The 63,039-nt window shown below is 41.7% G+C and overlaps 2 protein-coding genes across 2 annotated transcripts; one reads left to right on the forward strand and one right to left on the reverse strand.

Annotated features, from left to right (window-relative positions):
- The first annotated feature begins 11,396 nt into the window (after positions 1-11,396).
- Positions 11,397-27,849, forward strand: LOC133447184 (sterile alpha motif domain-containing protein 9). Its single transcript, XM_061725714.1, has 4 exons — positions 11,397-11,514; positions 11,656-11,784; positions 21,434-21,494; positions 21,573-27,849. Exons 1-4 carry the CDS (start codon positions 11,399-11,401, stop codon positions 26,400-26,402), a joined length of 5,136 nt encoding a protein of 1,711 aa, XP_061581698.1. The 5' UTR covers positions 11,397-11,398; the 3' UTR covers positions 26,403-27,849.
- An 8,300-nt stretch (positions 27,850-36,149) lies between these two features.
- On the reverse strand, positions 36,150-59,991 carry LOC133447191 (tripartite motif-containing protein 72-like). The gene is made up of 11 exons (XM_061725727.1): positions 59,868-59,991; positions 51,791-52,368; positions 50,173-50,344; positions 48,160-48,255; positions 44,988-45,077; positions 44,701-44,844; positions 42,576-42,723; positions 40,327-40,368; positions 40,196-40,222; positions 39,935-40,110; positions 36,150-37,027 (listed from the first exon to the last, which is right to left on the reverse strand). The coding sequence occupies exons 2-11, from the start codon at positions 52,345-52,347 to the stop codon at positions 36,659-36,661; spliced, it is 1,821 nt and encodes a 606-aa protein (XP_061581711.1). The 5' UTR covers positions 52,348-52,368; positions 59,868-59,991; the 3' UTR covers positions 36,150-36,658.
- Between the last annotated feature and the right edge of the window lie 3,048 nt (positions 59,992-63,039).

Genomic DNA, 63,039 nt, shown 5'->3' on the forward strand with positions numbered 1-63,039 from the left:
TTATCATGTGAGAACATTTATAGTGGGCATTGAGTGGATTAATATGGGCATGGCTTCTAGCGGTAATGAACAACATGGCTATTGTGGGACGCAGTCTGCGGGGAAACGAAACCTAAAGCCTATTTATAGTTCCGCGTTAAATCGACGCAGAGCATACGGCGTAGGGTATGGCTTATGCTCTGTGTTGGTGTAACGCTGAACCATAAATCAGCCTTAAGTGGTGTCCCGCCCCGGGACGCTGTTCTGTAGATTTCTGCTGTTTAGTCGAAAAATCCTACCGCCGCATAAACTGATAGGGTCTATCTCTCGATTTTTGCTACCATATCAAAAATGCTACCTAATGGTTTTCTACCTTTGTAGAGCTACAATTTTACTATGTTTTACTCCCTAAATCACTTCCTTTTCCCCCCAAGTGGTCCTTGTCACTTGCCAGTCCGTCATTGTAAATAAGAATGTTCTTAAAGGTATTGTGACATCATTTTTAACATGCTTTTAACACTATTAAAAGTCTTGGGCAACATCCCTCAAATGTGTCTAAAAGAGTGTAACAAGAAAAACTTCACTCTAGTAATTTTTTCCTGGCTTTTTATTACAGTGTTTTTTTGCGCCGTGAAAAATGCTTCATTTCCCCCCTTTCCTGTCAATCATTGCTCCGCTCCTCCTCCAAACCTCCTCCTCCTCCAGCCATACGCTCACAGCGGCGTCGGAGCGACAGGCGAAGCATGCACGGAAAAGCGAGAGGGACCTGGCTGCAGGCAAGATGGCCGACAAGGGCGCGGCCATTTTTTCCATCCATACCGGAATTCCAGACCGGAAGTTGGTCTTCTTCGTGTATATTATTCGTCGCGCTGATCCGTAGGTTTGTCTTTCCTCGTTTTTTTTGTTTTTTTTTATTGAACATACAATAACAGAGTATCATAACATTTTCTCGTAAGGACATTAATACATTTTAAACATGACGTGGAATGTTGTCATCAAGTATAAGCCATGTACAATATATATATATATATATATATATATATATATATATGTAGAAATGAATCAAAACAAAACAAACAAAACAAACAGGGGTTGTTATTTTAAAATACTAGTAAAACCATTTGCATATATTTTCAAAATCAGGCAAAACAAAAACCATAACAAAATAGGAGCAAGGTCTGAGGCATGAATCACAAAAGCAAAAAACAAGATATGTCGTCACAAATCTTTTTAGCCAATTTGCTGGAATCAATTTTTTTGAGGGACAAAAAGAACAATTTAAAATCATTTAAAAACCAATCAAAGGAGGGTTTACCATTTCTCCATTTACAGCAGTGAATATGATATTTACCCATGATAATAATTATATTTATCATATCAGATATAACAGCCTTCAAATTGTCTACATATAAAAAAATATGAGAAATATCAAAAACTGGTATGTCATCTATTTTAAGTAATAACCAACTTCTCAATTCTTTCCAGAAGTTTCTGGACACAGGACATAAGAAAAACATATGATCTAAAGTTTCATCTGCTGCATTACAGAAAGTACACAGGTCAACTTCAAACTTAAATCTTTTTTTAAGAAATTCTGCAACTGGGTAGACTTTATGCAGTATCTTAAAGTGAGTTTCTTTCATCTTTGGGGAAATAGGCCATTTAATATATTTAGAGTGAGCTTTTTCCAACATAGATACTGTTACTTTCTCAAGCCCTTGGAATTTACGTCCTCTGTTGAAATCGTAAAAAAATATTGATTTCCACGCAGCACTAATCACTTTGTTGTTACATTTTTTGTCATTTAAGTTGCATTCATTAATCATCAGTCTTGGTAGTGTTGATTCAACACTTGAAAATAACAAAGTATTCTGGATTAAATGCAGAAGTGGAATAGGAATTGCTTTAAGGATCCTGTTATATTCCCTCTGAGTACAATTTATTTTATATTTTCCTAACCATGTCCTGTAGTCCAGAAGACCTCCACCAGAATCCATCATATCCTTCACAAATAAAATGCCTGCCTCATACCAATCTCTTTTAAATAACGATTTTCCATTTACTATTATCACTCTGTTATTCCATAAAACGGATCCATGAGGGGAAAAATTATGAGTGAATAGTGAATATGAGTTATTTTCCTTTTTTTTTAATTTAATTTAATTTCTTTTCCTCTGTACTCTTTATGCACCTTTTCCCTGATACATGTTGGAAAAAAAATATGATGCCTTGTTTGTATATGAATATATTTTCAATAAAGTAAAAAAAAAAAAAAGACTTCCTGTCTGGATCAGCGCGACGAATAATATACACGAAGAAGACCAACTTCCGGTCTGGTTCAGCGCGACGAATAATAATATACACGAAGAAGACCAACTTCCGGTCTGGTTCAGCGCGACGAATAATAATATACACGAAGAAGACCAACTTCCGGTCTGGAATTCCGGTATGGATGGAAAAAATGGCCGCGCCCTTGTCGGCCATCTTGCCTGCAGCCAGGTACTCTTGGGAAAAGCAGGAGGGCGAACCACAGCAAACAATCATAAAAATAAAGGCATGCAAGCAGCACTGTCCCCTTATCTTAAGTCCAGTCAGTGGCCGCGGGTCTTCTTAGCAGTTTTCCTCCGGTGATTAGAACAAAAGAGGCGTGTTAAGCCTCATTTATGGTTCCGCGTTAAATCGACGCAGAGCCTACGCCGTAGGGTTCAGCGTATGGTGCGCGTCGCCGCGTAATCCTACGCCGTAGGGTCTGCGTCGGTGTAACGCGGAACCATAAATCAGCCTTTATGGTGCGCTGGAGAGGAGAGGAGACAGGGAGCTGGGTGGAGGGGGCGGTGATTTAGCGGATCGTTACGTAACGATCCGCCACCAAACCACATGCGCCGTTTTTGCACAGTTATGCGGAAAATCCCAGAAAGCACACAATACACTGAATGTTAAAAGTTCGTTGTTTTTTGGGTGTAATTGATGTCAAGACACCCAACAAAACACAAAAAATCAAGAAAAATGTGTTTTTCATGTCACAATCCCTTTAATGACCTGCCTGGTTAAATAAAGGCGAATGACTGAATGAATATCAAATAATGCGATATAATTGTTTTTTTTTCTCTCTTTATCGTATAATGTTCACAAAGTGTAATGCAATTCATGTCATGGGTAGTGTATTTTGAAGGATCAAATATTCAACATCCCATATTATCAATTTTAAATCAATATTTCAGCGGTAGCATAATTTGATAGTCCAGTAACATCCTATCAAATAATGCTCCCGTCACTTAATGCATTCAGGTAAGATACTAATCACCTCACTGCCATTGCAGGATTAATGTCAGCATACTTATACCCCCCAATTTATCAATTTTGTAATCACTATTTTTGGATACAGTACATCCTACCTGCTTTTTTTGCACAGTTTTTCATTCTTTCCCGTACTGCACTACTTTTGTTTTTCATTCCAATGTATATACTGTTTATATATCGTAATTATATATTTTTTACTACTTTTACCCCTTACCTGAATGTGGATAAATCTCAGGATAAAATGGAGGAAGAAGAGTTAGTAGTAGTTAGTAGTAAGAGCAAAAGGATGAGTCTTTGCCTTTCTTTAGAGAGAAATGATAGCTGAATTTGTATGTTTGGTGAATGAGCCTTTCCGCTGCCTTGAACATGGCTAATATATAGGAACCAAGTTTGTCCCAGAATCTTTAATAAAATTCTGGAGGAATGCCATCCCATCCTGGAGATTTACCTTTCTTCATATCTTTAAGTGCATTTTCTATTTCAACAAGTGTTAGTTGTCTACCCAAATCTGCAACATCATTTTCAGAAAGATGATGTAAGGAATCTTTTACATTTATCCTTACTGAAGGAAACATGTGAAGAGCACAGATTTTTATAAAATAAGATGAATTCATGATTAATCTGATGAGGGTCTGTCAAAATGTCATCTTCACTTGTTCTGATAGATTTGATATCAGTGAATTGCTCATGATTACGCAGCTTAAGTGTCGGAAGGTGACTTGGTCTCCAACCATTAAAATAGTAGTTACGCCTTGTTTTATGGATCATGAATTCAGCCCTATGTCTTTAAAAGGTACAAAGTTCTGTTTTTATGAGTTGTTTGTGCTCTAAGAGAGCTATTTCCCCCTCTAGTTGTGTTATCTTGTCAAGTTTTGATTTATTAAGGTGAGAAGAAAATGAGGTGGAAAATTTCTTAATAAATCCCTTGATTGCATCCCAGGGGATACGAGGGTCATCCACTGAGCCATCATTAATATTTAGAAAATCTTGAAGTTTCAATTGCAATTCTTTGCAGAAATCAGTGTTGTTAAGCAAGGAAGTATTAAAACGCCAACGCCTTGACTTTTTTATATTATTGTCAAGATTACATTGGGCAAAGACAGCAGTGAGCTGAGATGGTGGGTGGAGTTTCCATCCTGGGAAAACAGGAATATTGAGATTTAGAAACCAAGATATTATCTATTCTTGAATATGTCTTATGCCTGTTTGAAAAAAAATGTAGTTGGGTTGAGAGCACGATATATGTCTATCAGACCAAGATCAGAAAAAACGTTTTTCATAGATCAGGAAAAAAAAGTGTGACATCTAGGTGCGTGAGTGAGTCCGAGTCAGGAGTAGGATGCTGTGGTGAGTGATGAAAGAGATTTGACCGTTTAGAATAATTTCAGTCAGTGTGTATGATCAATAAGGTCAGGAGAGCATCACTTATTTGACATGCATGAGGAGGAAAATGACTCCCTTCTCTCACTGAAGAAGTGAAGTGCAGGGAGCTAATGCAGTGTTTAATTACTGATTACTGATCTGATACTGCGCCGCAAAACAGATTTTTAGAGAGAAAAGGAGAAATCCGGGAATGGGAAGCATCTAAAATGATCTCTGCTGCCCTGATACGGCGCCGCAAAATATCTAAAATGATCTCTGCTGGCTTGTATATATATAAATATACTAGGGGATTTTGAGGACGTTACTCACCGTTAACAGCAGCGTGGACTGAAGGGATGCAAGGAATTATGGGCGTGGCAATCAAACTTTGAAAATCGACTGTGCGCAGAACCACAAAGTAGCAGTTCTCGACGGGTAGCATGGATTGACAGAACAATGGCAGTGTGGGCACTAGGAACTCTTCTTCTCCCCAGAGAAGATTCCACGCCTTTCTCTATGTAAATTTGTTTTTAATGTACGTGAACCTAGAGCTCTGCGTTAACGGCATCAGCCTCTAACTCTGCAGCTGCATCTTCTGGATCTGATTCCCCGCTGCAGAGACTGGGATTGAGGACTAACGTAGGGTTGCCAACCGTCCCGATTTAGGCGGGACATCACGCATTTGAGCCAAAATGAGCGCATCCCGCACGGAACGCTCTTTGTCCCGCCGCAGCGGTCGCACGGGTAAAGGGAGGATGCATATATTTTTTCTCTTTGTGCGCCGCGCATTGTGTGTCTGTCTCATGGATGTATTATATAACTGGATACCGGATCGAAAATGGCCGCCCATTCATTTCAATGGAGTTTGCTCACCCAGCGCATCCGCCGAAAAAATTTCTGACTTCCTGGTTTACTTCCTGGTACACGGGCCCATAGAGCATGCGCAGTTGAGTCACCTCCCATGATGCTCTGGGGCCTCCCATCATGCCCCGGGGCAATGTGAACGAGCGCTGCGCGCTCTGGACAAGCGCTGCGCGCTCATGAGTCCTTCAGACCGGTAATGATAGATGTACACAATGAAATTAGGGATTTATAGGGCAAATCAACCGATGCTGTTCTCAAAGTCATGGTTATAGACTATACATGGTTCATTTGTGTGTTTTTTTTAATTAAAGATAAAACGAGTCATTTTTATTTAAGATGAGACACCCCAGGTTAATAGGCTAAAATAGGGTAAAAATGTAAATAGCAGGTATCACCATGAAACTTCCCAAGTTTATTACTTACATTAAGACAAATATTTTTTGTATTACAAGTTTTGTCAAGTATTATGTTTAAATATGTCAAATAAGGTTTTTTAATTTTTTCAAGCCACCAGAGTGCCTGCATTTTTTCCTTTTGAGATTACTGTTGCACCCATTGCAAGAGCACCGGTGGTTGTGGGGACACCAGCAGCGCTCCTGTTATTCTGTTTTTTATGTCAAATATTATGTTTAAATGTGGTTAATTTACTGCGTTACACAGAGGCTACGCCGTAGGCTCCGCGGCTCCGCGCACCCTACGGCGTAGGAGCCGCGGAGCCGCGGACTGCCCACTGCCCACTGCCCTGCGGGCACTGCCCGGCTTCGCAGTGCCCGCGGAGCTGCGGAGGTGCAGCTTCCCCGGGAGCACTGTCATAAAATAAGCTGAGGATTAAGGGTTAAGATGATGTTAAACACATGACATCTAAAACTCCACGGCACCGTCGCAACAATACGACACATCTCTCTCCCTGCACGTTTGCTCAAACCTGATGGAGGTCAGTTTTATTGTGAGGTGGGGATCTCACGCCACAAGCTCATTTTGTTAATATTGACCCTCATTTAGTCCCGTGCAGGGCGCTGCCTCCAAATGAAAGAGCAACAGAAGAATACATATTTGAAGTGCGTTAGGTGTGTGTGTGCAGGAGGATCTCAGTGGAAACACCCACACCTGCGCCTCCGCGGAGCCGCAGATGATCTACAGGATCATTAGAATGCTTATGAATGTGGTCGAAAACGCAGATCTTCGGTTATGTGTGGATGCAAATGTTTTTATAAACGGAGGGGGGGAAATATTCGTTTTTAAAAATACCCGGCTACGTGTGGACAGGGTCTTAGACTTGTGTTATTCCTGCCTGATATCTTATTTTCACAAACCATACACCGTTGGCTACAACGGAAATGTTTAAGTACAAGAATGACAAACCATTATTATTCTTGCTATTAAACATTTCTGTTTGGTGCAAATTGGCAATGCAATGTGTTTCTGAGTGATTATTCCGCCGAACGGCTTAGTTTCAGCCATCCTCGTTCCCGAGACACACACGACCGCGCTTTGCGAGTGCACGGCACAGCCGTGACGTCACGCCCAGAAAGAGACTTTTCTTTGACTTTTCTGGCCGTTATAAAACATTTTTGACGGATATAAAGTCCATGACTTAAAAATATAGAATACAAAGATTAGTAATTGGTGGTGATTACAGCTGGAGGTGTCCTGTGAACAGTTTTAGAGGCTTCTCTTTTACTATTGCGGTCTATGGGAAAAAAGCTTTCTGGGCCCCATGGGATTTTTTGTTGCAGTACCGCGGCTGGCCACTGGAAAAAATCGGCTTGCCTGCTGAGCGCGAGACTGGGGGCCTGGTCTGTCTTCCTGCCTGTCTGGCCAGCTGAATCCTAAGGGCACTAGGACCGCTCAGTATGTGTGTGTGTGTTTGCTTTCAGAGTTATATATTGCACCTTGTTGATTTGTTGTTCAGAAGATTTTGCAATTCTAATTTTGTACTTTTTTGGTTGGAAAAAAAAGAAATGTTAAGTTACTGTAAAGTTAGTAAGTTTCAAATAAGTAGGCTAGGCAATAACCTAAAACTGTTTGCACAACATGGTTGCACTAGTGGGCCTACGATTTAATTGATTATTGCTGTTACACTGTTTACATTGTTTTAAACTGTTAAAACACAAAAAAATGAGACGGCAATTGTCATCTTCTTATTTTGCACATTGTGCCAAAAATAAATACATACTTGAACTATAAGTGTCTCACATGTATACCTCAAATACAAAACTGATCAAACTGATCATGAGTTGTTATTACAATCTTGTTACTGTAAGTGTATTTAGTGTAATACAGTAGCCTAATGTGTTTGTATAGTCTGTTATAGGTATTGTGCCAAAATGCTGTTATTTATGCGTTTTTGACCCCCAAAAACCCCAAAATGGGACAAAATGAGGTGTCCCTCATTTGCAAATCTGGATGTTGGCAACCCTAGACTAACGTCACCCAGCAGCAGAACTAAACCAGAGAAACTACTGAAAACATGGACATTAAGGATCTTTGGTAGAATATTTTGTCTCGTTTCGGTCAACGAAAATGAAGACACATTTTAGCAGTTTTTATTTTGTAATCTACATTTTAGTCTCATTTTTATTCGTCTACGATATTGCATTAAATATTTAATTATCGTTATCGTCACATGACCAGCATTTTCGTTGCGTCTCGTCTCGTTTTCCTCAGGTGATGAAGGTTTGTTGACAACAATATTTAGTCCTAATTTTCGTTGACGAAAGCAACTTTAGATACAAGACTGGTTGTGTTCTAAGCTGCTTCCTCACAACCAGGGTGAGCGTCAGCAGCCAGCAAAGGAGAGACAGGTGACACCAATACAGTACCACCAGCATCCACGCTCCCATTCTGCACACATTTCAAAACGCTTCTCTGAGCAATGGCACTCTAGGATCATTTATCATTCCTTATTGTTGAGGATGTGCTTTATTTATGTATGTATTATTTTTTGGATTGACATACATCCGTGCAGTGCTTTAAGTGGGCCGGTACGGAGCGGTACGCAGTACCGGCACTTCTAAAATTTACCCATCAGCGTACCGGAAATTATTTACTGTGTGCGGCGCGTACCGGTACTGTTCTTCCCAGATTCCCCATCAGTCAGTAACTCCCCCCGATCTCCCCAAAGTCCATGCGCATCGCCACCATATACTTTGGGGGGGACGCGTCCCCCCCACTCTTGAAAAAAAGTCGTTCGGACCCCCCCACATTTGCTAGTCCAGCGTGTTTTCATTGCTTCACAATCAAATCCGTTCCACTTTATGAGTAGGAGATTACCCATATTTACAGAAATCCACTCCGCGTTTTACTTCTGTTTTTTAACACGGCAGCAGCAGCAGCATCATTCAAAACATTCAGTCAGTCTGAGGCAAGCCGATGTGGAGATGCCAAGATGGACATAAGAAATTAAGTAAGTTACCAAGTTTTACCTTGAGTGGCCAAACAGCAAAATTGCGTTGTTCCATGTTCAAACACAGCCAGCTTATATATATATCGACGCAGACCCTACGGCGTAGGTTACGGCGTACGTTGCGCGTCGCTGCGTAGCCTACGCCGTAGGCTCTGCGTTGGTGTAACGCAGAACCATAAATCAGCTCCGGAGCCGGCAGCAGACAGAAATCAGCCTTTATTCTGGCGAGGTTGCAAAAAACATGCAAAAAAGTGATTATGTACATTCACTGAGTGAATATTATGAAAGTAAAATATATATTTCTCGCTGTGTGACGACTAAAAGCATTCTGGGATTTTATTTTCTCCCTAGAAAACTAGTTTTTTCTTTTTAAATCAGAGGGTGTTGTGTAAAATTCCCACTGTGACGTACTGGGTGCCTTCACAGGTGTTGGAACACTGGCCTGCTTCTTGTTACACCTCACATCTCACATATAGTTGTATGTTCTGCAGGTCACTAAATAGTTTGTATTTCCTCATTACTTTTTTTTCAATAGATTTTTTGTTGCATGACATTAATCCTCATTTAATAAATTGCCTAAAAAGTGCCAAAAAAGTTGTCAGTGTCAGTCCTCTATGAATTAAACCAACACATAATAGTAGTCAGTAATTGCTGACCATGCCAGCTCCAAGGAAAAATAAAGAGAGAGGGAGATTATTTTGGGTGTAAAATGCACCAGAATGCGGGAAATTGAATCTACTATTTTCAAAATTTTCTGGGGGAGGACCCCCAGACCCCCCGCCATATATCTATATATAAATATAAATATATATATATATATATATATATATATATATATATATATATATATATATATATATATATATGAGTAGAGTAGAATAGAGCTATTTCCTTGTTGTTTCTAAGATCCCTAAATATTAGTACGTGTAAGGGCCTTGACTCAAAGGAGGACTCAAAATGCACCACTCCAGGAACAAAAGTATTTATTAAAAAAAAACGGAGCAAAAGTGTAATAACAACAGAAAACACTCTTGATGAGGAAAATCAAAGGCTGAACAAAAAGCGCTCTCTGGGAGGATCAATCTAATCTATCTTGACAATCACAGTGGAGGGAAAATCACACAAAGGGGGGAAGTGAGGATCTGAAAAGAGAGGGAAAAGGTGAGTATCAAAATAAAACAGGAAGTGCGTGATGAGACTGGACATACTGTAAGCACACAATACCACAAGGACTAAACATGAGATGAACACAGACATGACATAAAGCATGAAACACTAAACCTGACCATGACTGACATTAACACATTTGATGAGACACAACAGTACGGTTATTTAAACATAAAGCGATCAGTTCTGTAAAACCTTTTTATTGAAGGATGTGCTTTTTTGCACCTTTGCTTTGGATTGTGTGATCGGACATACTGGTGCATTTAATTCACTGCATTCAAAAGTAAACAGTTTGGATGGTGATTTTGCTGGTTTGCTTGTGTGTGTGTGTTTATTTATTTTAACTACACAGCAACTGACCACAGGCCTTAAATTAAGGTCTTGTAAAATCTTTAATAGATAATAGATTCAGCGGGTTCAGCCACAGTAGATTTTTGTTTCAACCACTTAGCTGTTTGATATGACACTCCCCAAGTGTACCCAAGTCATTTATAGTTTATTGCGCCTTACTCAGGCAAAATATAAATGAAAATATGGAGAGACAGGACTGTTGTGTGGTCTTATAGTTCAGCCAGAGCTGCTGAAATATTATTACTATAATTATTAGCTTTTTTAATTGCTACATCTTGGACTTGTTACTCTCCTGGGTGATTTCTGAAACCAAAACTAACAACAAAAACGGGCACAGCCAGTTTTCAAGATTCAAGATTCTCTTTATTGTCATTGTAACAAGTGCAACGAAAGGTAGGGTGCAGGCCTTCAGTACAACAAAAAACAGTGCAATATCAACAATAAATATATAAAACAATATATTAAAAAACAATATACAGACTTAAAGAATGTTTGAGGCATTTATGGCTCTGACAGCGGTTGGGAAAAAACTGTTTTTCAGTCTGTTTGTCCTGGATTTGATGGCCCTGTAGCGTCTTCCTGACGGCAGTGGCTCAAACAGGTAGTGGCCCGGGTGGGATGATCCTTCATGATGGTGTTGGCTCTCCTGAGGCAGTAAGAGCCGTGAAGGTCCACAACTGTGGGTAGAGGGCACCCAATGACCTTATCAGCCATTCTGGTGACCCTATGGAGCTCTTTCCTGTTTGCCACTGTGCAGCTGGCAAACCATGTGCAAAGGCAGTAGGTAGTTTTCTTGTTAACATGTCTCATGTCTTCCAGTTTTTCAACATTTTTCATTTTGAATGAATGTTCCCCTTGAAACGTTTTATTGTTGATGACTAACATAGGACTAGAGCACACTGGGGTGATAATTGCTTCTCATATCAAGAGTTACACAACTGTTCCTCTGCACTTCTGGACAGAGCCAAGATGGATGATGATGATGATGATGATGATGATGCGACGAAGCGCTCCACCTCTTCATGCTTCTCTGTGACGAGTGACAACTCGATGCATCACCCTCTTTCTTTCAGGGTGGATGAAAGGTGTGTTAAAGTTGTTGTTTTTTTATTTTCCTATGTGCCATCAGAATAAGACTGGTTGTATGGAAGAGGGCCAGGTTTTCCTGTATTTAGGCTTATCTTCTTTTATTTCAGTAATCTGTAGATTATATTTGTCTTTATCAGTTCTAGAAATTCTCCAAGTGCTGGCACGGGCAAGGAGGAAGAAAGACCTTCATCCCCGGGCCCGTCTCTGACAAGTTACAGGTCGAGGACTCCACCGCCAAACTTTATGTCTGATGTTCCAGACAAAAGGTACGACTTCCTGGTTGTCCTTCTACCTTTTGTTTAATGAAACAGAACTGCTCCTGCTCGGCCAGTCTGGCCTACGGCAGGAGGGTCCCCCCTTATGATCCAGGTCCTGGTCCAGGTTTCTTCCCTCCTAAAGGGGAGTTTTTCTTGCCACTGTTTGGTTTAAGGTTTTTCTCCCACTAGGGGAGTTTTTACCTGCCATTGTTTATGTTATGTTTATGTAATTTTGCTCGGGGTCATGTTCTGGGTCTCTGGAAAGATCCTAGAGACAACTTCTGTTGTAATAGACGCTATATAAATAAAATTGAATTTAATTGAATTGAATTAATAACACGAAAGAATAAAGACTTGACAATGTTGCTTGACTCAGTGAATCTAATCATTTTTGCATGCAAAAGGGTCAAAAGTATGGTGTGATGAAGAATGACAAAAATTCACTAGTCCAGCAGTTTTACCAGAACACAGCCCAATGCTTTTCAGATTAAATAACATGCAGTCTTCAAAATGACCTCCTTGCAGCTGTGTAATACAGCTAAACCCAACTGCATAGACACAATACGGGTCTGAACTTCGAAGAACTCATAAAGGAAACTAATTTTCCTCCAAAATTCCTTCTTCTTTGTTCTGTAACCCAAAAACTATAGTAGACATCCAGAGATTAATGAATGGATTAAAAACTTTCTAGAGGTTGTAGGGTGATGTGTCCTTACGTCACCAAATGCCCACGAAATGTGAGCAAGGAAGGGAACCATTCTCTGGATCTGGACCTGGATCTCTGGAAAGCGTCTAGAGACAACATCTGTTGTATTTTTATTTTCCTATGTGCCATATATAAATAAAATTAAATTGAATTGAATTGAACCAAACGAAGCACAAATGATCCCAATGACCATGTTGTTAACTACAGAAACTATTATGGGCAAAACCACGCTGGGGAAAAAACCCCAAACCATTAATGACAAAAACAAGGAAAACAGGGAAAAGGAAGCACATCACAGTTCTGTTTCAGAGCCGGAGTCAGAGGAAAGAAAGGCGCAGCACTCCATATCCAGAAACGAAGTTAACATCGGGGCGAGAGAAGATTATGAGAGTGCATGAATTAAATATCAGCAGCCCCCACGATCAACTAGTGCAAACAAGCATTCACACAGCAAAACAAAAATGAGAACCACACGCAAAATACTCCGAACTCGCGCAATAACACCTTCATACTAGAGCTGGGTATCATCTCCCGATACGATACAATTCCGATACACTAGGTGCCAAAACGATACGATTAAATATCGATATTCTAGTTACAATACCAATTTTGCTTTGGCAATGGAAGGGATTCTCTGGCCGGAATAACGTGATCCTTCCACGCGCTACGTCCTGCCGGAGAAACCCCACCCTGTCTGGTGAAAACAAGCTGCTCACTCCTCAAGTAAGGAGGAGACTTGAGCTCAGTGTAGGGCCTAACCGGGGTTGGTAGAGGGAACAATGCCAAGGACTGACTTGGGTAGGAGCACTGGGTGATAAAATGGGGGGGTGGAAATCGGGATAAAAAAAATAAATTTAAATCGATACTTGAATTTATGTATTGATAATCGTTCCTACACATGTAAATCGATAAAATATCGATATATCGATATTTTTAACCCACCCCTACTTCATACCCTTTAAGTCCCAGGAGCCTGAGTAAGTGAAAGTGAAATGCCCACGACCTCTTACCAATATTTTTCGTGGTGGTGCCACGGAAAGTGGTAAAATTCTGTGTGAACACCACGGATATTATGCAAAGTCAATGGGATCCATTGTCGTGATATATACACGGATTTTGAAGTTCAATGGACGTTGTTTAATATTATTTTTGTTTCTAAACTGTTATTTAGTGCTATTTTTCATCACTACTTGGTTGATTATTTATTCTTACATTATTATTATTATTTATATATTTATTATAGTGGCTTAGTCGCGCAAGTTACTGTTTGTTACTGTCAGTCTGTAAAAGCATGTTTTTAACGCTGTTTTAACTGACTTTATAAGATACTGCACGGTTTAGTTCCCCCACCCCTAAATCAAACTGCTTTCTCAATCGTAAAAACAACAAAACAACAGATTGCCATCCCTTCAAATATTTGATGTTAATGTTAAAAAATGGTTGAAAGACAGTCACATTACTTATGTTGTCATTAAGGTCTGATAATGTATCTCAGAATTGCAACCGCAAGAAAACAATTGCACAACTGAGGTAGATGGCTAAAGGTGGTTTTACAACTCAGGCCGGGAAATGAAAAGTCTAACAGATTAAATTGATTGGACTCTTGGGTAAAGATTTTGAGTTCTTGGTCACAGGTGAAGTGTTTTAATCCTCGATACATTTGGTGATGAATTAATGAGGAGGGACTGTGTTTTCTCGTTTCTTACCTGGGGGTACAGTAGGTCAACTCACTCTGTGCAACTTTACTGCCCCCATTTTGATGGGGGTGTTGAGTATGAATTCATTTTTTGTCTTCTCATTACGCATTGTTCCTTTAACCCACAAACAGTTTAGTTTAAGCAACTATAAGGCAGTCAATAAAATTCCTAAAATTTCTCATTAAAATTTAAAAATCTAGAGGGCTATTAAAGAATATTAAAGGAGGTTTTTTTTACTTTGTACTTTTTCATGTAATAATTACGGTATGTATGTCTACTAAATTTACCAAATATGGTTACTTGCCCTGTAAAGGGTTAAGCTAAAACGCAGGTCTTGTGCATTCCAATGAAGATACCATCATTGGTGCCACCACAACCCTCATACAGATGCAGATACAGATACATTTTACTGTCATGGAGTCAGCTGCCCGAAACAGCGAAATTTGTCCATGTACAGCCTGACCAAGAGAACAAAAAAAAGAGACACAACAAATGACGACATAAGACATGGGTAGACAGGTGCTGAGGCCGCTGCCCGTAAGCGCCGTCCATATGTGTTCAAACCTGAAGACAGTACTCCCAAAATTCCACCAGCATGTCTTCAGCCATACCAGAAGAAACAAAACTCTTGACCATGTTTACACAAACATGGCTGCTGCCTACACAGCGACCGCCCTCCCCCACCTTGTACAGTCGGACCATCTTTCGGTGTTCCTCAAACCCAAATATTCACCTCTCATCAACCGGGTTAGATCAACTGTGAGGACCATCAAGGTGTGGCCAGCGGGGACAGACATTGATCTTTATGCTTCCTCTGTCTTAAACTACATTACCACCATCATTGACGGCGTCACTACAGAGAAGCAGATCACCACATACCGCAACCAGAAGCCTTGGATGAACAAGAATGTACGGCTCCTGCTCAAGGCCCGTAACATTGCCTTCAGATTGGGGGATGCACAAGCCTACAGCACATCCAAAGCAATCCTGAGAAGGGGCATCAAAAAGGCCCAAGCACTGCTACAAGCTGAAGATAGAGGGGTCACTTTTCCAACAATGACCCCCAGGCGCATGTGGCAGGGCATCCAGGCCATCACTGACTACAGACCAAGCAACACCTACTCCACAGCTACAGACATCTTTATTCCTGAACGAGCTGAATTACTTTTATGCTCACATTTCGAGAGGGACAACAGGAACACTGCTACCAAGAGAGAGATCAGAGAGAGACCAAGATCCCACTCTCTGCAGACCACCTGCCTCTCGCACTCTCCACCACTGAAGTCTTCACAGCACTGAGCAGGATCAATATACGCAAGACTGCAGGTCCTGGCGGTATTCCTGGAAGCGTGCTTAGGGCATGTGCGGAGCAGCTTACTGGGCCATTTACTGACATTTTCAACCTGTCCCTTGCACAAGCAGTTGTGCCAACATGTTCTAAGACCACGTCCATCGAGCCAGTGCCAAAACACTGGAAACCGACATGCCTCAATGACTACCGCCCTATTGCACTCACACCCATCATGATGTAGTGCTTTGAGCGCTGGTTCTGGCACACATGAAGGTTTCCTTCCCACCCACACTGGACCCACACCAGTTTGCCTACTGCAGCAATAGGAGCATAGATGATTCAGTCTCCACAGTACTGCACTCTGTGTCTCAAAATAACAACAGTTATGCACGACTGCTATTAGTGGACTTCAGCTCTGCATTTAACACTGTCATCCCCTCCAATCTGATCACTAAACTTGGAGATCTGGGCACCAACACCTCCCTCTCTAACTGGATTATGGACTTCCCGATCAACAGACCACAGTATGTAAGGTCAGGCAACATCTGTTCAAACACTGCCACACTCAACACCGGTGTACCACAGTGCTGTGTGCTGAGCCCATTCCTGTACTGCCTCTTCACCCATCCCTGCCGGCCTGTATGTGGATCCAACTCCAACAAGTTTGCAGACGACACAACGGTGATTGGTCTCATCAGTAACAACGATGAGACAGCCTACTGGGAAGAGGTACAGCACCTGGCCATGTGGTGCGCCGACAATAACCAGCTCCTTAACACCAGCAAAACCAAGGAGCTCAATGTGGACTTCAGGAAGAAGAAAAAGAGCATGCACGACCTCATCCACATCAACGGGATGGCCGTTGAGCGCGTTTCCAGCTTCAAATTCCTGGGGACCCACATCTTGCAGGATCTGTCTTGGAACACCAACCGCACCAGCCTCATCAAAAAAGCTCACCAACGCCTCTTCTTTCTGAGGACAATGAAGAACAATCACCTTCAGCCATCTTCAGCCATCCTGGTGAATTTCTACCGCTGCGTGATCGAGAGCATCCTTACCAACTGTGTCACAGTCTGGTACAGCAGCTGCTCTGTGGTGGAGCGCAAGAGAGTGCAACGGGTGGTGAAAACCGCTCAACGCATCACGGGTACTCCACTCCCAAGCATCGCAGACTTTTCTCCCTCCTGCCCTCTGGCAGGTGCTTCAGGAGTTTACGGTCAAGGACCAGCCGTCTGAGTAACAGCTTATTATAAGACGCATGCTAAAACATACGGTAAAAAAAAAGACAACGGAAGCAAAACACTGAGTTTCGTCAACTTTATTAAACAAAATACTCACTCTTCTGCCACAAAACCATCAAAGTCCTCATTGTCAGTATCTTAATAAAACAGCTGAGCTATTTCACGGTCTAACATTCCGGGCTCCTCCTCATCATTGTCTGAGTCAGACTTGCTGGCCGGTGGCGGTTCAACGTCCAGTATATCCGGCTCTACAAACAACTGTCTCTCTCGTTCACATCAATAGAAAAAGCCTAGTTTTTACTTGCCTTGAATCAAAATCTAAATCACTGGATTCTTATTTTTTACTTTGTATTCGTAAAAGGAACACTTCGGAGCACACTGGACACAGTGTAGTGAGGGTGCAACGTATTTTTATCACCAAACTGGCAGAAAAAACGTCCGTACTTCAAAAACAAAGTTGGCTAAGCAGCAGGCTACGACACATAGCTACAACCGCGAAAGCGCATTTATCTTAAAATGGTTAAGTGGTGTGCTCGGGGCACTTGTAAAAGTGACACCTGCTATCCAAAGAAAATCACAGGAATAGATTTCATCTCAAAACCAACGATAAATTACAAAAAATTTCTCCCTATGTGGACGGCCAGACTTGCTTTGCCCGAAAACCTCAGTTTTTTAAACTAACTACACGGTACCTGTAGTGTTCCTTTTTATTTATATCTAGTTACTGTTGATTTTCTTTGGTATAATAATTAGAAATTAAAGCTGCAAGCAGCGATGAACGGGCCCTCGCACCCTTGTGCGCGTTCAGGCGTGCTGCAGTGGAAGCGCTTGTATGACTTGCATGTAGATTCTTCAGGCCTGGACATTTAGTGGATCACATATCGACCAATCAGAAGAAGGGGGGGGGGGGGCTAATTTGCACCAATTAAGGTGAAGGAGTCAAAACCGAGTCAGCTGACACCACCCATGAGTCTTTATGTCAAACCATTCAAAAGTTATGGCAGAAAGTAGGAACTATCAAATATGGACCAATCAGATGAAGGGGGGGCGCGCTTTTTGGCGTCTATCCTTGCCACAGTAACGCTTTTGACTGAGAAAAGTAAGGCGCATCGTCGCAGGATCTAGATGCCCATTTTGATGTATAACACACCTGGGTGCACGTTACGGTTCGGGCCGCATTAACGGCCGAAGAAATGGCATAAATTGCGCCAAAATTACACAATTCAAAATGGCCGACTTCCAAGAGACTTTTCTTTAAGTTGCAACATGATACAGGTGTGTACCGATTTTCGTTGGCGCTGTTGAGCCATTAGGCCACGCCCAGGGGTGGACTGGCCATCGGGCATACCGGGCATTTGCCCGGTGGGCCGATGGGGATGTTGGGCCGGGCTGGGCCAAAAAAAAAAAAAAAAAAAAATTTTTTTTTTTTTTTTTTTTTTTTTTTTTTTTGGGGCCCGGGCAGGCCCATCGGCCCATTTGATGTTGTTTTTTACCTGACAACAACTGGTACTACTGGCCGATTGGTTATGGGCTGGAGTCAGGGCCGCCGCAAGGGGTGTGCGAACTGTGCGACCGCACGGGGCCTCGCGCCCCAAAGGGGCCTCGCGCCCCAAAGGGGCCTCGCGCCCCAAAGGGGCCTCGCGCCCCAAGGGGCCTCGCGCCCCAAGGGGCCTCGCGCTATGGGCCATTTTTTTTTTTGTTTTTTGTTTTTTTTTTTTTTGTTTTTTCCCTTATAAATATCAACAGTCACGTTCCATTACAGACCTAAATGATGCGCGCGTCTGTTGTTCAATACAACTGATCAGACCAAGCGCAGACACAAGCTGCTCTGATCCAGACGGTGGAGTTGGAACAAACTGTCACACAATGTCGAGAGAACGAGACAGATTCAGGAAATTTCCATCAGGGGATGAAAAAAGAAAAAAAACTAAAGAAAATGGAAGAGTTTAATGCCTCTCTGAAAGCCTCGTTAGATACATTTGTTACAAAAATCACAGATCTGACCGGGTCTCAAGCAGCCGCGTCGAGGCAAGAGATGATGATGAGGCAGGGGAAGGTATCCAGTATTTTGCTAATTGGAGAGTTAAAATTGCGCATATAGACACCCGATCCGACCCGAAAAACCCCAAAAATTTCGCGCGCGCTCGCTACGCTCACGCGCAAAGGCCCCCCCCCCAGCCATTCCACATAGGGCCCCCTGTTTAAAATGGGTTAATATATCATTGTAGATATCTGAAATGTTCTTTTTGACTAGGAAGAATTGAATTACAGATATCTGCAACACATATCCAGTCTAGCTATTAAATGTTAAAATGGCTTGCCATACAAGTTGGTCTACTCAGAAACAGTACTAAGTACATCTATAAGTACATCTATAACGGGACTGGGGGGGATGGTGTAGGTTTAGGTTTATTAGACAAGAACATACACACCAACAAGACAGTGTACAAGCGGTGTCACAAGAACGTTTGTTTTCATTCATAGGCTTCATTTTCTTTCCATCAATACCTGGTGGGCCGGTCTAGGCTCAAAATGCCCGGGCCGATTTTTTGTCCCAGTCCAGCCCTGGCCACGCCCATTAATGCAAACCATTAAATATCAAATTTTTCGCCAAGCCGGGCTTGCGTGCAAAATTTGGTGACTTTTGGGGCACGTTTAGGGGGGAAAAAAGGCCCTCATTTCGTCGTTTCTGGCTGATGAGGGTGGCAGGATCTGGAACGACAGGAGAGTGAGTTAACAAGTAAAAAACAGCCAACTGAGAAACCATGACAGAACCCCCCCCCCTCAAGGGACGGCTCTCGACGTCCCACCAGGCTGGTCGGGATGAGCACGGCGGAAGTCCCGGATGAGAGAGGGATCCAAGATCCTCTGTGTAGGAACCCAGCAGCGCTCCTCAGGGCCGTAGCCCTCCCAGTCCACCAGATACTGATAGCCCCTCCCACGGCGACGGGACCGGAGGAGGCGCCGCACTGTGTAAGCAGGACCCCCCCCCAATGAGCCGGGGGGGCGGCGGGGGCCTGGAGGCGGGTTGAAGGGGACTCTCCTTGACAGGCTTGAGGCGAGAAACGTGGAAACGTGGGATGAACCCTCATGGAACGAGGGAGGCGCAGTCGAACGGCTGCTGGGTTGATAACCTTGGATATGGGGAAGGGACCCACAAAGCGGGGCGCTAGCTTTTTGGATTCCACCCTTAATGGCAAGTCCCGGGTAGAAAGCCAGACCTTCTGACCAGGGGCGTACTGGGGGGCTGGGACGTGACGCCGGTTAGCATCCTTACGGTACCGGTCAGAGGTGCGAAGCAGTGTGGAGCGGGCCTGCAGCCAGGTTCGCCGACACCTGCGAATGAAGGCCTGGACATATGGGACTGTGATTTCTCCCTCCTGAGTCGGGAAAAGCGGAGGCTGATATCCCCGGGAACACTGGAAAGGTGAGAGTCCAGTAGCTGTGCTGGGAAGGGTATTGTGGGCGTATTCCACCCACAACAGCTGCTTGGACCAGGATGAGGCCGCTGAGAAAGGACAGCCCCCACACCAGAATCAGATGCATCCACTTCTACCAGAAACTGAAGTGAGGGATCCGGGAGGGTGAGTATAGGAGCAGAGGTGAACAAAACTTTCAACTCACCGAATGACCTCTCCGCCCCGGGGGACCACACAAAAGGGGAGTTGACGGAAGTGAGAGCTGTGAGGGGGGCTGCCACAGCGCTGTAATTTCTTATGAACCGCCGGTAAAAATTGGCGAAGCCCAAGAAGCGTTGCAGTTCTTTCCGGGAGGAAGGAGAGGCCCAATCCCGAACAGCCTTTACCTTGGCAGGATCCATCTGGAGGCTCCCCTCCTTGATAATGGAGCCCAGGAATGAAACCGCCGATGCGTGAAACTGGCATTTTTCGGCTTTCACGAACAGGTGATTCTCCAGGAGCCTGCGGAGGACACCTCGCACATGCTGAACATGCTCCTCCCTGGACTTGGAAAAGACGAGGATATCATCCAGATAAACAAAAACACAGGTATTGAGCAAGTCCCTGAGGACGTCGTTAACCAGAGCCTGAAAAACCGCAGGAGCATTAGTGAGCCCGAATGGCATGACCAGATACTCGTAGTGGCCCTGGGGAGTGTTGAGCGCCGTCTTCCACTCGTCACCCTCCCTAATGCGTACCAGGTGATACGCATTCCTGAGGTCCAGCTTGGTAAACACCATGGCACCCTGCAACAGCTCAAAAGCAGAGGAGATGAGTGGGAGGGGGTCCTGTCCTTCTTTTCCACAAAGAAGAATCCGGCCCCAGCAGGAGATGAAGATGGACGGATGAGGCCTGCTGCCAACGAGTCATTGATGTACTTCTCCATGGCCCTGGTTTCTGGAGCAGACAGGGAGAAGATACGGCCCCTGGGTGGAGAAGTGCCAGGCAGGAGGTCTATTGACAAAGGGTCAATTGGCAATTAAATATTCCACCAATCAATTGGGTGTGGCGCTTACCGTAGTGCACATACCAAAGGCGCACAAGAGATTTGGGAACTCAGTCCACACACACAGGGCGCATCATATTAAAGGGCGCACCGTTGATTTTTGAGAAATTTTTAGGGTTTTAAGTGTGCCTTATAGTGCGGAAAATATGGTAACCATTGGCTACAGAACACAAAAGTAAAGTACAGGCATCAAAGTATTATGACATGGGGAAACATTATGTGCTATTATTAAGTGTATTTCCTGTTTCTTGTTTCACAGGAATGTGGTTCCCACTAAAGCTGCTCCACAACTCCCTGACAGTGGGCCGCAACCGAAAACAGTATGTCAGTTTGATATTACAGTATTTTTTTTCTGTAGAAAAGACAGTTCTGTTAAAACTTGACTAATTTTCCCTCAGGCAGAACATGACCTCAGACTCCCACCATTGATGGAAGACTGGACCAAGGACAATGTGAAAGACTGGCTGGTCGTTAAACTCAGGGTCTCAGCAAAAATTGCACAGAATCTCTATGACCAGGAGTGTTCAGGAGCTTGCCTGATTTCCTTTGAGAAACAAGACTTAATAGAACTGGGTGTTCCAAGAGCTCCTGCATTACAAATCATTAAGCAAGTTGAAAAGTTCAGGAAGCATTCACAGGCCCTGGAGCCAGGTTTTAGGGTTCCAGAGAGTCATTGTGAACTCAGACAGAGTGAACTATGGAAAACTGCAGAGATGTCACCAGATCTAGGTGAATCAATAGAAACTGAAACAGTGTCATCAGATTCAGGATTTCAAAGTCTAAGCCCCGCTGTGCAGATGTTACAGATGACGAGAAACAAAATAAGATCTTTAATAGTCTCGAAGGAACCTGATATACAATACTCAGTAGAGCCTGACAAGGCAACAGTTCTACAACCGCAGAGACCAATATGTCAGATCCGGCCTTTTGATAAAAGCAGCTCTTCCATCTACTACACAGTAGATGGACTTCTTCCACCTATGGCTGGTCCAAGTAATCTTCTTGATCCTGTCCATGAATACTACCTCCTGCCGAGTGTAAATGCCAGTGAAAGGGAGATCCTTTATGAATTCACAAAAGAATTGTCTAGTTTTGCCGCCAGCTGCATGAATTCACGAACCAATGGGACCATTCATTTTGGAGTAAATAGCCAACCAGACTTGCAGCACGGTCAGATAGTTGGGCACAAGATCACCTCTTTCAATGAGTACCATCGGGCATTTGAAACATCTTTGAGTGACTTTTTTGAAGAAAAGCACACAAATGCTGCCAGAATGTGCATCAGGCCTCCAAATTTTATACAAGTCCACCATCAAAATGGGACAACTTCAGACAAGTGGGTGATAGAGGTTGATGTAGTCCCAGCATATTCACAAACGCAAGATCATATGTTTTACACTCTGCTGACTATTGCATCAACGGAAGAAAACCAAAAATGCAAAAGTGAATGTCTTTTTGTCCGGGACGGCCCACGGTCAATCAACATTTTAGCAGACAGTAACCACCGGGTTATTCAAGAGCAGTTGAAAAGCTTGGGTGAAAAGGTCATGAACTGGGCATCGGCACGCAAGTTAGCAGAAGAGAAGGTTGAAGATCGCCCATCTCCTAGTCACCAAGGCCAGAGGCTAAAGCAGCTGATGACTCAGGGCAGAGATGCATTTGAGAGTTCAATTCAGGTCATCGTTGTTACTGACAAATGTCACTCGAGCCAGCTGGAGCACATGGATTTCCTCAAAGAGATGACTCTGTTCGCAGTACTTGACTTCGACCCTGAGTCTGATATAAATGGAACGTGCAGTTTTTACAGAAAAGATCGCATAGCCAATCTGCATTACCCACACATGTACACCACTCAGGACAGTTTAACGGCAGTCATTGGGAAGTTGAACTTGTTTAAGCAAACAAGTTGGATTTTCTGCAATGGACAGAAGGATGAAGACAGTGACAGAGACAAGCCACTAATACCTACTGAATGGCTGAAGAAGCGCTCCGGAGAAGTCAGTAAAATGCTTACTTTCCTTTGCAACTCCGATTTGATTTCTAAAGATAGACTCCTGGTCATCTTTGTTCTTCACTCATCTGTAACCAACATTTCAAGCCCTGTTTTGGAGACATTCTGTGCAATCCACCGCACACTGGAAGGTGTTGACAATGTGATGTGCATATGCAAAGATGCAACTGTTTTCAGTCACTGGAAGCGACTGATAGAGGATCGTTGTATGGAAGACATCACCAATAAATGCATCTATGAACTGAGCCTGAATGAAATATCCAGCACTGTGAAAAAACTTAAAGAACCTCAGACACAGTCTTCCAAGAGATTCCTACCATCCACAGGCTCAAGCTCAGTCCTGCTAACAAAGAAGGATGAGGAACTCTTTACTGTTTTGGACATTTTGACTGAAAATGAGTGTGAGAACACAGAAATTGAAACAAAGGATTCATTTGATGACTTCAAGAAGAGAACAGAGGAGGACTTTTACAGAGGAGGACAAGTAACATGGTGGAACTTCTACCTCTCTGAGAAGAAAGGCAGCCTGCCTTTCATCATGCGAGATAAATACAACGAGCTGTATGACCTGATAAGGTCTGGTGAAGACTGCACATCTCAATGCACCATGATCAATCTTTTCCATCACCCTGGATGCGGGGGAACAACTCTAGCAATGCATGTCCTCTGGAACCTGAGAAGAGTATTTCGATGTGCTGTTGTTAAAAACAACATGGCAGCAAATAATGAAATTGCAGTACAGGTTGTTAAATTGCTCACATATGGAAAACAGGAGCAGACACACTACTTACCTGTCCTTCTTTTGGTGGACAACTGGGACGATGTGGAAGACCTGAAACAGTGCATCTTGAATGTTGCCAGTGACAGGCAGCAACGTAACCATCTCAAGGTTATCATCCTGAACTGTGAGAGGACTCAGTTTCCTCGGGAGAACTCCAGAAAAAGCCACATTGCAAATGTGGTTATAATGAACAAGCTGTCTGCCACAGAGCAGGTCCTGTTTTCTGAGAAACTTCAGCAGTTGAAAGACAACCATGAGAAGCCTGAAACCTTCTATGCCTTCATGATCATGACAAATAATTTCAGTGAAGCTTACATCACAAATCTGGTGAGCAACATTGTTCAAGATCTTGACGCCACTACCCCACAGGGAAGGCTCTTCTCCTTTCTTGCTTTGCTAAACACCTTTGTCAATGGCTCCTACATGTCACTCTCTTTATGTGAAGAGCTAGTGGGCATAAAGAACACGATATGGAAGCGAGAACCTTTTGATGATATAATGAATCCCTATTCCACACTTCTGATAACATTCACAGCTGAAGAGCATGGCACCTATCAAGCGGTGCGATTCTTGCACCAAATGATTTCTTCCGAGTGCCTTCAAATCCTTAAACAGAAAGACAGACTTGCTGTGTCTGAGATAGCTATTGACATTTTGCACTGTGACAGAATCCACAAATCAGCTATGGGGAAGGATTACCTTTGCCAAAACATCCACAGCATGCTCATCACACGCAACAAGAAAGTGCAAGGGGATGACAAAGATACTCTGTTTTCTCCTTTGATTGAGAAAATATGTGAAGAGGAAGGCCATGAAAAAATCAAAGAAGTCTTCGAGAAGGCCATAGAGAGGTTTGACAGAAGGGCAACACTGCCACAGGCGCTGGCAAGACATTTTTACTTAAAGGAGAAAGACTTTGGATCTGCCCTTCGCTGGGCTTTGGATGCACAGGGCAAAAATTCAAATTCCTACATTGCAGATACAGTTGGACAAATCTACAAAAGCCAACTCAAAAACACGATTGACGAGTCCAAGCCTCTTACTCCTGAAGCCTTTAGTGAATGCCTAATATTAGGTTCCAAAGCAGTGAAGGCATTCCGAGATTCGCAGGAGCTAGCCAAGACGGACGAACAACTGGACCCTTTTGATCTACACAGCAGAAAGAGATCAACGCCCTACAATACTTCAGGCTATGTAGGAGAGACAGAAGTCATTTTGATCCTTCTTGACGTCATTACAGCTCTTCCTCTTTCTGAGGTCAGCGACAGACATCAACGAGATAGAATGCAGCAGTTTCTCAAAGGTCACCACTCAGTGAGCAGTCTTCATCGTGATCAAAGTAACACAACCTCCGGCCAGTTTGTGTCCGTCTTGAAAGAACATGAGAGATTTCTGACTTCCTTGAAGCCAAGACTCAAGGACATTTTCAGTTTTTTTGAAAACTACTACACATACCTAAAGTCTAGGTCACAGGAAAGGGAAACAGCTGATGACAGAAACAAAAAAAAGTTATCTGACTTCTTCAAAAAGTACATCCAGATATTTAGTAGCTCAGAAGAGGAAAAGGCATCGGAGAAAGCTGGAAACCCAAATCTGAGTCTCAACCAGGAGGTACAGGATCGCAGGTACTATCTGGAAACAAAGAGAGCGGACTCATTTGCTGGACTTCTGCAGTGTTTGAGTGAAAAAAGTGGGACGGAAATGGAGCACATTCTCAAACACTGGAAGTTCATCTTTGATAAAACAACCTTGAGATCTGTCACAGATACACTCAACTTTATCCTGGCAAACATAGTAATGCACAGCATCAAGCCCTCATCAAATCTGCTAAAGAAGTATGAAGAGTTGGTCGACCTTCTGGATAAGGAACTTCAAAGAGCGGGTACTCGATCAAACGTAACTGAGTTGTACTACCTTTCCATGCTGCTCATGTGGCCGGCGAAAGATAGAGCACTCGAAAGCTTTGCAGCCTACAAACATATCGGCACATACATCGCGTCGGTCAAGAAATCTTATAACCAACGCTTCTCTCACGTGTGTTCAGCAAGGAGTCCCGTAGCTCATTTCTTTCTCGGTAAATCCAGCGGATTAAAGCGAATAGTTTCCAGAAGTAAGCTCGACCGCATTTTAGAACGTGTTTCAAAGCAAGATTCTTGTGACAGCCAAAGTGGTCAGCCACAAAATCTGCACAACCTCTGGCAGAGTGGAGCAGCTTGGAATAAACCAGAGGTGCAGAAAGAACTGTTGAGGGTTAAAGGGAAGTCAGAAAATAGAGAAATCTATGTCAACTATGGAGGAAGTCTTAAAATGGTAGTGCGACCAGTCTACCTGGGTGACATCCGAAGTGGACACAGTCGGGATGAAGTATCCTTCTACCTTGGCTTCACTATGAGCGGGCCTGTGGCGTATAACATCAAGTATGAAAATGACCAATGAGAACAAAATGTGACAGAATTTATTAGGGATGGGAATTGATAAGATTTGTACGATTCCAATTTCATTTTCAATTCTGTTGAACTATTCAGTTCTTAGGATTCCCTTATCGATTCTTATTTGGAATAAAAGGACAACAATGAGGCAAATGGCACTAATATGATAGGCAATGTTCATTAGTTAATCAGTTACCTGCAATATTATAAGCTAAGGACATGCTAACGTTGCTGCTGCTGGGTTGAGAATTACCGACTTTGTTCCGGAGCGGATTAAAAGCGCAGCATTCTTGATTGTTATTATTGTGCGCAAATGTTTTTGCATGTTGGTAGTATTTCCTCCCATCGACGAAATATTTACTTGGCAACTATTGCAAGTTGCCCTGTTGTCGTCTTTTTTACTGAAATGTAACCAAACTTTCGAGTGCTTGTATTGCTTGGGCGCCATGTTTACTATTGACTGCTGGCTTATGCACGTTACTATGAAACGCAACGTGCATAGGCTACGCAAGGTGCGTAGGCTACGCAACGTAATTCGTGCCCACTGGAATCGAAAAGGGAATCGTTTGCAAAATTTACAAAGGATTCCAAGAAATTGAAACACTGGGAACTGGTTCTGAATAAGAACCTCTCCATTCCCATCCCTAGAGTTTACACATAAAGACAGACAGAATGATAAGCAAGATCTTGAAGGAAATGGTCAGATTGGCCAACCTGATTCTTAGCTGAAATATTTAGAAAACAAGCTATTTTAACAAAGAGTTTAAAGAAAGTACAAGAAGAGGGGGTGAACTAACTTAAAAAAGCCCTTCTAACCCTAAAGTCCCCAAATCTGGGGACTTTGATAAGAGAATGCAAATACAAGCTAAAAAGGCTCAAGGTTCACATCACCAGGGTGTTGCCTAGTATTAATCATCAATAAAAGCAGAATCAAAAATAGGTATTTTCTCATTTTTTCCTGTCGAGACATCTGTTTAGTTTAATTTGAAGGAATATTTACTCGTCTGTAACCTGATACAGGTGAGTGAATATTATTTCAGGAAATCCTGCTCTTGCTGTCTGCCATAAAAATGACTAAAGCTCCTTTAAATTGCTTTAAGAGGTGAAAAGGATAGTCCATCTGCTCATTAAAGTTAAGGAACGTTAAGAAATGAATTTTTGTTTGTTTATTTTGTGGAGCGTGTACAGTATAGGACTATGTGTTGTATAGTTCCCTTTTCCAAGTTTTGACTCCTAGAGTATCAAGATATTTCTTTACATGGTGTATATTCAAAGGTTTGAACTATATATTTACTGTTGAGAGGTATATACATTTTTAATATTTAAAGTATTTAATCTTTCATGTTTTTTTAAAGATTATTGGATGGGTTTGGTATACTGTAAAGTGTACATCAAATTTATGCAAAATGAGATAACATGTTTGACTTTGTAATATTAATAATGCTGATGCTGGTGAACAAAATACATTTTTGGACACAACAATCTGGTTATTGTGATCATTTTTACCTGCATCTCAAATGGAAACAACACACATTTACAGCCACAGGATTACTGCACATGGAATTAAACTTTCCTCATAAGACAAAACAACACTCATGATACTGTCTGTAAGGACCAATTTTAACGTTTAAGGAAACATTGAAGCAGAGCGAAAGGCTGAAGTCTCTAAAAAAAGGTGGGGACTAAAGTAGGAAAGGTTAATTTGTTTCAAAACTGGTATTAGAACAATGGTTGTATGGGAAGTTATTTGTCCTTTCTAGCTTTTCTACAGGACATATGGACATCAGTATTCTTCATGACTTTCAACATGCAGCAAAGTACAAACGTATAATAAATTCTTATTTACTGAGCACTGACTAATACAATTTGGACTTTGCTTTTGAATTAAGGTTCAAAAACAGCATTACAAAAAATAGAAGTAGAAATAATTAACCCTGACCTATAAATTAGTTAGCTATTTAACTATTTAAATGGTGAAAAGTCATCACTGTCATTAAAAGTTACAGGAATCAATTTATGGCAGTGTTTGCACGACGACATGATTCTGACGTAAAACATTCCTGAAACAGCCATCGTTAACAGACGGAATTGGTGTTTTCCTGCAAGATATATGAATTATAGTGCCCATGCAAGTTAAATTACATTACAGTTTATGTAAATGAAGCCGAGAAAGGATTTAATTGTACCACTTAGCCTAAACATGTTTTTGGAGTGAGAGGACACCAGAATACCTGGGGAAAACCCACGCAGACACAGAAAGAGCATGCAAACACACAGACCCAGCTGAACTGAGATCCAACTGACGTCAGCGCTTACCACAGCCCCACCCTGCTGCCCGTCATAAAGAACCCAGAACAGAAGCAGCAATCGCTGCAGGAACCAGCACCACCATGGGAACACCTGGAGAGGGAGAGGAGAGAAAGACTACGCAAGATAGACAATGTTAATGATATTAAATGATCCAAGATAGTCGAAAGATGAAAGATGGGGTAAAAGAAAAAGTGGAGTGTGCAGTGGGAGTTCCCTCAGCAGTTCTGGCCTACAGCAGCACGACTAAGAGATTTTAGACTAAAGAGTTAAAGGCTTTATTAAAAGGAAGGTCTTGACAGTGTTGTGCAAGTTCATACTTCTCATGAACTAGTTCAAAGTTCAGTTCACATAGTTTAAAAATGAATAGTTCACATTCATAGTTCACCATTTTCATTTTGAACTAGTTCAAATTCAGTTCATTTCAATATTTTTAGGTGAGAAGTATGAATGAAACACCACCCTATCCTAAAACTGTTCACTGTATACAATCATGTATTGTCCTAGTGGCTTCTCAACTTTACTCAGAGGCTGTAAATCTCCAACATTGTAGTCCATTATCAGTTTGTCTCCCTGTTTCAGGTAAATCAACCCCCTGAAGGAGCAGCAGTGACTGGGGTCGTTTGGGGCTGTTGGGTCTTCTTGGTCTTTCCTGGTGACTTTTTTGATTGTCAAGGACTTGCAGATATTTTCTCCCACTGGACGGATGCTTTAACTCCACATGACGTTTACAATGTGAAGTTGACGAGGCAGACGCTCTGACTTGTTTTCTCAGAGCAGGTGGACATAATTTACACAGAAAGGTTAGATTTTTACCGTCTGACTCTTTGGGAGACACTGTGTAAAATTCCCGCAGATAATGATAAGCGGATCATCATAGGGTACGCGGCGACACGCCGTAGCCTCTGCGTCGATTTAACGCAGAACCATAATTCAGGCTTGAGGGAGAATGAGCCGTGTTGAAAACCCCCTACACATAACCACGCCTCCAGCAACAGGTCCACCAATCGGGAGTTCTACATGCTCAAACAAAGAAAATGAGAAAATACGTTTCAGTGTTTTTTTGTCTAAAAGAAAATAAAGTTTATAATCACTGCCTCGGTGCTCCCGTCTGCCCACTCTGCTGGTATTAAAGAGAAAGAGAGCGACATCGCTGACATGCAGAGCCGGCTCTAGGCATAGGCGATATAGGCGGTCGCCTAGGGCGCCATCTGCTGGAGGGGGCGCCGCGAGGCGCCCCCTCCAGCAGATGGCGCCTCGAGGGAAAAAAAATAAAAATAAAAAAAATTAAAAATAAAAATAATATACTATGACCAGTCGCCCTCCTTTGTGTGTTCTCTTTTGAAAATAATAAATATTAACAAATGAATAAACAATGACGTTCCTAAAATGTGGTGCTGCAGCTGCTGAATCACATGACGGGTGCGCGCATTGCGCGCGGCGCACCTCAGAGTCAGAGCTGGGCTCAGTCAGGTCACAGACAGGTGATTTTTTTGTTATTTAAGAGATGAAAAGGCCGTCTAAGCCCTCGGGTGCGCAGAACCGAAAGAGAAGAAAAGAAGAGGAGAAGAGGAAGTCGCAATATAAAGGTAACATTAGCCTGTAGGCCTAACATTTTTTTTTAATTATGCCGTTTTGTGTGGAGAGACGTTTTATTTGTGGTAGCTCGCTAGCACATAGCAGCTTGCTAGCTTGTTTAATGTGAAATGCGCACTACACCGGCGCTGTTTATGTTTGTGATGAGTTTTAATTAGTTTTCTACACAGTTATCATCTCTGCCTGCCTGGATGCCCAGTCTGATTTGGTATTTTATTTCAGTTTCATCTAGTTATTATGTTTGGTCGAGTTGAAAATTTACTTTACCATAGTCATCACTAGTATAATAACACCTGTGTGCCCACTGACACAGTTGCTGCTGCTGGTGCATAGTTCTACTGTCTTATCACGTTTGATATTGTGCTGAAAATCAGTAGCCAAGTGATGAAAATGCAAACTGCAGCAGTTTTTTATTATTATAATTATTATTATTACTTGTTTTAATACATTTACTCTGTCTGTCTAGATGCACTCAAAAAATATTTGACACCTCAAACAGCTTCTGGAGAGAGGCCTTCTGATCACACATCCACAGGAACACCACTCTCATGTAAGTGTAAGTTTATCCAATTGTTTGTGGTCTCTGACACACTACTATGCTATTGTTGTTGTTACTGAATGGTACAACCTTGTTAGTAATGACAATAAATATAATTTTTAGTCATTAAAATCAATTGAGATTGACACAACAAACTTAATGCAGTGTTGTGACAGTATGGATGTGCTCTGTTTGAATACAGCTACAAGTCAGGCATCATGCAGCAGCAGCAGCAGCAGCACTACTACGTCAACCATACCACCCACCTCTGCAAGTCAGCATGAAGCAGGTGAGTTCTGTAATTAAATGTTGTAGTCACATCACTGAACAATTGTTATTCCTAATTCATGCTTAAGATGTGTTTTTTGCCTGATGTCTTGTAATTTGTAAATCATTGTGACTTTACTAATACTGAAGGATTAATATTTATATTTGCATGTGTGTTTGATTTTCTTGCAGGTGAAGGGACAAGCGCAGCGTGCAATGTTCCACGGCCTGAGGACACCCCAGGCCCATCAACACATCCTCAAGTCCATGAAAAATCTCTCAAGGCAGCACCATTGGACCCTGCTGACTGGTCTTCCCTGTCTGATAAGGTGAGGGTGGAATTAGACCACAGAGGGCCATATCAGCTGAAATCTGACTTTGAATTCCCAAAAAGAGGAGATGGGAGAAGTTGCCATCACCACTACTTCCATAGACAGTTAATCAATGGAGAGAAGTGTCTAGGCAGGTGTCATTTGATGATACCATAGATGCTTTTGCTGCAAGGAAGTCCAGACGTGTACAGTTTTAGTTTAAGTGAAAGACACTGTGGAAAGAGTTACCTGAAAGTTTGCTGCTGTCAAATTAAACTGTTGTGATTGTTCTTTTGGCTGCTGTCATTCAATACTTGAAAGTTTGCTGTTGTTTTTCAAATTAAACTGTTGTGATTGTTCATTTGGCTGGTGTAATTTAATTGTGTGTGTGTGGAGGCGGGGGGGTGGGCGGTGGGCGGGGGCGCCAGAGAGCAATCTCGCCTAGGGCACTAAATTAAGTAGAGCCGGCCCTGCTGACATGCATCGTTTCCTTAAGCCTATAAGCAAAAGCCTCCGAGACGCCTCTCTCCATCCGGCGAGGGCGGAGAGCGCCAGTGCGGGTGGCGGTGGCTGCGGTGCCGTGCAGGCTCTGGAGCCGCCAGCCTGCCGCGGGACCTTTTAAATCCCCGCAGAGACTACGTCGTAGGGTACGATTGATTGATAGATATATTAAAAAAAAATAAAAATAAAAAATCAGACAAAAAAAAGCAAAAAACATAAAATAAATGCAGCCTCAACAGGGCACAAGCCAGTGTCATATTAGTGCCGGTCCCAAGCCCGGGTAAATGCAGAGGGAAGTGTCAAGAAGGGCAGTTGGGTTAGCATACTGTTGGTCAAAGAAGGAGAAGATAGATGAACTGATATGATGATAGCATAGTTTTCTATGCATTTCGGGGGTTTGACCGGGTCAAATTTTGGGGGTCAAATTGACCCCCCTGAGCCATATCTCCTCTAACGACCCCCAGGGTCACATCATATCGGTTATTTGCTATTATGTCAAATTCTTGTTTCATTTTAATTTAGCCTTAAAATGCCAAACTCTTCCATTAGCTATAGAGCTATGTAAGAAGATGTTATACTGTATTCTTCATATGACATATAATTGAGAAGAACCTTTGGAAAAAAACATGCATAAATACACAATACATCAGGTTTTGGTCTGTTTCTTCTCCCCGTTGCTTTGTCTGGATGTGGCTCGTCAGGGAATTAGAAACAGGACCTGGCACAGCTGCCTCTCCTAAACTCATCACCCTGCAGTCCGTAAGAGAGCCGGGCTACCGGTTCCTCTGCCGTCTCCAGGTAGCAGCCATACTCTGACAGCATATTAGTATTACCAAGTTTGAAATCTAGTCAAGACTTGTTAAGTCTCAAGATCTGCTTTGTGCCTTTTACGTCTTGCCTCGTCGGACCTCCTCTTCATTAAAAGATTCCCTGGATCACATCCAAGAACTCTGCCCCTCAGGGTGCTCCCACCCTGGACACCACCAGTAACCATCCAGCACCACCTCTCTTCCACTCCACAATAAACTGTTTTACCCAGAGCCGACCCAGGGCATTGGTGAACTGAGCGGCTGCTTAGGGCCCCGTGACCACTAGGGGGCCCCCAAGAGCTAAAAAATATAAAATAAAAAATAAAATGATTTTTTTACGTGTGAGTGATGATTCCTACATTATCAAAGGTATGTTATTGTACAAAAACTAACAAAATGATTTGTTTGATTTTATTTGTTTATTCTATTTAATAATGTCTGTTTTTGTACATTTGAATTTATTCTTATATGGAGAACATATTGAAGAGGTTCTGTTTATCTAAGTTGAGTGATTTTAATTATAGTTCTAGTTTTTGTAGTACTTTGTTGTTGCACATTGCTGTTGCAGTTTATTTAAAACCAAAAATAAAGTAGATAATCTGTTTACAGTAAATGGTTTATAAATGATCTATTTGATTATTTTGTTTCTTTTAGTAGGCCTACACTGTAGACGACACTCAGTATCACACTTAATACTATATCACTTTAAATATCAAGTGTAAATCAACCCCAGGCTGCTCTTGTAGCTGAATTTGCTCCCATTTCAGATTAAAAACCATAGACGGGTAAAAACCTGCCAGGCTGACAATAGGATGATGGAAACAACACTGCTGCAACTGTGACCTTTGACCTTTTATCTGTTGCTTCTCTGTGTGGCCAGTAGGGGGGGTTGCTGACTTTGTAAAATATTAATTGACAGATCTGCAAGTTTGTTAATCTGTTGTAGCTTCCATGGTCTTAATCACTGTGGATTACAATCTAACTACAACAAAAAGTTCTTACATCTAGTTTTACAAGTGTATTTAATGACAGGGAAGAACATGAAATACATTTATAGGGGGTGTGTGAATGATCAATAATCAGTATTATTGGCAGTAATAGAGGGCCCTAAAATCACATTTTGCTTAGGGCCCTGTGGATGCTTGTGCCGGCCCTGGTTTTACCGTGACCTCCGTCCTGCTCTTGGGTCCAGTCAGTGGTGGATTTGGGGGGTGGCCACCCAGAGAGCGTGTCTGGCCACCATACCGGCCCCCCCAGACAGAATCCTTCTGTCTCCAGCAGCAGATGCTAGCAGAACGTACCCACTCATGACCTGTCCGTATCCCAGGGGGGTTTGTGGAGACGGTTTTCATGTGGTTGTCATGGTAACATCTACATCTTCACTGCCATAGGTTGGTTTCTTGGCCACCCCTTTGAAAACTTCTGCCTCCACCACTGGGTCCAGTCCTCCAAAATCCTCACACAATGTGTGAAATGAACAGTTTTTGGAAAAATGACTAAAGTGCCAAGAGCTTTGTTTTTGTTTTTCTGTCTGCGTATTACGTCCTAGCCATAATGACAGTTTTAAGAGCATCTTTGCTCCTTCCAGTTACAGTTGTGTGTAGTTTTTCTAGTTTTTTTTTCTTCCAAGCATAAATCTGCGTGGGTTGGGCACAGTTTGCAAGGGTGAAATCAATGTGAAGTTGTAGAATCTATTTTGTGGAGCTCAAGTGTTTTGGCATTTTTCTAACAACATACTGTAGAAATGCAACAAAACATCTTCACGGCCCAAAGACTGTTCTTCATAAAGTTTATCAGATCACTAATGGCGCTTTTACACTAGAACCCACTCAGCCCGACTCGCCTCGGTTTGGTGCTTCTCCACTAGGTGTCAAGGCAGGTGGAGGCGTGCCGAGTAGATACTTTTCTGTAACTATTCTGCCGAGGTTTTAAGCGGCTGAGTCGGCTGTATCTGACATCATCACACTACAGGCCACTGATTGGTCGGGGGGTTGGAGTCAGACGTCTCTCTCTCTCTCTCTCTCTCTCTCTCTCTCTCTCTCTCTCTCTCTCTCTCTCTCTCTCTCTCTCTCTCTCTCTCTCATACTTATACTTGTATGAGTCCTTACCCTACCTGTATATACTGTAAGTTCTTGTTTATTCCCCAGCAATACAGGTGGCGATAATACAGCACATCTGACATACCTTTGTTCACTGTTCTAACTTCCACCAAAGTCCATTACATTTTGGAGCTTTTACCTCTTGTGAAAGCTCCAAACAATCCCAAAACTAAAGGAAATACCTTAAAGAATAATCCAACACAAAACAATTTTTAGAATATATATATTTATTGTGTTGTCAAACATTTGATAATTATGCCACAAAACAGTAGTTATTGTAACTGGTGTAGGAGTATTGGTGTGTGGACTAAACCATTTCTAGGAATGGGGGGGGGCTAAATCTTTAAAGATGTGTATAGCACATTATTGCACGATTATAATGAGCAGTGCTTACATTGCGCTTTCAATAAATACTATTATTATTATTATTAATTCTGTCTCAAATTATTCTAGAGGGGGACAGCTTTACTAATGGGGGGGGGGCATGACCCCCCTGTCCCCCTCAGGATTTTCGCCCCTGGACTTGTGTACCCCTTGATGGCACTCTTATATATTATATATATATATATATATATATATATATATATATATATATATATATATATATATATATATATATATATATATATATATATATATATATCTTTTATTGGAATCATGTGAGTTGAAGAAGGGAGAACAACAAAGAAAATGCAGAACACGTTGTGCTTGGGATTGTCAGGTACTCCAGCTTCCTGCTACGGTGTATGTTTGGTTAACTGGTCATTCTGTCGTCAGTTGGTGGTGCAAGAAAAAATCACATCCTGTAAAGTAATCACACAATTACTGTGGGATTCAGCAGGGAAAATGCACCTTGTTTCATGGGTGTCAAATGTTCTGTTTTCGGCACTAAATTGGTCCAGTATTGGAATTCTGAGTATTACAACCGAAATACAGAGTACTATTGACATAATGCGTTTACATGGGAAGTTAAATTCCTCTTTAATTCAGAATTAAAATTAAATCCGATTTAAAATGAGTAAAAATTACCATGTAAACACCTAATTCCCAATGAAAATGGCCATTCCGAATTAAACTTAATTCCGGAGTAAGTGCTTGTTTATTCTGATTTTAAATCCGAATAGAATAATTCCGTGATCATGTAAACACTCATTCCTCTTTAAATTAATTCCGGTCTTTCTTTCTGCTCGTTCCCTCGCCCGTCTGTCTCCATGACGCTTATATTCCACGCTGGGCTGGTTTTCCAAACAAAGTTTCAAGATGGCAGCACGCAGTAAACGCTGGTCAAGAGCAGAGACCATTTATTTAATAAATAGCTTGGAGGAACTGGAAATAATTAAGAGAACAGATGGAAACAGGAAACATCAAAATTATGAGCTTTTCAAAGTTGTAGCGGCTAAGTTAGTTTTTCTTCCGGTAGTTTAACTTCCGGTCCCCCCCCTATCCAATCAGAACCTTCCCAACCCCCAGACCTGGAGAGGAATTGGAGGAAGACCATCAAACGTGTTTTCCATGTAAACCTCCATTCAGAATTACTATTTCCATGTAAACTCGGAGGAAAATAGTTTAATTCGGAATTATTTAATTCGGAATAATTAATTTCGAATTAAAAAACATCATGTAGCCGTGGCCCCTGTTACAACTGAAATACAGAGTACTACTGACATAATGTTCAATAATTACACCAGATGATAAAATAAACACATCAACAGTACCACCGGCTTCAGTATCCCAAGATAACTGTTGTTGACTGACCCGCAATGAAATAAGACAATAACAAAACATAACATAAATCATATGCAGAAGTTTGATATATGTGGGAAAGTTAACTCATTTCATTCTGTTTCTGCAACAGGGCATATGACTAATGGAGCCTCATTCTCTCCAGATTTATTTGTACAGGGGCTGAAGAATGGATGGATGGTGTCAGAAAAACGATCCGTGAATGTGTAGATGAGCTTTCTGGCCTCCACATTGTAGAAGGACACCAGTCCCTTGTCACAGTCCACGTAGATTCCGATGCGGGAGGGTCTGGCGTTGACCGTCAGGTTGGTTGTGGGTTCTCTTCGGACGCTGTAATTGGTTCTATCCCGCAGACTTAGGAACCAGAAACCGTGAGCTGGGCTTGCGTTGATTTTGCCCTTTCGATTAACGGACCAGCTTGCCACTCCCAGGTCCCAATCACTCTTTTCTCCAACTTCCACCTGCAAAAGGACAGTGGGATTAGATTATTGCAATAGGTGCACTAGGAACCAGTTTAGAACAATACAAAGGAGTATTTTTTTCCAAGTTCCAAGTATTTTTTCAAGTTAAATGAACTATTCAAATGTAATTTGATGTACGATCTCAATATCTAGCACTAGTTGAGTAGCCACAATTTGACTGGCTGGCGCCGGAGTCAGAATTGGAAAATTCACAATTTTTGGGAGAAGAAGTGGCAGAAGTAGCAGTAAAGGATGGTGGTGGAGGAGTATAGATACCTGAGTGCACACAGATATGACTAGATATGACTAGACAGATGATTCTACAACGACTCTGAAGAGACTTCAATTGTGACTCTGCAACAATTCACTTGCCTTCAGGGATTAATAAAGTGTTTGGAATAGTGATGGGACTCGATTAAAAAAATGTATCTAATTAATTAGAGGTTTTGTAATTAATTAATCGCAATTAATCGCATATCAATGTTTGACACGAGAAGCAACATTTTTCAATTTAAATGGATTTTGGTATGTGACTGAATCATTGAATTGACACATAAATGGGCTTAAAGGGGACCTATTATGAAAAACACGTTTTTTCTTGTTTTAACATATATAAAGTGGTCTCCCCCCACCCTGCCAGCACAAGGGAGACAAAATACCATGAATTTCTGCAAGCTCTCTGACCCCCGCCGGACAGAGTCCCCCAGTGTCACGTGTTTTTTTTTGAGCCGATTAGAATCTGCTCCTGTCGTGACGTCACGACAGGAGCAGATTTCCAGAGGTTCAGCCTCCGCTGCTGAAACCACGCCCACAACCAGCTCTCTCCGCTGCTGGAGCGGTCCTTTCATTGAGCCAGTCGGACGCGGCGCCGCGGCGGAGCGGATCCGGGTTAAATCATCCAGGTTCCCGGGTGGTTTGGGAGCTGGGTCCTCGGGGGTCTGTCCCAGGCTGGACCAGCTTCACCCTCCGAGATTTCCAGCCAAATCTGTCGGTTTGATCCCCGGTAACGGGCGATGCGCCGCGGATGCGCTCCGGAGCCGATCTGTGCGCCGGCCGTGGGATTGCAGCGCCCGTCGCGCAGCATCCGCCGGGCAGATCCGGCTGAAATTCCGCTGGTCGGTCCCCGGGAGTCCCTGCTACCAGTCCAGGCCGGTTCCTGGGGTCCCGGCCGGTCGGAACCGGTCAGATTCCCCCGTTAAAGCCGCGGTGATGCGCGCTGCCCCAGCAGCGCTGCTCCCGGGCGCCCGGCGTGGCTCCGGGGCAGCGTTCAGCATCCGCCGGGTAGATCCGGCTTAAATAGTGCATAAATGTTATTTATATACAACTCATATTTTATTTTTTTAACAATAAAGTTTCCATTTGTGAAAATTCAGTGTTGTGATAATTTACAGGCTCGGGCTGCTCTGGCGGAGCGAGGGTTTATTCTCCTCCCCTGCTACACGTCATTCAGGGAGCCAATCAGCACAGAGCCTCATTATCATACCCCCCCCTTCCCTAAAAATGAGGCGCAGAAAAAGAGGTTAGAAGCGGTAAAACTAGTGACAGGGCCCACAGGCTGGATTTATGATTTATGTAGAAAAAACAAGCTTTAGATTGTTTTTAAGACATTCAAGGCCTGTTTAAAATATACATTAAATGCCATAATAGGTCACCTTTAAACAACAAAATTGTGTTTATTTTGATAACTGAGTGTTAACATAAAGTGCAATATGAATAATAGGAATATGATTGCATTGTCTACAAGGCACAAACTTAAATTCAAGTTAGCTATATTCAAGCTTTTTCAGGACTTTTTGTAAACTTTCTATGTCTTAAACACATTTGTTTTTGTTAGTAAAATTAAAAAACAGCACGTCTGTGCTAGCTGCAACATGTTTGGCATAGAGGTGCTAGCGAAGGCTGGAAGAGCTCCGGCGATAGGAAAATTCTTTCTTGCACAATTTGCACACAACTGTGCTTTTATCCAGATTTCCACTCGGTAGTTTTTTAAAACAAAAATTTTCTCCCACCGAACCCAGCAACGACTTCCCATCGGTTTGGATTTCCATTGTTGTTTCTCGTGTTGAGTTCTGTGCATCAGTCAGTACGTTTACATGCAGCAGAGAAATCAGATTTCTGATGGTATCAGATAAACATCCAGAAGACCCAATCACTTGTCTGAGTTTACATGCTGTTTAGAGAATGGGCTAAATAGCCAGAGCATGGCTGACTCCGTGATGCTAGGTGGCGCTGTAACCATGGTAACCATTTCAACAAAGAGCCACTTCCGGTTGACGGTTGTTTTGTTTGGCTCCAACGTTACGCCTTCCGTATATTTTTCCACTTTATTTTGATCTGCTCCGGTGTCCTGATGAAGCTTCTGCCATCTCTTTCACAATCTTTTTAAAGGTGTTTAAACAACTATTTAACACGCGCCGTCTCCTTTCACTTCCGGGTGAATGACCCAGAGGAAATTCTCCAGCTGCTCAGACTGCAATATCTGATGTCTCCGTATACATGGCGTTAACATTCCGACTGTGAACGGGTTATCTAGGTGTTGCTATCCGATTATTAAATGTCCGAAATAGGTCCGAAGTAGATCGGATTGAGGTGTTTACATGCAATTTAAAAGTCCGAACGATGTCTTATACGATCAGAAATCCGATTGAACTGCTGTATGTAAACGTACTGAGTATTACAGGTAACTTATACCGGGAACTCGTGCAATGAGAAACGTTCCACACTGTTTGGAGTGCAAAAGTAAATTGCGATTAAATGCATTTTTTTTTTTTTGTCGCGTTATATTTCTTTAATTAATTAATCATAATTAACGCGATAAAGTCCCAGCCCTAGTTTGGAATTGAATTAAATTGAATAAAATTGAATTGAATTGTCCCTTGGCCGTCCTCCACAGGGGGTCCCACCTACCTCCCAGTAATGGCGTCCCGAGCTGAAGCCCTGGTGGGCCAGCACACACACCACCCGGTTAAACCGCTCCGGGTGGTCCTGCACAGCCTGGTGACGGTCGCTACAGCGAACCTGCTTTCCGTCGGCTGAGACGACGAGACGAGGGTGGGCCGTCCTGAAGTCTAGAGTTATGTCGGCTTTTGCCAGAGAAGGATTGACAGATAGTACAAGAAATGAAATAAAAACATAATTTAAGGCCAACAAATCCTTTGAATCCCTTACTTGCATACTCCTGCACCCTCTTAGCCTCTGTGAAGAAAGAAAAAAAGTTGTTGCTAGCATGGTGGATGAAGGAATTGATTTTAACAGGAACATTCTCAATGACATTTTGTGTTATTTAGTAAAAAGCTTACTTGGGTGGGGCCTGTGGGCCGACGGGGCCAAGGACTGCTTGCCTGTCAGTGAGACGAAAAGATCATTCAAATGGCAAGAGACTGCAGTTTTCTCAAAATGAAGAAATGACATATAAAGACACCAGTATTAAATGAACATTAGAAACGTGTCCACTGTGGAAATATTTGAACAATGTTTGAATTCAAGCATTCAGAGGACATTTTTTCAAGTGTGGGTGCATGTTGTGAGTGTGATGGGCTCCCAACACCTGCAGTAATAAACTGATCACACCTTATCTCTAATAGAGGGAATCCGCATCACGTCACAGATGCAACTTCACAGCGGGTTTCGCCCACTGAGTGTCAGAAAGACTGAGTGTCAGAAAGACTGAGTGTCAGAAAGACTGAGTGTCAGAAAGACTGAGTGGCAGAAATACTGAGTGTCAGCGTAAACTTTCAGTTTGAGCAACTGGAAAACATCAAAAATGGGAAAGAGCTGTTGTGCGATCGACTGTACTCATAGATTTAGCAAGAAATCGGAGTTATCATTTTACAGCCTGCTGAAAAATAAGCTTAAGAGAGACAAATGGATCGCTGCAATTCACAGAAACAACTGGATTCCAGGCACCGAAACGTGGATTTGCGGTTCCCATTTTGTATCAGGTAATGTTGGATTTTTGGGTAGCGAACCTTAAACGGTCAAATCATAAAGTTTGGTGTCCTCATCACTTTAATTTCACCAACAAATCCTGCCTTGAAGTCGGACCAAACGTCAAGACGTTTGTGAGCCTTCAAGCTTTGCTTCGTGTATTTCCCCGGCGTAGAAATGAAGTACATATAAATATCAGGAAACTGGATTCGTGGCCAAATATTAATGTCCATGGACCACTGGTTCTTGGTAACTGTACCAAATATTAATGTCCATGGACCACTGGTTCTTGGTAACTGTACCAAATATTAATGTCCATGGACCACTGGTTCTTGGTAATTGTACCAAATATTAATGTCCATGGACCACTGGTTCTTGGTAACTGTACCAAATATTAATGTCCATGGACCACTGGTTCTTGGTAACTGTACCAAATATTAATGTCCATGGACCACTGGTTCTTGGGGTAACTGTACGGGTCACTGTCAAGTCCAACTGCCTTTAATTTAAGCTGATAATCGTCTGTTATCCCGTCTTCTCCACCAGTTGCAGCTGTTTCTGCCACTCAGTGCGAGTAAGGGGGCTGGTCCAGAGGGGAACTGACGTCAATCCATACCTTCTATAGCATGTGTTCAGCACTGCATCCATGTTCACCAGTGTTGAGCCACTGTGCTGGAGCACCACTGGCTCAGCGTTGGATGATAAAAAGTTGTGTTAAAAAGTGTTTAAATAACACTATAAAAGAGTGGAGACATATACACACTTTCTAGTGTTAAGTCAACACTGGGGCTTTTGCTAATTTGAAATAATAAACTAATAAATCTGAAATAAATGCATTAATTGGGGCCCGAGCACTGACAGTGCGAAGGCCCTATTGTATCTGTAGGAATTTTATATTTTTTTTCTTGTTTTTATTTTTATTTTTCTGACGAAATGAGGGCCTTTTTTCCCCCCTAAACGTGCCCCAAAAGTAACCAAATGTTGCAAGCAAGCCAGACCTGGCAAAAAATTTGATATTTCATGGTTTACATTAATGGGCGTGGCAAAATGGCCTAATGGCTCAACAGCGCCCCCTAGAAAACTTTGTGCCTCAAGCCCCACAATACGGTTTAACGTACATGCACGAAAATCGGTACACACCTGTATCATGTTGCAACTTAAAGAAAAGTCTCTTGGCGTCATGGCCGAAACCGAACAGGAAGTCGGCCATTTTCAATTAATCGTGTAATTTTGGCACAATTTATGCCATTTCGCCGTTTCTTCGCCCGAACCGTAACGTACACCCAGGTGTGTTGTACATCAAAATGTGCGACGATGCGCATTACTTTTCTCAGTCAAAAGCGTTACCGTGGCGACGACAGACTCCAAAAAGCGCGACCCCCCTTCATCTGATTGGTCCATATTTGATAGTTCCTACTTTCTGCCATAACTTTTGAATGGTTTGACATAGAGAGTCATGGCTGGTGTCATCCCCTAAATGTCCAGGCCTGAAGAATCTACATGCAAGTCATACAAGCGCTTCCACTGCAGCACACCTGAACGAGGGCCCGTCCATCGCTGCTTGCAGCTTTAATTTCAGATTCGTACTTCAAACAGATTTGACTATCCAATAAAGACTTACAGATTTCAGGCAGTTTCTGCATTTCTTCCTGAAGCCGCTCCGTCATTTGATTGACAGTTGGAAGAATAACGCCCGAGGTCAGCTGGGATGACACAGAGACACCAGACCAGTCCTTTGCTTGTGGAAGTGTTGGCAGAGCAGGAAACATCTGCAGGGAGAAGAGTGACCCCCATGATGTTCAAAATGATCCTGGAAACACACATGTAGGGGTCGTCCTCACAGTAGTCTCACAACCTTCTTTCTCCTTTCATAGGAAAAGCAACCAGGTAAGCATGACCAGAGGAGGTATGCAGGAGAATAAATGACATTTATTTGGGTGCCCAGAGCACAGCATATGAACAATTCCTCACTGATGAACAGAATGGGTAGTTGGCTGCACGTGAAAACTACAGACAAACTACTACAGAAACTAACATTCTGATCCTGCACAATGGTGGGACTCATATTCACTAAACCAAGGTATTTAATTCTGTGTTGTTAAAAGCAGAAAGGCTTTAATGATAACTTGTTAGCCCTACCCTGACAAGAACATCCAGTGTGGAATCAAAGAAGCTTGCTCTGGAACAATTCCAAGAACAAGTCCACACTGGTCAAGAGGAAACGCCTTTGCTCTGCAGAGACGTGTCTTGTGCTCCGCGCTGTCAGGGAAAGGGATTGATTCAGCAGCAGATACTAGCTGGAAGCTCACACACAAGGCTCCATTCTGGGCCCAGGTTTTTTTTCTCTGAAAATGACTGTGTTTACATGCATCAATAACCCTTTTAAAACCAGAATATTGGCAATAACCCAAATTTGCACGGCCATGTAAACACCAATAATCCCTTTGAATAACCCGAATTTGCTCATATTCGGGTTTTTAAAAACCCGAATATGAGCCCTGGGTTACTCCTTATATAACCCGAATATTCAGTCATGTAAACACCAAACAGAATATCCCCATCAAACTGAACATGAATTTGTTTTCTGCCCATGCTCTGTTCACAAGGAATCCTGGTCTTTTGAGTCCAGGAAGTTCTTATAAACACGGAGAAACCAAGACCAGGAGGAGACTAATCACTTCATAAATGTAATGAAGGATATGAACATTTCTGCATTTGTAGATGGTAGAAAGTACCGGGATAGAAGATTTACAAGAAGGTGAGAGAAAAGTTGCACGAAGCAGCATTTGTTTTGAATTTGGATACAGGAAGAAGAAGGGGAAATGACGGGAATTGAATCATGACGTTCTCCGCCAGATATCTTGATCCAGATATCCCCAATGATTAATTACCATGTAAACAGAATATTCCGAATGTTTCAGTAACCGGAATATTAGCAATAACCTGAATTTTGACTGCATGTAAATGTAGTCTCTGCTTCCTTTTCTTTTTATAAAAGCATGACGTTTCTTTTCCCCGTTTTGCTGATGATTTGTAAATGTATCTGCTCATACAGACGGATAGATAGCCTGGCTTTTATATACTAATAATATATATAAATATATATATATATATATATATATATATATAGAGAGAGAGAGAACAAGCAGCGCAGAAAGACCAGAATTAATTTAAAGCGGAATGAGTGTTTACATGATCGTGGAATGATTCTATTCGGATTTAAAATCAGAATAATAAAATCGACTCCGAGCTCCTCCCGGGTGACCGAACTCCTCACCTTATCTCTAAGGGAGCGTCCAGAAGCCCTGCGGAGGAAACTCATCTCGGCCGCTTGTATCCTTTTGGTCACTACCTAAAGTTCATGACCATAGGTGAGGGTAGGTGCTTAGATTGACCGGTAAATCAAGAGCTTCGCCTTTCGACTCAGCTCCTTCTTCACCACGACTGTCCAGTACATCGACCGCATTACTGCGGCCAAGATCATATAATCTTATATATATATATATATATATATATATATATATACATATATATATATATATATATATATATATATATATATATATATATATATATCATATTATCTTATTTATGTTTTATTTTTTCATTTTAGAATTGTTGTCCTTACAATTTTAGTAGTCACTGTTGCACTGTTTTGGACTGCAGTAGTGAAGTGCTACATAACCACGTCTTTATGTTGCGTGTTAATGTGTTCCATTCTGTTTGGTCCTACAGTGTATCAATACCTTGAGAAAAAGTACGTAGTCTTCAGATGCAGTCAGCTGGTTCAGAGTTGTACTCCTGTTTTTAAGTACAGCTAATTCGTCGTTCAGCTCGTTCAGCAAACTCTGACCTCTGTGCTCTGCTGCTTGAAGAGACATCTTTATCATCTGGAGGTGAGGAAAAAAAGTGTATCAGACACCCGAGTGAGCAGAAATCAATGAAATGAACAAGAATATGTAAATAGATATGGGCCTCTGGTTGTTGCTGCAACATTCCTTCCATATTTGTGTGTGTAAACCCGATGATTTACCTCCAAGATTTGCGCCTGGCAGCGCTCCACACTGGAGATTAGTTTGGAAAAAGCACGAACAACTCCGTCTGTTTCTCTCTCAGCAGCAGCCTGGATAAGAGACACAAACGTTTGGCTTCATGAGAGAAATGAGACGAGCCTGGCTGATGCATGCGTGAGACCAGTCCTGTCACAGGTCCAATGAAACCTTTCTTAATTACAACCTTGATGTATTTTGGGATATATTTCTGTGATAAATATTAAAGTCAGTATTTTGTGTAAAATTAGAAAGACAACCAGAAGACAGCGTTTCAGTTCCAAGGATTTCAACAGTGCTGAAGCAGATCCCCATGTTATGGTTTTTCCTGCAGCTTTTCACTTTTAAACAGCAGTTAAATCAGAAACTATGGGAAGAGGCTCTTAAAAAGGTGCACAGTGCATACCTCTTCCGTCTGTGCTAGGCATGGTCTCATCCAATGCAAACTTATTCATAGGGCCCATTGGACCAGGATGAGACTGTCTAAAATTTACAAAGATGTGGACCAGGGCTGTCAGTTTAGTGCGTTAATTAGATTAATTAATTACACTGCTAATTAACGCAATTAATTATGAGTGGCAAAATGCGTATTGAGTATGAGTATTTTAAATTTGGCCCATTGAGGGACCCGTAGGGTCACTTTCCTCCTGCTGCTAGTCAAACAAACAAAACAGGTGACAGACGTGGACGCGACTCAGGGGAGCGACTCAGCAAATCTTTGCTAGGGCCTTTGAATGGCAAGTTTATGTATAAAAAGAAAGAAGACGGGACATTTTGTAAAAAAGAATGTTCCTATCAGCGGAGCTGCTCCAGCCTGAATTATCATTTAAACGCTAAACATGTCCGGACAAGTTCCACTGTAAACATTACAGCTACTAGTACTTGAATCGCTGTATTGAGTCAGCTTTAGTTTTAATTTTGAATTGAGAGTCTGCTTAACTGCCTATTTGAGACTCTGCCTTATTTTATTTCTGAATTTTATTTCTATTTTAAACTGTATAAAATTGGAAAAAATAAGGTGCACATTGAATGGGTGCACAGACAAATTTTACACTACATGGGCCCCCTTTTTCTCATATATTAAGAGGCTCGATTTCCCTGCGGTTCCAGAGTAATGTTATTTCTCCTAGTTGTGTGCAGGTGTTTTTATACATATGTTTGTGTATGTATGTATGTATGTATGTTTTACTTGTGTTCACCCTGCTGGATGGATGTGAAGTTAAGACACAGTCTAGTTAGAAACATGAGGAGCGTCTATATGGCGAATAGTCTGGTTATGAGGATTTCAGAATCAGAATCAGACTTTAATGACAATGTTTGAATACATCAAACAGGGAATTTGACTTCGGTTAACACCGTCGGCGACATAGATGTTATAATGCGCCAGTTTTTCCAAATGAGGATGACACTGGGATAGAGGAGGGAAAAAAGGCATCTTCACACTGTGTATAAATACGCAGTGTCAAGGTGCAAAAAACACCTCAGCACAGAAAAGAAACATAACAACATCATGACGAAGACTTGCATGTGGGTGTGGGGGGAGGGTTACTGGGGGATCCCGGGACAGTGCATCGAAGTGAGGGCCGCGGCCTTCATGGCGCTCGAACCCGGAGACTGTGTTGGGGGGCTGATAAGAGGGGAGCCAGGGAAGGCGTTGAGAATGAGGGAGGTGTGGTTATCAGCAAGTGTGTGTGTGTGAGCGGTAAGTCTGTGAACTTTGCCCCAGAGCTGCTCCTCAGCCATTGTCCTTGATGTTATCAGACGGCCCGGTATAGTTCTGATACAGTCCACAGATGTCCTGGGAAGGGGAGGGCTAGTGGGGGGGAGAGCGTCTTGTTTACATTCCACCAGGGAGATTGTGACTGGAGCTGCCGGCCAAGCCGCTCTGTCAAGGTCAGATTGTAGAATCAACAATTGCATTTGGGTCAGGCAGACTCCAGTAATTTTCCGTCTGCCTTAAGTCTCTGGTTCATCAATGGCGACTCCAAACAGACGAATTTGTGGTCAATTCCCGCCAAGCCGAGCTTCCAACTTCTCCAAGATCTTTTCCATCTTTCCAATGAGATCAAAAAACGCAGCTAGCCTGCGATTCTGCTCTAGAATTTGCATCCAGCTTGCGATTTTGCTCCCCCAACGTTAGAGTCTGAGTGTCGGACGCACAGCTTATCCCTTCAGCCACGTCCGGCAGCTCTGAGAGGGCCAGAACAGCTGTCGACGACTTACGAATTAGTCGATATGCCAGGAAACCGCCAGCTCTAATTTCACTGTATTATCTGGTCGATCTGTATGTAACTTAATCAAGGCGTACTGTTGATGTGTTGTAGTTTTTTGTGTGCGTTTCTTTGTTTTAGGACTATCTTTGTTAATGTCCTTTACCTATGCATTATAATTCATAAGTGCATTTATACTGTTAATGTTTGTCGTGCCAAAAATTCAATAAAAAAAACTTTTAAAAAACGTAACCGCTCCGCACATACTGTACAAACACATTTAAACATGCTTCTACAGCTTGTTCTTAAAGAACATGGACTCACCTTTCCTCGTCCCACAGACCTTATTCTTGCTGTTATACCTATCTTAAAATAACGATGATAATAATAATACGGCTGAACATCATGCCTACAGCCCTAATTCCAAAACAGTTGGGACACTGTGTCGAATGTAAACAACACCTGATTGCAGTGATTTTCAAATATCCTGAACCCATATTTGATTCCCAACAGAGCAGAGGAAACGAGTGGAATCTTGAAAGTGATTAAACGTGTCATCTGGAGAAAAAGCAATGAAATGTCTCAAAAAAGTTTAGATAGTTTGATGTTTACTGTCTCTGCTTTTGAGATTTGAGGAGTTGCTGGAATTTTGAGAGAGGGTTGTTGTTGTTTTTTATTTATTTATGATTTCATGATGTGCCAGTTGTTTTCAGTTGAAGAAAGATATGAACTAAAGCGGGCCACCCAGGCGCTTCTGTGTTTTAGGCTTTTTGAGATGGAAGAAGTATGACGTTTAACACCGTCTTGCTGAATGATTTCCCTTTGTTATTAAGCTTTGTGTCTTACAAGGGTTTGTTTTTTAGAAGCTAAAATGGATGACTCAGCATCCTTCATGAGCGGTAATTCCAGTTTCTCCACCCGACACATTTATCAACTCACAACTCACCTTTATCTCTCGAATGGAGCACTGTAGCTCCTCCACCTTCCTCTCTCTCTCACAGATGAGATCCTTCAGTTCCACCTCTGCAATACCTAACTGGGACTGGAGAAGACGAACAAAAATGAATCAAAGAACGAGCTCCCCACAACAAGGCTTACTGCTGCATGTGTAGGATACACAGGTGTAGGATACACGCGTGTAGGACACACGGGTATAGATTACACGGGTATAGATTACACGGGTGTAGGATACACGGGTGTAGGATACACGGGTGTAGGATACACGGGTGTAGGATACACGGGTGTAGGACACACTGATCTTTTAGAGATGGGACTTTTCATTGTTGCTAGAAAAAAGTGCATGAGAGAGTCGTTGAAGGCCTTCAATGAGGTTCTTATCTTTCGAATGAATTTCATTTGGACTGCAAATTTTGTTAAATTGTGTCATGAAATAACTTGAAAATGTGCACGTGTAACATGTTTCGCCCTAAAACTTATACTTTACTTAAAGGGGACCTATTATCATACATCTAATACCTATTTTAAACGGGCCTTGAATGTCTTAAAAACAAGCTTTTGATTGTTTTTGCTAAATAAATTAGAAATTCATCCTCTGATCCATGTCTTTATCTTCCCATTCTCTAACCTCATTATCTATGCAGGATTCTGAGTGGGCGGGGCTATGATAATGAGGCTCTGTGCTGATTGGCTGCCTGGATGACGCGATACACCGCTACAAAAAAATGGCGGAAGCTCCGGCTGGTGGAGTTAGTTGTGGGCGTAGTTTCAGCAGAATCTGAATGGCTCGTAGATCCACATCACACTGGACGGCAGAATTTGGTTTCTTTCCTCCTTCTCTGAGTTGGCAGGCTGAGGAGAGACCACTTTATATATGTTAAAGCAAGAGAAAACCTGGTTTTCATAATAGGTCCCCTTTAACTTATACTCTTAACTCTTAAGCCTGATTTAAGGTTCTTTGTTCTGGCTATTTTGTTCAATGTAGCCACAGCCCCAGCCTTAGAAGAGTGGGTTTTAACACACCTTGGTTGTAGATCCAGATCCAGTCACCATGCAGCCAGTCATTGTTTGAAAATAAACTCAAAATATCTTTCACAACTTCATAAGCCAGCACGAAGTGTATGTTCTAGTTTATGTAAAAGAAAGCAAATGTATGAGAATGCTATGGTGAGATTCTACGGTGAGTTGTGGTTAAAAAACTGTGTTGGCTTCCCAACTAAGGCTGTCACTCAGCGGTCAGACTGCCAATCAGTGGCCAAACTGCCAAAACAAATCACTGAACTAGAACCAAAAATATGGGAAGTTAAACCAACGCAGAGCCGTCGTGAATCATTCTGACTTCTCCGTCACTCCATTTCTCCGCGGTCCAGTACCCGGCCAGAGCACTAGTTGATACTTTGTTTAGCTTCCGGCTTTTCCGGTCACAGTGAATCAAAGAGATAAGGACAACTATTGTGCAAAAAAACAAAACAACCCCAAAAAAAAAAAAAACACACACACACACACACTCGCACTCGAAGAAAAGAGCGCTGAAAGTTCACTACTGCTTCACGAACCAGAACTGGAAATGCGTTGCTACCAAGCAAACCAATACAGGTGTCATCAGATTCTCTCTAGCGCCACCCTTCACCACGACGGCCATCAGGGGTACTGCAGCCAACAGTGAAGCCGGCACGGGAGAACGGGGAGAACGCACATGCAGCGTCATGTGACGTCACATCCACAGGACAGCGCGGGAAATTCGGGCCCAGAATTGCAGCACATTTTGCAGCACACAGCCTGTTCAAGGCAAAGGAGAGATACACTAGAGGATCATTCTTTTGGGTTTGGAACGCTTCATCTGACATTATTACTAAAAAACTTAAAATGTATACGGATTTTTTTCATAAATCCTGCCTCAATCCTGCCTCAAGCTCCTTTACTATAACCTGACGGCTGCTATGGAATGGTGCCTATTAACCCCCCCCCCCACACACACACACACACACACGCACACACGCACCTTCTTGATGTTCCACTCCCGGTGGGCAGGAACGATGGCGTGCCCCCGGTGCTCCGCCGCCTCCACACAGATGCTGCAGACACAAACGCTGTCGGTGCGACAGAAGAACTCCAAACCTCTCAGGTGAATGGGACACGGAGGCAGAGCTGGGGAGTCATCGGGGAGGCTGTACCTGCAATAACCATGAGAAAACAAGCCAAAACACTGCTATAAATGATGAATTATTAGAGTTTTTCAAACATTTACACACTGCAGATGGGACATTTCTGCACGGCTCTGAATACAATGTTATTAGTAAAGTCAAATGATACATTTCCATTTGTTATTATGTAAAGCAATGTTTTCTTCATTATTCTATATACTTCTATACTTCTATATATAATACTATATACTATACTTCTTACTTTCTTAGTGACCCCTTTAAAAGCGACGCCTTTTAAAAGTTAATTTACATTCAAAGATGCAATTAAATTGTTTTTTTTTTCTTTTTTTTTTCCATTTTCACTTCTGATTTACTGGTATAGGCTTGAGAGAAGATTTGTTACAGAACACACCCTGTGGTATGTTGCTAAAATTAGCACACGTTCAGGAACCTGCTATGAATTAGATTTATTGATTAATTGAATAGGAGATGGAAAGATCATTGTAAATGGGACTTTTCCAAAACCTCAACATAAAGATTTGCTTAATTCTCTGCTCGGCTTTCCATGAGACAAAAAAGACATACTTTTAATGTACATATTATACATAATGATATATATAACAATATATAACAATAACAACATATAACTATAACAATCCTCCTCTTCTCCCAACCGGCAACACCTTTTGCTTAGAACTCTGTATCTGTTTTGAAATTAGTTACTTTTGAGTAGTAAGGGTGGGCTGCCAGTTTTGTTAAACTTGTTTTCTCTCTTGTTGGTCAGGTTAGTTACTTACTCCTAAAACAGGATTCTTTTGTTTGTCATTTTGGCCTTAGTCCACCCTGAAGCCTAGTAGCTCAGCCTCAGTTACTTTTCTATATATTTATATGTTAATTTACTTATTCATGTAAAATACATAATTTTCTTTATATTGAAACCAAATCTTGGGGAGAATGGGGTCTTTTGTGCTTGATGTTCCCCAGTCTAGGCACCCCTAGACTGGGACATAACAATGTATATACATATATATATATATATATATATATATATATATATATATATATATATATATATATATATATATATATATATATATATATATATATATATATATATATATATATATATATATATATTGTTGTCAGACACACTCAAAAATATGCAATACAACGTAGTGGTTTCACAAGAATCTCTTCATGTGATGCAAACTTCTCCAAGCAGGCTAAAGTGAATGGAAATGAAATGTGTTTCGATATTCTGTAACAAAACTTGATTATGGATAATGAAGCTTTAATAAAGCAGTTTCAACGAGTTTTCAGCAGACTCACTGCCTTCTTGTTACAAAATAGTGTCTGGCTGTTTTGGGCCTGGGGCCCCGGCAACCATGAGGTCACCATGGTTTCCAGCTCCCTGTGGTTCTCCAGCATGCTGGGATGCGTATGTGAGGGGTTTGCAGGCAGAGACGGGTGGTGTACCTGCTGAGGGTGGAGTACGGCGGTGAGTACGGTGGTGGGGGGACGTGCTGCACATGGTCCGGAGCCGGAAAGGCCGGGGGAACTTTGGCGCCAGGATGGACGCCGGGATGGGAGACGCCAGCTTGCGGCACACCGGGAGCCATCAGGTGGTGAAAACGGCTCTGCATCTCAGCGATGAGGTCCCCCGGCAGCTCCCCCGGCCTCGGGGTAGCCAGGGCCGGGGCGGGGTGCAGGCTGAGGTGCTCCACTCCTCCAGGGCTCCCGTCTGGGGCCACTGGAGATTTGGCCATTTCCTTGAACTGCTCAGTGATTTCCTTCAGCGTTCGGTTGATGTGGAGCTCGGGGCGTTTGCGGAAAGACTCCTTGCAGAGGGGACACTGGTACGGCTTGGCGCCCCGTCCCCCCGCCCCTCCCCCTATCCCTGCGTCCCAGTAGCAGCAGAGGCAGGACTGGCAGAAGCTGTGGCCGCACGGCGTGGACACCGGGTCGTTGAACACCTCCAGACAGATGGAGCAGGTGAACTGATCCTCGGACAGACAGGCAGCAGACAGCGCCATCCTCAGGCAGTCAGAGTTCACCTGGAAAAGAACAGAAATGACCAGGGCTGGAGATCCATTCAAATGTCAAGAATCAATTCGATTCCGATTCTTAAGATTCAGAATCGATTATCAAGATTTGATTCGATCCGATTCCAATATTGATTTGTGTTAGTGTTATTAAAACTGTTTATTCAGCTGTTGCATGAATTATATGACTGTAGTTATGCAACATATTACTACTAGTATTATATTGAGATTCAACAGCAAGTATTGCAGCTAATGATGCTGTAAGGACCAATCAGCTCCCAGAATGCTGATAGAACTGAAACAGAAACATCGTGTGGATCAGAATTACCAAACAGATCCAGGGAGGAAACAGAGACGGATGAAATCGGTTTTATTTTTTCCCACATTCCATTTAAATTTGTTCCATTTTCGGTCTATTTCGGTTTTTAATTCTTGAGAATTTGGTTTTTAGCATTTTATGCAAATGTAACCCCAAGACAGTATATAAAGTAATGAAATAGACAATGTATGCAATTATAACTGAAAACTTTAATGTTTTCATACCTTTAAACATATTTAAAGGCAAAAACATGGCACTAGTTATTCTTGTGTCCAACAAAACATCCTTTTTTTGGGCATAAACAAAGAAATACCCAAAGTTGCAATGTAATGATGAAAAAAAAATCGATCTTTAGACATAAGAATCGATTTTTAGGAATTTATATGAGAATCGATTTAGAAACGGAAAATCGTTTTTTTCAACACAGGCCTAGAAATGACCACACGGAGGAACACTGGTGACCCCCGACCCGTTTGGACATCTGATTTCATTCTGCTGACTGTTTTGAGTTACTAAAATTAAAAAATAACCTCCGATTACAGATTGTTTGGGAAGATACAAGGTAATGTGACCTCTTTATACCCGAAAACTGAGTCTAGCCGACAAACTAACGCCGCTCCTGACCTGAAGGAATCATTCCCAGTCAGGTTTCCTCTATTGTTTTCTCTCTCTACTGCACACAGATATGACCACAAGGGCTGATTCTGGCCTCACTGTCACTGTTTTCCTCAGACATCCACGAGCCAGTAAAAACTGATCCGTGAGCCTTGGCAAGATTTTACATGACTGAGTATTCACAGAGCACAAGGGGGGAACTGCTGTTGAAGATCGTGTTAAAGGGGACCTATTATGGCATCTAATCCCTGTTTTAAACAGGCCTTGAATGTCTTAAAAACAAGCTTTTGACTGTTTTTGCTAAATAAATTAGAAATTCAACATCTGAGCCATGTCTTTATCTTCCCATTCTCTAACCTCATTATCTATGCAGGATTCTGAGTGGGCGGGGCTATGATAATGAGGCTCTGTGCTGATTGGCTGCCTGAATGACACGATACACCACTACGAAAAAATGGCTGAAGCTCCGGCCGGTGGAGTTAGTTGTGGGCGTGGTTTCACGCATCAGAGGCCAAACTATGTAAATCACATTTTGGTTACGTCACGACGGGAGCAGAATCTGAACGGCTCGTAGATCCACATCACACTGGACCATCATCCGGGCGGCTGTACAGACACTGCAGAATTTGGTTTCTTTCCTGCTTCTCTGAGTTGGCAGGCTGAGGGGAGACCACTTTATAAATGTTAAAGCAAGAGAAAACCTGTTTTTCATAATAGGTCCCCTTTAAATATGCAACATTTACCTCCGCTGTAATATTTGATCAGACCTGTACGGACCAGCTGGCTAGCAATCTCACAACAGAAACTTTATCTGTGTGAGATTTGATTTGATTTGATTTGATTTTGTACATGTAAAAGACAACAATCAAAAGAGAAGATGAGAAAACAAAACAAAACAAACAAAAAAAAACAAGCATTTCATCCTTTAACACTTAATATCTTAATATACATGTGCAAAAAGGAGTAGGAAGAAGTGTAAACTTATTTAATCCTACCTCCATTCACTAATCATTTATTAACACGTATTTATAATAACTAACTAGACTATAATTATACTATACTATAATTATACTATACTATAATTATACTATACTATAATTATACTAGACTATAATTATACTATACTATAATTATACTCACACACTTACCTATACATACATACACATAGTTGAATATTTCTATATATTTGTACACACATGCCCATATAAATATTTATATGAATATACTTATTTACACCATACTGTCTCTATATTAACTCCATCTGCTCTATATCTATATATATCTACATACACACATATACAAATACATAGATGAGAACATGCAACAAAATGAAACACATGTATAAAGTTAGTAAGCTAAGGGAAAACCAAATCTTGTTTTTGGCCTAAACAAATTGGATTGTTGATCCTATTTTAACATCAAATAACATCACAGAGAATTGATAATGAACACAGGCTCACTTCTAAACTTCTAAAAGAGATGCAACTAAGCGGAGAGACAGCAGTTGCCTGTGGTTTGTGATTGTGAGGGTTTGTGATTGTGAGGGTTTGTGATTGTGAGGGTTGTGATTGTGAGGGTTGTGATTGTGATGAGGGTTTGTGATTGTGAGGGTTTGTGATTGTGAGGGTTTGTGATTGTGAGGGTTGTGATTGTGATGAGGGTTTGTGATTGTGAGGGTTTGTGAGGGTTTGTGATTGTGATGAGGGTTTGTGATTGTGAGGGTTTGTGAGGGTTTGTGAGGGTTTGTGATTGTGATGAGGGTTTGTGATTGTGAGGGTTTGTGATTGTGAGGGTTTGTGATTGTGAGGGTTTGTGATTGTGAGGGTTGTGATTGTGATGAGGGTTTGTGATTGTGAGGGTTTGTGATTGTGAGGGTTTGTGATTGTGAGGGTTGTGATTGTGATGAGGGTTTGTGATTGTGAGGGTTTGTGAGGGTTTGTGATTGTGATGAGGGTTTGTGATTGTGAGGGTTTGTGAGGGTTTGTGAGGGTTTGTGATTGTGATGAGGGTTTGTGATTGTGAGGGTTTGTGATTGTGAGGGTTTGTGATTGTGAGGGTTTGTGATTGTGAGGGTTTGTGATTGTGAGGGTTTGTGATTGTGAGGGTTGTGATTGTGAGGGTTGTGATTGTGAGGGTTTGTGATTGTGAGGGTTTGTGATTGTGAGGGTTGTGATTGTGAGGGTTTGTGATTGTGAGGGTTTGTGATTGTGATGAGGGTTTGTGATTGTGAGGGGTTGTGATTGTGAGGGTTGTGATTGTGAGGGTTTGTGATTGTGAGGGTTTGTGATTGTGAGGGTTGTGATTGTGAGGGTTTGTGATTGTGAGGGTTTGTGATTGTGATGAGGGTTTGTGATTGTGAGGGTTTGTGAGGGTTTGTGATTGTGATGAGGGTTTGTGATTGTGAGGGTTTGTGAGGGTTTGTGATTGTGATGAGGGTTTGTGATTGTGAGGGTTTGTGAGGGTTTGTGAGGGTTTGTGATTGTGAGGGTTTGTGATTGTGAGGGTTGTGATTGTGAGGGTTGTGATTGTGAGGGTTTGTGATTGTGATGAGGGTTTGTGATTGTGAGGGTTTGTGAGGGTTTGTGAGGGTTTGTGATTGTGATGAGGGTTTGTGATTGTGAGGGTTTGTGATTGTGAGGGTTTGTGATTGTGAGGGTTTGTGATTGTGAGGGTTTGTGATTGTGAGGGTTTGTGATTGTGAGGGTTTGTGATTGTGAGGGTTGTGATTGTGAGGGTTTGTGATTGTGAGGGTTTGTGATTGTGAGGGTTGTGATTGTGAGGGTTTGTGATTGTGAGGGTTTGTGATTGTGATGAGGGTTTGTGATTGTGAGGGTTTGTGATTGTGAGGGTTGTGATTGTGAGGGTTTGTGATTGTGAGGGTTTGTGATTGTGAGGGTTGTGATTGTGAGGGTTTGTGATTGTGAGGGTTTGTGATTGTGATGAGGGTTTGTGATTGTGAGGGTTTGTGAGGGTTTGTGATTGTGATGAGGGTTTGTGATTTGTGTATTTATATGAATATACTTATTTACACCATACTGTCTCTATATTAACTCAATCTGCTCTATATCTATATATATCTACATACACACATATACAAATACATAGATGAGAACATGCAACAAAATGAAACACATGTATAAAGTTAGTAAGCTAAGGGAAAACCAAATCTTGTTTTTGGCCTAAACAAATTGGATTGTTGATCCTATTTTAACATCAAATAACATCACAGAGAATTGATAATGAACACAGGCTCACTTCTAAACTTCTAAAAGAGATGCAACTAAGCTGAAAGACAGCAGTTGCCTGTGGTTTGTGATTGTGAGGGTTTGTGAGGGTTTGTGAGGGTTTGTGATTGTGATGAGGGTTTGTGATTGTGAGGGTTTGTGATTGTGAGGGTTTGTGATTGTGAGGGTTTGTGATTGTGAGGGTTTGTGATTGTGAGGGTTTGTGATTGTGAGGGTTTGTGATTGTGAGGGTTTGTGATTGTGAGGGTTGTGATTGTGAGGGTTTGTGATTGTGAGGGTTTGTGATTGTGAGGGTTGTGATTGTGAGGGTTTGTGATTGTGAGGGTTTGTGATTGTGAGGGTTTGTGATTGTGAGGGTTTGTGATTGTGAGGGTTGTGATTGTGAGGGTTTGTGATTGTGAGGGTTTGTGATTGTGAGGGTTGTGATTGTGAGGGTTTGTGATTGTGAGGGTTTGTGATTGTGATGAGGGTTTGTGATTGTGAGGGTTTGTGAGGGTTTGTGATTGTGATGAGGGTTTGTGATTGTGAGGGTTTGTGATTGTGAGGGTTTGTGATCGTGAGGGTTTGTGATCGTGAGGGTTTGTGATTGTGAGGGTTTGTGATTGTGAGGGTTTGTGATTGTGAGGGTTTGTGATTGTGAGGGTTTGTGAGGGTTTGTGATTGTGATGAGGGTTTGTGATTGTGAGGGTTTGTGATTGTGAGGGTTTGTGATCGTGAGGGTTTGTGATCGTGAGGGTTTGTGATTGTGAGGGTTTGTGATTGTGAGGGTTTGTGATCGTGAGGGTTTGTGATCGTGAGGGTTTGTGATTGTGAGGGTTTGTGATCGTGAGGGTTTGTGATTGTGAGGGTTGTGATTGTGAGGGTTGTGATTGTGAGGGTTTGTGATTGTGAGGGTTTGTGATTGTGAGGGTTTGTGATTGTGAGGGTTTGTGATTGTGAGGGTTTGTGAGGGTTTGTGATTGTGATGATGGTTTGTGATTGTGAGGGTTGTGATTGTGAGGGTTGTGATTGTGAGGGTTTGTGATCGTGAGGGTTTGTGATTGTGAGGGTTGTGATTGTGAGGGTTTGTGATTGTGAGGGTTTGTGATTGTGAGGGTTTGTGATTGTGAGGGTTTGTGATTGTGAGGGTTTGTGAGGGTTTGTGATTGTGATGATGGTTTGTGATTGTGAGGGTTGTGATTGTGAGGGTTGTGATTGTGAGGGTTTGTGATCGTGAGGGTTTGTGATTGTGAGGGTTTGTGATTGTGATGATGGTTTGTGATTGTGAGGGTTGTGATTGTGAGGGTTGTGATTGTGAGGGTTTGTGATTGTGAGGGTTTGTGATTGTGAGGGTTTGTGATTGTGAGGGTTTGTGATTGTGAGGGTTTGTGATTGTGATGATGGTTTGTGATTGTGAGGGTTGTGATTGTGAGGGTTGTGATTGTGAGGGTTTGTGATTGTGAGGGTTTGTGATTGTGAGGGTTTGTGATTGTGAGGGTTGTGATCGTGAGGGTTTGTGATTGTGAGGGGTTGTGATTGTGAGGGTTTGTGATTGTGAGGGTTTGTGATCGTGAGGGTTTGTGATTGTGAGGGTTTGTGATTGTGAGGGTTTGTGATTGTGAGGGTTTGTGATTGTGATGATGGTTTGTGATTGTGAGGGTTGTGATTGTGAGGGTTGTGATTGTGAGGGTTTGTGATCGTGAGGGTTTGTGATTGTGAGGGTTTGTGATTGTGAGGGTTTGTGATTGTGAGGGTTTGTGATTGTGAGGGTTTGTGATTGTGAGGGTTTGTGATTGTGAGGGTTTGTGAGGGTTTGTGATTGTGATGATGGTTTGTGATTGTGAGGGTTTGTGATTGTGAGGGTTTGTGAGGGTTTGTGATTGTGATGATGGTTTGTGATTGTGAGGGTTTGTGATTGTGAGGGTTGTGATTGTGAGGGTTTGTGAGGGTTTGTGATTGTGAGGGTTTGTGATTGTGAGGGTTTGTGATTGTGAGGGTTTGTGAGGGTTTGTGATTGTGAGGGTTTGTGATTGTGAGGGTTTGTGATTGTGAGGGTTTGTGATTGTGAGGGTTTGTCTGCCGGAGAGAAGACTCAGTGAGGATTATTCAGACTCAGCAGGGCCAACACGCTGACGGAATCTCCTCATGGAGAACACTCACTTCCATAAATAAAGAGCAAAACCCGTAAATGTTTGGAGTGAAACTAGTCAAGTAGGTGATGAGTCGCCACATTTCAGGTGCCACCGGTTTCCCAGCGGCGAGCCTCAGGTAAGAAATCTGCCAGTGGGACAAGATTTATCTTCTCATTACAAGCAAAAAAATCTTGTCCCACTGGCAGATTTTTCTACTTATTTTAAGTGAAAATTTACTTGAAACAGGTGAAAATGGTCAAATAAGAAGTTATTTTTCCAGCGATGACTCTTGTTTTAAGTGTAATGAGATTTTTTGACTAAAAATGAGACATTTTAACTAGAAATAAGAAATATTCTTGTTAAGATTTTGAGTTTTTGCAGTGTAAGGCCCATTACTGAGACATTGTTACAATCAACACTATTGGGTGAATGGGTAGATTTGTTTATATTTATGTACAGAAATGGGCAGCTTATTATATGTGTGTATATGTATATATATATATATATATATATATATATATATATATATATATATATATATATATATATATATATATATATATATATATATATATATATATATATATATATATATATATGTATGTATGGGTGTATGTGTGAGATATAGATATAGAGCAGATGGAGTTATTATAGAGACAGTATGGTGTACATAAGTATATTTATATAAATATTTATATGGGCATGTGTGTACAAATATATAGAAATACTCAACTATGTGTATGTATGTATAGGTAAGTGTGTGAGTATAATTATAGTATAGTTAGTTATTATAAATACTTGTTAATAAATGATTAGTGAATGGAGTTAGAATTAAATAAGTTTACACTTCTTCCTACTCCTTTTTGTACATGTACGGTAAATTAAAATATATAAGTGTTAAAGTATGAAATTCTTTGTTTTGTTTGCTTTTTTTGTTTTCTTATCTTCCCTTTAATTGTTGTCTTTTACATGTACAAAATATAAATCAAAGTAAACCCTGTACTTGTCGGCCTCCAGCGAAGCCTCAATCCTCTTCTTCATACACACTTCAGATTACAGGTGCTAATGTGAAAAGGTTTACAAATGTTCACCAATCCTTAGCAAGACGTTCCAGTGGGTTTTTTTTTTGTATTTTTCCCCTTGTCTGCATATATATAAATGGTTAATACCAAGTTTGATCAAACTTAAAGCATATATATGCATTTTAGACGCCTGGCTTACCTGTGTGTGGGAGCTGAGCGGCTGCTTCTGTTGCTGTGGTAAAAACACTATAAATCCAAAATATCCTGAGTGGATCTGTCTCCTGTTACCTCTTCATCTCATTTACCCGGTTCAAGTGTCTCATTTCAGCCGTTGGAATCTTTTCCTTGTTCCTTTTCCTTGAAGAAGCTGGTGACCCCTCCCTCTCGCCCTTCACCTGGTAGATACCTGAGCAAACCTGCTGGACCGGTCTGAGCCGCCTCAGAGATGCTGCACATTTCTGCTGCACATTTCTCTCATATCAGCCCACGGGACGTCAACAATGCCCTGGTGAGATGAAGAAGTGGAACTCTGAATCTGAGCATCCAGCCCACTCTCCGTTACCCCGTCCCCAGTACTGTAAAAAAAAGAATCAGGGGGGAGGGTGGATTTTATCATCTGGGGACAGATCATTTGTGCTGATTACAAATAATATAATATATTACAAATAATAGCAGTGACCAAAACACCTGCAGAAATACTGCAGGAATGACATAGCAGCAGTTAAATGCAGCCTTCTGTAAGCTTGAAATATCCACTGGGCTTACATCAAATACATCAAAACACAACAATAAAAACAGTTTTCTGAACTTATCAATATGACTCTGTCCTTCACAGGATAAGTAACATGGATCACTGCAAAAACTCACAATCTTAACAAGAATATTTGTCTTATTTCTAGTTAAAATGTCTCATTTTAGTAAAAAAAATCTCATTACACTTAAAACGAGACTCATTACTGGTAAAAACAACAATTTTCACCTGTTTCAAGTAGATTTTCACTTGAAATAAGTAGAAAAATCTGCCAGTGGAACAAGATTTTTTTGTTTGTAATGAGAAGATAAATCTTGTCCCACTGGCAGATTTTCCTACTTATTTCCAGTGAAAATGTACTTGAAACAGGTGAAAATTGTCAAATAAGTTATTTTTCTGGTGTTATTTTTCTGGTGATGACTCTAAATGTTGAAATAGCAGTAAAACCACATTCATTGATGAAATGACATAAGGGATGGAAAGGAGGGATGGCAGTTTTACAGGGGGGATGATTTGGACCGTTTTTATTTCAGGAGGGATTCCATCCCCCTCATCCCCCTCAACTCCAGTACTGCTCGTCCCACACCGTCAGTCCACAGTCTCACCATTTCAAACCTCCTTTTTTCTTATTTTGCTTCTTTTGGTTTAGAAGCAGCCACGTCCCAGTCCCAGATGTAAAAAGATGGAGGGGACATTCATGCATATGTTCTGGGAATGCCACCGTTTACAAAGTTATTGGAACTCAATTCTCAATTCACAATTGGTCCTGGACAAAAAATTTGATTTAAGCAGTAGTTTATATTTATTAAATGACACATATAACTTACAACTAGATAACAAAAACTGCAGGATATTAATTTTAATCACTTACTTTGCAAAGAAATGTATACTTTTATTTTGGAAGAACGATTCCCCTCCATCTTATAAGACTTTCTTAGATCAACTCACAGCCTTTCTACCCTTAGAAAAACTAACCTTGGAAAAATATAATCGTGGCCATCTCTTTTCTTTCTTACTTTATGTATCTGTAGGTATTTGAGTTTTGATGCCCCTATTGTTATTTACTGTTATTTTCCATATTTTTATTCACTCACTTTTTTTCTTTCCCAGTTTATTTATTTTATTTATTTATTTTTTGTGTATGTTTTTGTGCTTTTTTTGGGGAGAGGGTAGGCGGGAGTAGGCATGCGTGCACAAAAGAAAATTGTAAGACCTACCGTCATTAAGAATGTTTCTGATTGTCTTTCTTTTGTGAAATAAAAAGATATTAAAAAAAGAAAGAAGCAGCCACCTCTCCTGTGCCGCCAGAGCCGTCTCGTCTTCTTATCTGCTGTTATCTGTTCTGTTATCTGACGTCTGCATGACGGATTCAGTGCTTGTGCTTTCTGTGTCGTTGCGTTACTATTGCAACAACACATCATCAGTAGGGTGGACCTGTCTCACGACTCTCTTCAGTGGCGCCGCCAGGGGGGGGGGCCAGGGGTGGCCACGGCCCCCCAACAAATTTGCTGGCTACTGGCCTCAATAAAAAAAAACAAAAAAACTTGCCGGTCACATAGATTCTATCATCAGTTAAAAAAAAAAAAAAAAAAAAATATATATATATATATATATATATATATATATATATATATATATATTAGGGGTGTAACGATACACTAATCTCACGTTACGGTACGATACACGATACTGAGGTCACGATAACGATACGATACGATATTATAGCAGTATTTATTTAATAACCTTGAATGAGGAACATATGACTGGAAAAAACTGTCTTTTATTTGAAAGACACAAAATACAAAACAATGCTGTGAATTTGCCCTATTGTTACAGTTTGTAATGCTTTATAACTGTTTAAGTTTTAAAGAGAAAGCCAGGACAACCATTTTCCACAAACTGAACTAAACTAAAAGTAAATGTCAGGTTTGCATTATGCATCTTCAGTTTCATACAAGTACAAATATTTTGCCACAAACTGAATAGTTTCTCTCATGATTTGACTTTTTTCTTTTCCAGAAATGTAACAACTAAAATTAAATAAATAAATAAAACTAAATAAATACATACAATTTTACATCATAAAAAAGATTGATTCATGCTCACCTTATAAGTGTAAGAGGAGATTTATTTTTGTTAAGAAGGTTATTTTGTTAATTCAGGTTCATTATTTTATAAATATATTCTTTATATTGTGATGTAAATCAGGGACTATAATGACACTAGTCAGTTTATCTGTAGTGATTAGTCTGTTTTAGATTGGGCGGAGTGATACGCCACAGTACGGCACTAGGTGCTGTGTTGATGTTCTAAAATCCTACACTGTTGAGGGACATTAAAGTACACTGGAACTCAGCAGAAGTTTCCCCGTGTTTATCCTACTCACCACCCCAAAAAGGTTTAATTTAATAAGGTAAGGCTTAACTCTACACCAGCCTTACAGAAGTAAAAGTTCAGAGCTCAAAACCCCCAAGAGTCCCGTGATCGGGACCAAAACGGTACTAGTTTCTTCTGAGCGGAGGAAGATTTTGGTCCGCGGGTCGGATGCGCGTTACTAGTCAACACAATAGATTAATATTAATAATCCAATATCGCGATACACTTTGTCACCTCCACGACA

The sequence above is a fragment of the Cololabis saira genome, chromosome 1 (assembly GCF_033807715.1).
Source record: "Cololabis saira isolate AMF1-May2022 chromosome 1, fColSai1.1, whole genome shotgun sequence".
Taxonomy (NCBI): Eukaryota; Metazoa; Chordata; class Actinopteri; order Beloniformes; family Belonidae; genus Cololabis; species Cololabis saira.

Coding starts and splice junctions, on each gene's coding strand:
- LOC133447191 (XM_061725727.1), bottom strand. CDS start 52,347: ATGGCGCTGTCTGCTGCCTGTCTGTCCGAGGATCAGTTCACCTGCTCC. Junction 50,345..51,790: donor CCGTACTCCACCCTCAGCAG/GTACACCACCCG, acceptor TGGTTATTGCAG/GTACAGCCTCCCCGATGACT. Junction 37,028..39,934: donor CGGGACGCCATTACTGGGAG/GTAGGTGGGACC, acceptor GTCCTTTTGCAG/GTGGAAGTTGGAGAAAAGAG.
- LOC133447184 (XM_061725714.1), top strand. CDS start 11,399: ATGGATGATGATGATGATGATGATGATGATGCGACGAAGCGCTCCACC. Junction 11,785..21,433: donor TCTGATGTTCCAGACAAAAG/GTACGACTTCCT, acceptor CTTGTTTCACAG/GAATGTGGTTCCCACTAAAG. Junction 21,495..21,572: donor GTGGGCCGCAACCGAAAACA/GTATGTCAGTTT, acceptor ATTTTCCCTCAG/GCAGAACATGACCTCAGACT.